Source organism: Hemicordylus capensis, chromosome 3, assembly GCF_027244095.1.
Source record: "Hemicordylus capensis ecotype Gifberg chromosome 3, rHemCap1.1.pri, whole genome shotgun sequence".
Classification (NCBI taxonomy): domain Eukaryota; kingdom Metazoa; phylum Chordata; class Lepidosauria; order Squamata; family Cordylidae; genus Hemicordylus; species Hemicordylus capensis.
The window spans coordinates 218,181,659-218,253,747 of record NC_069659.1 but is presented as its reverse complement, the minus strand read 5'-3'; the positions used below and the strand labels follow the sequence as shown (position 1 = coordinate 218,253,747).

General features: G+C 45.6%; 1 pseudogene; it reads left to right on the top strand.

Annotated features, from left to right (window-relative positions):
• Positions 1–16,543: 16,543 nt before the first annotated feature.
• On the top strand, positions 16,544–30,744 carry LOC128350561 (ubiquitin-conjugating enzyme E2 C-like; annotated as a pseudogene).
• The last annotated feature ends 41,345 nt before the right edge of the window (positions 30,745–72,089 follow it).

The window sequence follows — 72,089 nt, the reverse complement described above, 5'->3', positions numbered from 1 at the left end:
AAAATATGACCTTTGCTAGCTTATGAGGATCTGGTATGACCCATCGTTAATTCCACTGTCACCTCAGGACTAGACCACTGCAATGCACTGTGTATAGGACTGCCCTTGAAACATGTTCAGAGAGATACAGCAGCCTGCCTGCTAAGCTATAAGGCCCTAAATGTCTTAGTCTCAACGTACTGTAAACTGTCTGCTCCTTTGTGTCCCATGATGATCTCTGAGATCAAGCAAAGGTCCCCACTAACTGATACAATATATGCATTAGGTTAGGCTGACACCACAATTTCACCCCAAATGAAGTTCAAAACAAAGGCAAAACATCTGAGAATTTTCAAAGGGAGCCAAATTTATATACGGCAAGCAGAATTTCTCAAGGGGCTTCTGCACATCCATAATGTTACATGGGAGCTAAAGTCCAGAGATGTGAACTCTCACTTTGGGTGCAAGAGGTTCCCTTCCCAGGCATGCCCATGCACCAGGAGAAAGAAAGGCCACACCTTTGGACAGGAGCTGTAGCTCAGTAATAGAACATGTTTGCTTGCAGAAGTTTTTCAGATGTAATCCCTGGCATGTCCAGGTAGGGCTGGGAAAGCTCCCTGTCAGAAAAGCTGGAGAGTCACCACTAGTCTGTGAGGACAATAGTGAGTAAGATGGACACAGGAACCCAAGGAGCTGCCTTATAGCAGGTCAAACCATTGGTCTATCTATTTCAGTATTGTCCTCACTGATCAGTAGTGAACCTGATTGACAGCAGTTTCCCAAGGTATCAGGCAGGAGTATTTCCCAGCCCTATTCAGAGATGCCAGGGATTGAATCTGGAACCTTCTGCATGCAAAGCAGATGCTCTGCCCCGAACTATGGCCTCATCCCCTGTGGTCCGTATAAGCCATTCTTTGATGTTCATCAGGTTCAGAAGCTAAAGCACAACAAGTGTGACATCTCCCAGTTGCAGAGCTCCCTACCACAAGACCAGCTCTCCTCTCTGTTTCTGTTACCTGCTTTCAGGCTATACATACCAATAAACATCTTACCTGTTGAATTATTGAAGCTCTTCTCACGATCACTGGAGACTCACCCAAACCCAAACCTTTATGAAGCACCAGAAGAGTGCTCTATGCGGCTTTTAAGGCTCAAGGTTAGGTTTCCAAACGTGGTGACATTCAATGACATTTTGATTTGACTAAGTTTTATTCTGCTTTGCTGTTTGGGTTTTGGCTTACATACTGTGCAGCACCCTGAAGATCCAAGAGTGGGGAGTGTGCATTGGTTCTGTTCAATTCCAAGCCCTGTCTATGCTGTTAGTGCGTGTGGAGGGGCTCTGTAGCTGCTAACAACTGTATCAGTGCTGCAGTGATGCCCATCATTCCTAATGTTAATGGGTTACACAGAAACATAGGAAGCTGCCATATACTGAGTCAGACCGTTGGTCCATCTAGCTTAGTATTGTATACGCAGACTAACAGCAGCTCCTCCAAGGTTGCAGGCAGGAATCTCTCTCAGCCCTATCTTGGAGCTGCCAGGGAGGGAACTTGGAACCTAGATGCTCTTCCCAGAGCGGTTCCATCCCCTGAGGGGAATATCTTACAGTTCTCACATTTCTTGTCTCCCATTCATATGCAATGAAAGAATGGAGGATACATGGGCCAGAGAACAAAAAACATATACAGGATAGTATATATACCGTGTATAAGAGTCTATTTCACACACACAAATTACATGAAATTACAAGAATGAAACACACAAATGGCTAAGAAATTGTCTGTGTTCTAGACCCCAAAACAGTGTAGCTGAAGGTCAATAATGTCCATGATCCTATTACATATAGACATATAGTCCTTCCAGATCTTTTCTCTTGCTGGTACTCACAATTCTTCCAGATCTTTTATCTTTACAAGTTCTTATTTTAAAGGTAGCTCCATGTACAAATGTTGCTCCTTCTGATAGATGCTCCTTGTTTCATTCTTGTAATTTCATGTAATTTGTGTGTGTGAAATAGACTCTTATACACGGTATATATACTATCCTGTAAATGTTTTTTGTTCCCATTCAGATGCAACCAGGGCAGACCCTGCTTAGCTAAGGGGACAAGTCATGCTTGCTACCCCAAGACCAGCTCTCCTCTCTGTCACCTGCTTTCAGGCTATACATACCAACAAACATTTTACCTGTTGAATTATTGAAGCTCTTCTCACGATCACTGAGAAGAGCTTCTGGTGGATTAGCCTGTTTTCCCCACAGACGATCATGCCTGCAGCCCTGGGTGGCCAGATTGGTTGCATACATGACTATTGGCTCCGTCATGGAGCTGGTGGGAGCCACAGGGAAGTCCCAGGATGCCCCACATGAGCGCGTGGAGCATTCTGGGGGGACCCCCCCCCCAAGAATGGGAGACTGCCTGCGGCCTCCTGGTCAGGAGTCTACTCATGTGTCGCCACCTGCCACGGCAGCACACAAGCAAAAATAAATGAGGTTAACGGAGCGCTTGCTCTGTTAACCTGATTTAAGGGGAGGGGGAATTAGGCAGGCTAGTCACTTTGGAACCACCGGACTTGCCCTTGAGCCCGGTGGTTCTCATGATCAGTAGAAAGCGGGTTAGGCTCCCTTAGCCTGCTTTCTACTGATCAAGGGAATAGCTTCATTGTCTATTATGCAACTACTAAAGATAGGGAAGAACTGATAGGAATAGTAGCTATCTGATTGGCTTGCAGTTTCCTTATTGTTCCCACTCTGACAATGCACTTCTCATCAAATGCACAAAGGGAATTATGGATCATGGAGGGAATCCTTTTCTTACCTGTTATGTGAGATCCTTAGCATTGATTTGCACAATCAGAGGGAATCATGGTTGTTTGAGAAGCTGCCAATTCATGATTGTTTTCCCAGATTGGAAGCTTTTTTTAATGTCCCAAGATGTTTGAAGCACATCCTCTCGCTCATGATCTCTGCTCACTCTGTGCTTGCAGAAGATTTGGAGCACTGCTTTGCATCTACATTTTCCACCACAACTTATCATGTCCAGAAAGAGAGCCTGTGAATCTCCCTGGTAGAGAGAATCAAGATGTGTGGTATCCAGATATGAGGAGAGAGTTCACACTGGCTGGACATGCACATGCACTGGAATAAAGCAGTAGAATGGATGATTCTATTGAAGATGACAGGTGCATGATACAATTTTTAAAATATTTACATAAAAAACTCCCTGCAAGCAGAAAACAAGCACATCGGAGAGAAACATGAGCTGCTGCTGCATGTGTAAATCCAGACTCATATCTTTCTTCAAAACACTGCAAATACATACAATTAAACATGTTTATGTTTAGCTTGTCTTTGCTGCAGACTGATTCTGGCTATGAATCGGAATCCTAAAGACTTTCTTATATTAGTGCTAAGCAGCTATTGCATTCATTGATCAGCCATCCTTGATTCTACTATACATTCTGAGCATTTAGAACAGTTAACACTCCTGTACATGGGGAAGCTGGATTCAGCTAATCATCCATAGTTGAGATTATGGCTATTATCCCTTGCAAACCTGAGACTTGTCATTACTGACATAATTTATGCAAACACCTTTATTTTTCTGGGCTGTGAGCAGACTGGGGTTCTGGTAGATATCGGAGAATGTCGAACAGCTAGAGAAAGAAATGCTCCGCTGTGGCTCTGCTGGGGCTTTGAAGTCAGAGAGATGCATATGGTAAAAAAGATAACTGCCTGCTTTGACAGACTTGTGATTACTCTGGTCTGCAGTGCTCCTGTTTGCAGGTTGTCTCAGCCATTTAAAATCAGATATATATCTGAGTGCCTGCAACTTGAACCCTGCCCTTCGTTTCCTGGGCTTTTGGAGAAAAAGAGCCACTGTGTTCTTGTTAGAAGCAAATCTGTACCACCCTTGAATTACTGCTAGCAGCTGCCATCTGTCCATTGTTTCCCTTCAGGTCCTTCATTATTGAGTGAAAGTTCCTTCTAGTGGACAGTATCCCCAAGATAGAGCAGCAATACCCAAAGGATTGCTCATATCCTGATACTCTCTGATTTTGTAACTGGGTTGAGCTGAAGCTTTTCACCATTTTATAGGAATATATTTCCCAGTGCCTTGAAAAGTCACAGTCCAGAGTAAATAATGCTTGTATTAAAAGCAACCAAAATGCATCAAACAGCTAATTTTTGAATCCTGCAGAATTCTTCATTTGGCTGGATGGTGTAGCATTGCATGGAATGCTCAGAAGAAGGCAGTAGGGGGCAGGGGCAAGTTACCTAGGCAACTAGAGGTGAAGTAGTTAAACTGTTGCTGGAGTAGAGAGTTGGGGAGGGGAGCTGGGGGGGGGGATATGGTGGAAGAGGGACTCAGGAGAAGACAAAACTGAAGAAGGCAGCAGCAGCAAAGGACAAAAAGAAGCAGAGGCTGGAATCCTGAATACCAGAGACCAATACTGGAAGTGTCAGGCCTGACTGAAGCTTTGGGGAAGCTGGTAGGGGCAGTGGGATAGGCACCTCTGGTGGAGGAGGAAACTGATATAGTGTAACTAATTGTTTACTTACCTTGTATTTCTGTGACTCCTTTTTCACTTCCATCTACTTCTTAGTTTTGCCCATACAGTCTGTTAAACTTAACTTGTTGATAAATCTCCTTAATTTCTGAAAACCTAGGGCCCATTATGATGGTTAGCAAAAAGGATGGGATGGGGACGAAGGGGTGTGTTGGAGATGTCCCAAGCCACTTATAAAATCTAAAGATGGTGTTTCAAAGGTAACTATAGACTTGAATCACCCTCTGAAAAGTTTGAGATGGTTTTGGTCTACACACAGGACTGTTGCTCGAACAGCCTGTTTGAGGGCTACAAACAGCACCCTACTATATAAATTGGACAAAACAGGCTAGCAGTCTCCATTTTGGCAATGAGCTCACGGGATTGTGACCTCCACTCATGCCCATATTTGGCAAACTCTCAGATCAGTTGCTTAGCACAAGCAGCATGGGGCAACTTTACCCCAGGTCAATTATGACATGCAACTGTAAGGTATTCCCCATAGCATCGCTTTGTTTAAAATACAGAGAAGAAGGCTGGCTGAGCAGATGCAAGTTAAAAAGAAGGACTATTTCTCAAGAGAATAGTGAATCTCCCTCTTTTGGCATGAAGGATTAGTTTCACTAATTGTCTCACAGGAATTCAGATAAGGCTGAAGCACTCCCACCCGACTATTGCTGCGCAACTGGTCTGGTGCAGACCAGCAGGAACTGTTGTTGGTTTCAAAGGAATCTTTCTGCCCCTCCTGGAAGGTCTTCCTGGTGTGCCAGATAAGTCTTGAACTCACCCATTCATTCCAGCCCATACAGGTTGTCCAGACTATTTCACTTTATTGTTCATTGAGATTACATCCACATCAAATCAAGCAATATGTTTTGTTAATCATGGATGTCAGCCCCAGCAGCAAGGAGGTGTGGCCCACAGAAGGCAAGATTTTGCCTATTTCTAGCCCAAACACCAACAAATGGAGCATGTGTGCCTTAGCTATAGCCATATCATCAGCTACAGCTTTTTCTTCAGCCTTTATTCCAGCTCAGATCCCAGCCTCCAGTTTGGACCTGTCTCCAGAACCAATCCGTGCACCACACTTGGCTGCCTTAGAGAAGTGGACCCTAGAGACCCAGCCACCTCTGGATTTTTATTGGAATCAGACCCTATCCTGGTTTCCTGGCTTGCAAGTGGCACACTTGCCTCTCCTTTTTCCTGCCTTCCTGCCAAATAGGAGTCATCTTATTTGTTTGTTATTTCTCTTTGTAAACCGCCCTGAGCCATTATTGGAAGGGCAGTATAGAAATTGAATTATTATTATTATTATTATTATTATTATTATTATTATTATTATTATTAATTTATTGTCCCTGTGAGGAGACCCACCAATGCACACTACTCTGTAGGCATGTCTGACACACCACCGGATAATGGATTAGGTATTACTAACTGCCTATTTCCTTAATTCCTGAATTTAATTAAAGTAACTTTTAATTTGAAACTTAATACTGATTGTGGTTTTTAACCTGACTTTTAACTTGTTTACTTAATTTGATTAATTTTATTGCTTTTATTGTATATTGTATATATTTTATTGTTGTGAGCCACCCCGAGCAGTAGTATAAAAATATTTTTAAACATCTCATTGCTCTCTTCTCTTTAAGTCTACAGCTGCTTTTCAGACCCTTTCTCTAGCCAGCCCTGAGCTGATTTTGTAATAAGTTGAACTTTAAGCTAAAACGCCTTTTCATGTGATTCCAAATTAACATTATTAGTTAATGTTTTATTGCCTTCTTGCCTGCTTAATCAATTTTTCTATTCCTGTACCCCTAAATCCCTAAATAAACCTGATTGCATCACACTTCCATCTCTTCTTCATTTTCCAGACCAGCACTTTGCACGAATTGTTACTGTAACAGACTGTTCATTATAGTCTCACTAATTCCCCACACCAGCCCAAAAGTAGTCTGGGGGCATCCCACCACCACTCAATAACAGTTATGTTAATAGATCTGCTTGGGGAAAGGAAGCAAAATATAGTTGCACCCACAATGGAACTTTCAGAAAGTACCATGGCTGTACAACTAACTTTTCACAGCACTGTGTTTCTGTGACTTAAATCTTTTTGTTTTCTCCCAGAATACTAAGCTGACTATTTTAATGTCTGGAAAGGTGTGCTAAATCAGTCCATTAAACTGCTCTAGAGTGATAGCAATACAACTTGCATTTAAAGGAAATGTCTAATAAAAAAGGAAATCAAGAAAATAGACCAGAGCAGTTTATAGAGGGGCCCTGCAGCAGCTAAGGAACCTAATTCCCAAGACTGATAGCAATAATGGAAGAGTGGAAAGTAAACAGGGCCATGTTAATTTTCTGTTACAGCCACTAGAAGCCTGTGGCTGAAAAGACACTTGAAAGTTAGCTGTTATATGGTGACTATCTTGTTAATTGTAGCTTCTTATGCTTTCTGCTCATGTGCTGTATGGAGGTGGTACTGTGGTAGAGCTTAGGACTGTTGCCAGGCAGGGTTGCAGACAGAAGGAAAGCTTGATAGTGATATATCTAAGTGGTAACTTTTCGGGAGGGAGGGGAAAGAAGAAAAACACCTTTGATGGAGAATATGTTTTGTGGGGTTGGTTATTAGATTGAGAAGGAGTTCAGTAAAATTAGGGAATAACTCCTTAAATGCTTAAGGGGACCATGTGATATGCATCTTATTGCCAGATGTTCTTTCTTGTAAAGCAGAGGTGCCAAATTCAAAAAGGCTGGAGGGCCAGGGTCCCCACCTCACAGCTGGTCAGGTGCCATGTCTATAGTTTTTCACCAAAATGTTCCAGTTAGTTTCAACAGCTCTTGCCATCCAATTCCTCTTGATTTGTGCCACTCCCTGCTCCCCAAACCCCTTCACTAGCATCACTAATTATCTCCCTTATGCTATCCCACAATCCCCACCCTCAGCTCTAAAAATTTCTTAGGGGGTATATCAGCATATTCCTACTAAAGGTAAAATGTGCCATCAAATTGATTTTGGCTCCGGGCACCCACAGAGCCCTGTGGTTTTCCTTGGTAGAATATAGGAGGACTTTACCATACCCCTAATCTTTGTTACTTCCACAAAGAAGAGTTCATTGTACAACAAACTATTGAAAATATCTATATTATTAATCCCCGTAGATGTGCCTCTGTGGGGATGCGTCCCGGCAACCCAGCGGATTGGCTGGGAAGCCAAGGTGCCGGATTGGCTGGGCGGTGGAGCTCACACGCGGCAGGGTTCATGAGACTGTTGAGCTGCTGCCCAGGGAAATGGCGGACAGGTGGGCAGACGGCGGCGGGACCAGCTGTGGCGGGCACTGCGCGCCGCCAGTGTGAGGAAGCGGCAGCAGGAGCAAACGGGCCAGCAAGCCGGTCAGAAACCACAAACGGGGAGGGGGGGGAGAGAAGCGAGAGGGTGGGCGGTGGTTAGAGACACCTGGGGGAAGAGTTAGGGAGAAGGGGCTGAAGGGGGGGGTAGCCAGGGAGAACTAGGGGCGCAGATGCTATGCGCCCGGTCAACTAGTTTCCTCATATTGCAGATAAATGTTGGGTTCTTTGCCAGGATTAATTTTACAAGCTGCCTAAATTTTGCCAGTTAAAACTTGCTTAGCTTGTGCCATCTGTCAGGATTCTATGCCATAGTCAGGCAAAAGAAGAAGGATCTTCTACCCCATACATCAAACTGAGGATCATCATGTTAAGGATAGCTGCAGCAATAGCAGTAAGATGAGGAGAAGCTTTAACCTCACATCAGCATCTCTTGGGCATCCCAGTACCAAGACATGAGCCACATTCCATGTATTCATCACACCTCTCCACCTGTGTTACCTCTAAGGCATGCGTGTGTGCGTGTGTGCGTGTGCGTGTTTAAAAATGTCATTTCAGTTAATTTGAGATCCCTCTCAGGCCCCAGTCTAAATGTGCGTGTGCACACACTGTCTTGATACTGCCACCCAGAGCAAAACTCATTTTGCACATAGATGAAAAAAATTAGAGGGAAGACTGTTCTCCACCAAGAAGCTCAAAGTGGTACAGTTTCCCCTCACATTTTATTTTCACAACAACCTTGTGAGTTAGGTTAGGCTGAGAGGCAGTGACTAGTTCAAGGCCACCTACTGACTTCATGGCTGAGCAGGACCTTGAACTAGGCTATCCTCACTCTTCGTCTGGTATTCTAAAACAATACAAGAAATGCGACGCCATCTGAGAACCAGTGCCATGTAGTGGTTTATCTATTGCAATAAACCTCTTTGGAGATCATTTGATAATAAAAAGGCAGGATATATACATCTTTAAAACAAACAAAAACGTTTTGAGATAAATTCACACAGATGTTAAGAGCTGCCTTCTGCGTGCCTTCGGATGTAACGTTGAACTACTGCAGTTTGCTTCCTAGGGTTGCCAACTAGGGACTTTTATAGAGGACATAAGACTGTTTTGGGGACCAAACAACCTGTTTTGCATCAGGAGGAATATATACTATTTGGGGGATCAAACAACTATGTTTTGCATTTGTTGTGCAGTCCAAAGTTCTAGGGAGCACCTGAAACATTTTGTTAGCTCAGAACACTTTGTTCTCATGAACAGCTTCTCTTCCTTTGTCTCTTTTCTCTGCCAGTATCCTACTGACCATCCATCCAGTGGGGAAGCCGGAAAGGTGGTTCTGCTTCAGTGGCAGGTTGCACAGCCACGTGATGCAGGAGGAAGGATAGGTAGGCCTGGCAGGTGCAGCTTGCTTCCTTCATGTGGTGGCGGTGGTGGTAGCAGTGAGACATTAGTTAGTTAATTAGTTAGCAAGGGTAGTTAGCTAACTAATTTTACCCTTGCTTAGTAAAAAGGCACCTTTTAAAGTGGTGAATCTCTTCCATTTATCATGGGGAGAGCAAATGGCCCTATCCAACCCCAGCAAAACATCCCTTCAGGCTGTTCATGCAAAATGCAAGGATCAGGCCTGATGCTGGTGGGGCAGCACCACCTAGTCTGGCTTTTTAGCCCAACTTTTAACCTGGGTTAACAGCTCCAGCATGCTGTTAATCCAGGCTCTGGGTGCACTGACCTGCCTTGGCCAACTGCCCAGCAGCTGTGAAAACCCCTCTTTTCAGAGGGGAAGGGAGAGCCGACAGACAGGGATGGAAAGTCAGACATAGCCAGAAGTCAACACAGGAGAATGGATGAGCAGAGAGTCATAAACTTTGCCAGAAGTCTACATGGGAATTCCACAGGATTGGGGTAAACACGATACGAGGTCAGACAATAACAAACAGGTCCAGATTTCTAGATCAAGGTTGCTGACGGTAGGGCTGGTCACCACGGACAGACTTTGTTTCCAGCACAGAACCAGCTTTCAGGCTGCTCTAAACAGGCAGTGTGCCAAGCGCCTCGCCCATCACTGAAGCTGGGTCTTGTCAGGGAGATGCAGCCAGGCCAGAGCTGGGACACCTGTTTCTTCTGGCCAGCCTCTCTGACCTACGGCTTTCCTCCTTCTGAGCCTGTACTCTGGCCAAGCATCACTGTCGGGGATCTGGGACAGGCACCTCGATTCAGTGGCCTCAGAGGCTTCATCATGAGGAGGGAGGGAAGGAGGCAGAGGGGCCTGCAAGCCTGTCAGCTCTGGCTCCGTTGAGTTGACCGGAGTTTCAGCCTGCTCCCCCTGCTCTGAGTTTTCATCTGAGGAATCCTCCTCCACAACCCTCATGGGAGTCATCACACTGGGATCGTGTGTCTCCTCAGGCTGTGTTCAGCACGGTGAGACACAGAGATGGGCACCTAGAGTGCCTGTTTCCTAGGAGAATCCCCCAATGCACCATGCTCAGTGCATGGTTCATTGTGGTATACCTGGAGGCCTCTGGTGCTCTGCGGTGCCTGGCTCAGCAATAGATCATCTAGGAGCATGGCATGCACTCTGAGCAATGTTTAAAGGAACATCCAGAGGGAAAGTAAGATTCACACAGTCATCCCCTTGCCTGACCGCTCCCCCGCCTATCGGTTGTGCGAATGAGCAGACATACTGTTCACCTGATCATTATCTTAACAGTGGTGAACTGTATATTCCCAAATTATCCACTTTTTATCAAAATATACATATATAATACCACTAATACACAAATTTTATACAAAGTGGAGACTTTTTGGATACTTCTTTGGTAAAAAGCATCTTCTGTTTCCACTTTTTTGGTGATGGATATCAACTTTTTTCACCATCTGGACCTGGTAACGCTATTACCTCTAGGCCCCCAATGCACTCCCAGGTGATTGCAGTCTGGGAGAGTGCAAAGGGGGTGGAACTGATTGCGTGGGCTTCCTCTGACACAGGACAGAAAGCCACATTAGCCAATGTCATTGCAGAGACTCTGGTTTGTGCAGTTGCACATTGGACCCTCAATTTGGCAAGTGTACCATACTTCAAACTGAGGGTTCATCCAGAGGTTGGGGGGATGAATTGGAACTGCGGTTGGGTCTGGGAACTGTGGTTCTGATAATTTGGACATCATAGAGGGCCAGCCAGATGTGGGTTTGCCTCAGGTTTCTTGTGATTTCCAAAGGCGGCCTCTCTGACATGATTCATAGTAGTACGGAGCCACTGTGCACCACTCTGGCTTTGCTGCCAACCTAATCTAATTTCAATTTTCAAAAAGGAATCTGGAGGGATCCAGGAAACTACAGGCCACTTACCTTAACTTTTGTGCCAGGTAAATTGATGGAAAACATACTTAAGGACAAAATTGTTAAACACGTAGAAGAACAGGCCTTGCTGAAGAAGAACCAGCATGGCTTCTGCAAGGGAAAGTCTTGCCTCACAAACCTTTTGGAGTTATTTGAGAGTGTCAACAGGCATGTGGATAAAGGTGATCCAGTTCACATAGTATACTTGGACTTCCAAGAAGCTTTGGACAAAGTTCCCCACCAAAGGCTCTTGAGTAAACTTAGCAGTCATGGGACAAGGGGACAGGTTCCTGTGTGGATTGGTAACTGGTTGGGGGACAGGAAACAGAGGGTAAAGTATAAATGGACAGTTTTCACTATGGAGGGAAGTAAGAAGTGGGACCCTCCCAAGGATCTGTACTGGGATTAGTGCCCTTTAACTTGTTCATAAATGATCTAAAAGTTGGGGTAAGCAGCAAAATGGCCAAATTTGCAGATGATACTAAACTATTTAGGGTAATGAAATCCAAAAGATATTGTGAGGAGCTCCAAAAGGATCTCTCCAAATTGTGTGAGTGGGTGACAAAACAGCAAATGTGGTTCAATGTAAGCAAGTGTAAGGTGATGCATATTGAGGCAACCCCCCCCCCCAACTTCACATATACACTGATGGGGTCTGAGATGTCGGTGACTGACTAGGAGAGAGATGTTTTGATCAATGGTGGACAGCTCACTGAAAGTGTCGACTCAGTGCATTGCTGCTGTGAAAAAGGCCAATTCCATGCTAGGGATCATTGGAAAGGGGATTGAAAATTAATATGCCAATATTATCATTCCCTTATACAAATCTATGGTGCGATCACATTTGGAGTACTGTGTACAGTTCTGGTTACTGTATCATAAGAAGGACATTGTAGAACTGGAAAAGGTGCAGAAGAGGGCAATTAATATGATCAGGGTTGTTTGGTCCTGGACCGTAAATAAAACTTGACTTAATATGATCAGGGGACTGGAGCACCTTCCGTATGAGGCAAGGCTACAGCATCTGAAGCTCTTTACCTTGGGAAAGAGGTGACTAAGGGGAGAAATGATCAAAGTGTATAAAATTATGCATGGAGTAGAGAGAGTGAACAAAAAGAAATTTCCCTCCCTCTCTCATAACTCTAGAACCAGGGGTCATCCAATGAAACTGAAGGCAGGGAAATTTAGGACCAACAAAAGGAAGTACTTTTTCACACAGTGCGTAATTTATCTATGAAATTCTCTACCACAGGATGTGATGATGCCACTTGCTTGGGTGGCTATAAAAGGGGTTTAGACAAATTCATGGAGGACAGGTCTATCAATGGCTGGTGACTATAGTCTGGTGGCTGTAGGTCACCTCTAGCCTCAGAGGCAAGATCCATCTAAATACCAGTTATAGGGGAGCAACAACAGGTGAGAGGGCATGCCTTCACCCCTTGCCTGTGGGCTTCTTGGAGGCATCTGGTGGGCCACTGTGTGAAAGAGGATGCTGGACAAGATAAGCCTTGGACCTGTTCCTGCAGGGCTGTTCTTATGTTCTTAATGTGGAACGCAGCCCCGACACTGTAGAGAACGGGTGTTTGCACAAGCAATGATGCCACAATTTCTCCAATCATCATAAACAGGAGAAACTGTGGCAGCACTGCTTGCTCAGCCACCCATTCTCTATGGCATTTGGGCTGCCTTCTGGGTCTGCAGCAGCCCAAACACAGTGGACAGTGGCTCTGTACCACCAGGCATCATGTCAGGCCATTGACTGTCTTATGAGAAGTTTCATCGCCTCAAAGTCGCACCTAAAATTCCGAATTGACATATATTTCAATGATCACCTAAAGAACTTTCCATTTTTAAAGCAATGCCAACCCCACCCCCACCCCCCAAAGATACATGGAACTGCTGCATTTAAACATTTTTATATATTGGCATTGCAGAATGTGTGTCTACACAGGCAGTTCTTTTAGCATGTTGGGATAATTAAAGCGGCAGATGAGTCCATGAAATATTTATTTTGAAAGTCTTTAAAGGATTTCTTCCCAAAGTGAGAAAAAAATGCATTCACTGGTGACTTTCAGTTTTATCCAGTGTAAAGGAAAGGACACAATGCAATGGTCTGGCACAAAATGTGAGCTAGTTACATCTGCTCTTTAGTATCTATCTATCTATATCTATCTATCTATCTATTCCGCTCTTCCTCCAAGGAGCCCAGAGCAGTGTACATAGTTACGTTTTTCCTCGCAACAACCCTGTGAAGTAGGTTTGGCTGTGAGATACATGACTGGCCCAGAGTCACCCAGTGAGCTTCATGGCTGAATGGGGATTTGAACTCGGGTCTCCCCAGTCCTAGTCCAGCACTATAACCACTACAACATGCTGGCTCCATGCCAGCTCCTAGATCTTGTCACTCTCTAGAATGCCAAACAATGGAATCCAGAGTAGGTCTATGAAGAAGAAGAGGTGTCACTAGAACTAGGGGCCAGCTCAGTTCCTTGAGTTATTGGGATCCAGTCACAGGCTATACTCTGGAGTAGGGGTTCCCAGGCCATTTTGGGGAGAATGTTCTGATTGAAAAAATTCTATAACATCGTACCATTTTTTTAAAATGAAAAAAATAATAATCCAGAACTTCTGGGTTCATGGAAGTTGTTGGACTACAGCTCCCACCATCACCTGCCACAGTGACCTCAGTCTCTGCAACACAGATGAGAAAGCCTCAAACCCGAATTTCAGTCCAGACAGTGACCCACATACTGTGCAGTGCCTCACAGGCAGCTTCTATACCTTGCATGCTTTTGTGGGTTTTTAAAACAAAATCAGTGTATTTGTATAAGAATGCCATTGTGCAAATATCATCCTGTCACACAACTGCATTTGTACATCTATTTTTGTCTTACCAACTACACCAATTTTGCTTTAAAGGTCTACAGGATACTGTGCAGTATGTGGATCACTTGGACTATCCAGGTTACAGATAATGAGCAAAGAGGCACCTTTCAAAGTGTTGACTCTCTTATATTTAGCAGGGGGAGAGCAACTGGCCCTATCCATTGCCAGAACAACATCCCGCAGGTGACTGCTGCTGGTTTCTACCTTATGTTTCTTTTTAGACTGTGAGCCCTTTGGGGGCAGGGATCCATCTTATTCATTTATTATTGTTTTCTCTATGTAAACTGCTTTGGGGACTTATGTCAAAAAGTGGTCTATAAATATTCAAACTTTTGTCAAAAAGCTGTATATAAATATAAATCAATATTCATTTGTTTGTTTTCTTGTTATGGACAGGTTTGGCCCCACCCCAATGACATCATCAAGTGCACTCAGGGATGCCAATCCCCCCATTCCATTCCGTTATTGTTCATCTGGTTTGCTTTGTCCTGCATTCCATTCCTTTTGTATACTTGTTTCATGAGGGGAATCTCTAGTTAATTTTGAAACTAAAGTATGAGCTGTTGGCTTCAGATTACTCACCCTTCATTTCTGTCTTTATGCTCCTCTCTGACTGATGAGCATGTGTGCACTGATAGAGTACTTCAAAACGCTATCTAGATGAAATCTTTTGTAAAGAACATTTAGTATTATTTGTTACTGAGATTGACTACCATGCTTTGGTTATATATTGATGGGTTTGTTTGCACACCTTACATTCCTCAGGTTTTTTTAAAAAAAATATTATTATTTGAATATTTATATATTGCTTTTCAACAACAACAAAAACTTCTCAGAGTGGTTTATATTCCAAAATGAATGAAAAGAGGATTCCCTCTGCTTGCAGGGTTCAAAATCCAAAAAGAAACACAAGAGAGACCAAGCAACAGCTATTGGGAGGGACACTACGCTGGGCTGAATTGGGACAGAGGCTGTTCACTTGTGGGGCAGAAACTGGGCTACGGGAACCCAGCCTGGTTTCTGCTGCGTGTGAGAACCGGCAGGAACCGCACAGCTCCTGTCAGCTGTGCGGTGGTGGGCCTTCTTAAGTAGCCCACCACGTAACTGAGATGTTGGATGCGAGCATGCCCCCAAACTGGGCTTCATGATCGTGTGTCTGCTGCAGCTGCTTGCAGCCATGGCCAACACACTTGGGGGGGGGGGCAGGGGGCTCCCAGTAATGTACTCACACAGTGCATTATTGGGGCTCCGGAGGGTGGGTGCTAAGCGGCAGTGCTTCCCTGCAGCTGATCCCCGGAGTGCCCGAGCGAGGCATGGTGAGGCACGGTTGGCCCATGGGAGAGCCACCACTCGTCTGGGCAGCCGATCTGACCACCCAGCGGGTGAGTGCTCATCTGCAGGGAGGATTGGGCAAACCTGCTCTCCCCACAGACTGCCAAGAACCTCTTCTCACTGATTGTGAGAAGAGCTTCACAGTTAGCCTTCCCCTGCTAAATATAAGAGGGTTACCACTTCAGAAGTTGCATCTTTGCCTGTTAGCAAATATGTTACCAGTATACACTGGTATTGTAGAGGGGGGAGAGACTTGAAGGAACTGAAAATGGTGGTCAACTGTGTGTGTGTAGTGCTCTGTTCAGAAACAAAAAATGGAACATGTCCTACAACATCCATTCCATTTTGGAAACAAGGCCAGGAAATTTGCATCTCCAAACTCCAGCAATTGAGAGGCAGATAATTTCAGAGGCATCCCTTTTCCCCATTCACTTATGTTTGCTGTCCTCCATGTGGATGATTCTGGCACATATTTATGTTTGGAAGTATAGCCCTCAGCAACTCCACTTAGGCAGACTAATGGCCCATCAATGACAAAGTGGTGAGTCACATTAAATCCAGGGAGACTTGTTTGTTAGAAGAGCATAATCAGAGCTGTATGTACATTCGTGGTGAATCAAGTTTAAAAAGAAAAACCCAACAACATAGACATATGAACTGCCCTTACAAAATAAAGGGAATACCCCACCTTCCCAAACTCAGCCCAACCACTGAACTGATAAAACTGTTCAGCATGAACACATAACAACATAAATTATTGTTTGTTGAGCTTGCAATTGCGAGCTACAGCAAGAGGAAGGCAGGTTGCCAGGTGGGTAGAAAAGATGTGGGATGTGGAGAAACAAGCTGAGAAAGTTTCCCAAAATGTCTCCTTAAGAGGAGTCCTGAGATTTTCTACTTTGGATGGATTTCTCCACATCTCATGGGCCCATCAATGTGGTAGAAAACTCACATATATTCCTCAACAGCATGGATGTTGAGGAATAGAACTCCATGATGCTTGCAGCAGGGGCCTTAGATGGCTATTTCTTTTTAAAAAAATGAAACATTAATGGAAGTAAAAGCCAAGCACACCACAGGAACAGAAGCAGCAAACCCCACTGGAGCAGCCCATCATGGCCTTGCAGAACACCCACCCCACTGCCTTGGCCACTGCCCCACAGAAGGTGGTTGAGCTTGGCAGCGGTTCCGCTCACTGCTCAGTCCACAGCAGTCTGCAGCAGGAGCTGATGACCCTCATGATGTCTGGAGGGAGAGGAATCTCTGCCTTTTCTGAGTCAGACAATCTGTTTGAATGAATTGGGACTGTTAATGGAGCAGCTGGAATGGTATAAACTGAATTTGGAGTTTCCCAGTGGCTACCTCTTCAACACTCCCACTGTCAAATTCCTCACCCCCCTGCTACCACCTCAATGTGTATCTGTAGGGAAACATCTGTCTAGATATCCCCAAGGACAATGGTTGGTCCTCTATTCCAGACCATCCTGTTTTCCATCCAGAGCCTATTGGGAGAGCCCAACATTGAAAACCCCCTGAACATGGATGCTGCAAAACTCCAGAAGAACCAGCCAAACTACAAGAAATGCCTTCACGAATCATATGCTAAGCATATGAAGAGCCAGGGGACCCAATCCACCCTCCTCCACTGTTCCTGCCTCCTGTGTACACCCTTGGGGTACATGTTCTTTCCTTCCCTCTCCTATTTCCCTCTGTCTTTGTGTGCTCTGAATACAAATGCCACACTTTATTATAGATTACTGTTAAATTTTATATGATATTTTGTCCTGCTGGTTGATGTATACACAAACATGTTTTTGTTGTTCCTTAATATATAAATGATGCAAGATGGATACATCAGTGGCTATTGGTATGGCAGCTAATGGGACTTTCATATATGTATACAGAACTACAACATTAGGGTGGCTTTGTATGATCTACCTACAATTAAGTTGGTGAGAACCTCTGTTTCCCAGGGAGTGTGGACTCCCAGCGGGCATGTTGTCAAACTCTGTTTCCCTCTGCCTGACTTCAAATCTTGGTTACAGAAGTGGGTTGGAAGTTGGGCAGAGGGTTCAGAAAAGGGAAGTAATGGGTTCAGAGGATACATCTTCTGGGAGTGTGCACTCCTTGGGAGCCAGAGAGGTTCCCTCCAACTTACTTGCCAGCAGATCATGTGAAGCCAGCCTTTGAATACTTGATGCCCAGGGCAAACAATACAGGATATCCATTACGTTCATGCTCTGCTTGCAGGCTTCCAAAAAGCATTCATCTGTCCACTGTTGAAAACAGAATATTGGACTGGAAGGACCTTGGTTTGCCACACGGGACAATCCTTAAATTATTTTAGTGTCCTGAAATGGCATCTACACAGAAGCTCTGAATTGGGATTTTTAAAAATGCAAACTCTTCCACTTTTGTTGTTTTGAAAACATGGTACATTTAAATAGGCTTGTTGTACAGCTGGTCCCTCTTTTATTTGTAGGTAGCTGCTTCATTCAGAGCTGTTGTTGGCTTTGTTCTCAGCTGCTGGAAGCTGAGCAGAAGGAGGCAGAACAATTAAGATTGTTAAATGTTTAATTACAATTCTATCCTCCCCCCTTCCCTCAGTTTCACTCCTTCTATTCCCTTTCAGGTGTGTCTTAACAGCAGACTAGTATCATCTACTACTTGTACTTAAATGGATCATTTTTACATTCATTGCGTGAAAGAACTGTCAGTTGCGGGCTTTTTTAGTTCAGGAAACTGTGTTATATGGCATGGAGGTAGTGTTAAGCTGTTTACTGGGTTGGAATCTGAGAAGTGGATTATTTCTTTTAGAAAAGAAATGGAGTGACCAGCGGATGGAGCTTTAGTATATTATCCTAATCTGCTTTAATTTGCATAGATGTACAGGTTCTGCAGATGGGTTATGCTAAATATATTTTGAAAGCGAAAGAAGCAAATTTAATTGAGGCAGGTCTCACGATCCGTGAGACCCGCTTTTGTTAAAACTGCGGGGAGAGCGGGCTAAGCCCGCTCTCCCCACAGACGAGCAGGCAGGGAGCCCTGGGCGACCGGATCGGCCGCCCACACAATGGCCGGCTCCGTGACGGAGCTGGCGGGGGGTGAGGGCAGCAGGGGCTGCATGGCCCCCACAAGCCCCAGTATGCCCTGCACAAGTGCGCAGGGCATACTGGGGAGACCCCCGAGCCGGGAGGCGGCTTTTCGCCTCCCAGCTGGGGGGCTGCTCACGAGCCTAAAAAGCAGGTTTGCTGGAGCGCTCGCTCCGCAAACCTGCTGTTTAGCAGGGGTTCTCAAGCGGGTTACTCACTCAAGAACCACTAGGCTCGGCTGCGAGCCTGGTGGTTCTTACGACCAACAAAAATCGGGCTAGGCTCTCCTAGCCTGATTTTTGTTGGTAGTGAGAATCGCCCCATTGTCTCCCTCACCCCCACCCCAGATTGTTTCAGAATTATTATATACTACCAAAATGCTCATTCTTATGATGGACAGGGAATGCAGGAATAAGGGTCCTACATACTGTAAGGTACTACATGGTGAATTACTGAATCAGCTGCAAGATCCATGAAATGTGGGAGGTTGACCACAGGTATTGGAGATCAATTTTTGTCCCCAAGTAAGGTCATTCACATGACCATTTGGGATGGGCCTAGGGAGGGTGGGGAAAGGAAGGCTCCTACCTACCCTCTCCCCACATGACCAGCACTCCTTCCTCAGTGCCACAGCTTGTGTGCCCATACAACAAGCAGCATGCCAATGCAGAGGCCAGGGGGAAGAGTGCCCCAGCTTCCACGAATATCACAATACACTGTGAGAGCAGCAAGGCATATTGTGGCCATTCTAGAGGCCAAGACACACTTTCCCCTGGTCTCTATGGTATCACAGGCTGCTCGGGCAGGATTAAAAAAAAATGCAGAGTGGAGAATTGTGCTCACAGCAAGGCGTTCCTTAGAGAGCACTGGTGGGGTGTGAGGCCTGGGGCAAATCAGCCAGTGTGGGGCCCCCTTCTAGTTCATTTTAAAGGCAGCAACAAAAGCAGGACCCAGGCAATCATCCTGCTTGCCCTGCCCCAAGGACTGCCCTGCTCACACCCAGGTGTTCTTGAAGTAGCAGTGTTTCTATTGCTGAAGAAATAAAACACTGTTCAGTTTGAGAAGTGGCTTGTTTCTTTGGCACTGGGAACTACTGCATGAGAAACAATGCTCCAGCGGCAAACGTAGTTCTCCCATGCATGTACGTAAAAATTGCATCTTTGAATGCTGACCTGTGCTCTCCTTGTTGCTTATTTATATTTTTAATCCAGCTGTCTACAAGACTGTATCACTGTTGTCACAACCACAGGAGCTGCGCAGGAAGGAAGGAAAAATACAACAACAGGCAATGGGGAGCTGGCTTAGCTCTTTCCTAGTTGAGACATTAAGCTCTCTTGAGTTTAACCTTAATTTATGGAATTAACGGCGACAAGATGCTCCAATGGCCATCGGCTTAGAGATATATCATGGACTTAGATATATCAGTGGCCACTAAACATGGTAACTCAACAAAACCTGGGTAGCACTTGCTGGGGAGTCACATCATAGAATAATTATTGCTTTCATGATTTGCTTGTGGGCTTCTATCTGGTTCTCCACAGTGAGAAACATGATACTGGTCTAGATGGGGTGATCCATCAGAGTTCTCCATAATGGCTAGGCTCAAGGATTACAATTTATAAGCCCAAAGCCAGAAGTCTAGGTCTAGGAGTGTTTTTTCAGGGAGAGCAAGGCCTCACATTGAGGTCTCAGGATGTGTTGGTGGGACCAAGATCAGGTTGCCCAGTCACTGAGGGCTGGTGGGTAACACAATGGGCAGGGGTTTGAAAGCAGGGAAGGCTTGAGAGAGAGCTCCCTCAGGTTCAAGGTTTTGGAGAGCAGAGCACATGCTCTGGAACCAGAGTCAGCAGCTAAAGAGGAGCTACTGTTCCAGCAGGGTGTGATGGTTTGAGGCAGGCTTATAAAGGCTGTTACTCTGGAGCTGTGAGCTTCCTTGTTAGTGGTGGCAGATAGGTTCAGTCTCTCCCTTGATTCTTAAAAGTTCACCTACTTCCAGGTAGGCCTTTTGTGGCAATCCTGGCTGTACTGCCAGGCAAGCACTCTTGCATTGTCCCTGTAGCTCTGTCCAGGCTTTGCAGTGGTGGTAAGCATGTGGACTGGGACCCTCCTCTGGGTCTGAGTCTGGGGTTGGCTCCATGGGAACTGGTTTGAATGTTGCTTTGGGGTCTGCCTCTTCTTTGGTGTCCGTCTCAGGTGGACATGAGTGGATCATGACACCTGATGGAACACTGGAACACACGTTTTATGGGACTGCTCTTGTAGGCTGTCCAGGAATTTCAGCTGGTCCAAAACATGGCAATTAGGCTGTTCACTGGAACTAGCTGTGAGGAGCACATTATGTCAATGTGAATGGTGCTCCATTTCCATATCATCTAATGAAATCTTGCTCATTTTTCCACTTTTCTGTGGTGGTACCTTCCTTGTGGAATTCCCTCTCTAGGGAGGCCTATGGGACCCATTCTAGCAGGATTTTGGAAGAGTTATGAAAGTTTCTATGTCCTTCCAGGCCTCAATGGGGACTGCAGGGCTGACACAAAGAAGATGTCCCACCATTGATTATATGTATATCCTTACACTGTTGTATTTGTGATTTGATTGTTTTATAAGCTACCTTGGGGCCTCTGGTGGGTCAGTCAGAGAGATACACATGTAAAAACATGTCAAAACAAACCAAAACATAATATGTGTTTGGGCTCTAGCCATTCTTTTGGGAAGTATATACTCAAAGATTTTAGGAACAAAACAAAAGGTAAAGTTACAACTGAGTCCAATGCAAAGTGATGGAACTTGGGAAATAGTTTCCATTCAAACACATCACATCTGTCTATACAAAGCAGTTGAACTAATTAGACAAATAAATACACTTTTCTTGTATCTTTAGTTAACATAACTGACAGCCATGTTCCCCTGTGTTTGTAGAAAAACGTTAAGAAGGACTGGGGCTTACATTTAAAAACTTTTCTTCAGAATCCCATGTTGCAAAATGAGCATTTAACTAGGAAAACAAATGTGTGCATTAGTGTAGTCCATGAGGACACAGGCCTGAATACAGGGGCATAGCTATAATTGAGCAGATGGGTACAAAGAACCTGGGCCCCCGAGCTCCTGAGGGCCCCCAGCTCCACCCCTCCCTATTTTCTTCATTATCTCCCTCACTCTGAGGTCCCCCCCCACGGGGAGAGGGGCGAACATGGGCCGCCTCTCCCTTAGTGACACCCACGCCTGAATATCTGCACAAACAGGGACCACTAGCATTGCCAGAGTCTTTAGTCTAAGATTCAAGGTCAGAATCAAAAGTGGCCATCCAAAACTGTCATTCACTGATTAGGGTTGAAGTCAAAGAATCTGTTCAAAGTGAGCAGGATGAATGTACCTGAGGAAGGAACCAGATCTGACATAAATGCATTTATAACTGGGAGAACCAAATGGGTGTCTGCAGGTAAGAACTTGAAGTTGATAGCACTGCCTCTTTCAACTTTTAACCTCTAAGAGACAGCATAGTGTAGTAGTTAGAGTGCTGGACTAGGACCAGGAAGACCCGAGTTCGAATCCCCATTCAATCATGAAATTCACTGTGTGACTCTGGGCCAGTTGTGTATCTCTCAGCCTAAACTACCTCACAGGTTTGTTGTGAGGATAAAAATAATAATGTACACTGCTCTGAGCTGCTTGGAGGATATAAGTGTATAAAATAAAATAAAATAAAATAAAATAAAATAAAATAAAATAACTTCCTCTCAGCAGGAAGTTTAGAGTGTCTCACTACATGGGTGCCAGCATATGACCAGAACAGCACACCTTGCAGACCCAAGACTGCTGTTTACTAGTGGTGTCTGAAAAACAGAATCTACTGGAGGCAGGGGCGTATCTAGGGTGGGGCAGGCAGGGCACGTGCCCCGGGCACCACTTGAAGGGGGGCGCCATTTCTTAAAATTACATTTTTAAAAAAAAATGCCCACCAAAAATAAAATGGCTACCGCACATGCTCAAATGGCCTCTGTGAAGCCCTAGGACATGCCAGGCCTCGCAGATGCCATTTGAGCATGTGCGGTGGCCATTTTGTTTTCAGCGGCAATTTTTTTAAAAAAAATATTTTAAAAAATTGCCACTGCACATGCTCAAATGGTCTCTGCGAGGCCCTAGAGGCCAGCGGGGGAGGGGGAACCTTTGCAGACCCCCCCATGGCCTTTAGTAGGCCCCCCAAAGGGGCTACAGGTAAAAAAAATTGAAAAAATTAATATAAGTCCCTGTACACATATTCAGTTTGGCACTATGTACAGAGAATCAGGGTTTGTGAATACTGAGCTGAAGCTTATGAGCTAGGATTGTATTCATTTGCTCTTACTTTGCTTCTTGTGATAAGTGAGTTAAATGTGATGTCTTAATAATCTGGCTATTAATGGTGCGTTTGTCTTTGAATCAGTGAAAAATCCTTTGTATTAAGGCCCACTGGAAGTTTCTTGCTCTCTTTCTCTCATTTTAACTGTCTTTCTGAAATACTAGAATATATTCCAAGCAGTGACATAGTTTACTCTGCATATCCTTTAATTATTATCAGAGTATCTGGAAAAAGTCAAATTCTCCATTTAATTTTAAAACTTATGTAATAGTGATGCTATAATGCATAGTAGAGAATTAGACAGGCACTTCTGTTTAGTTTTCCAAGAACACCTCCACATAGTATTTGGGTATTTCATGAGCCCCAGCATACTAAAATTTGTAGTTTCCCAGCATTTTTTGGCCTGGCTACGTCCACTGCTAAATAGTTTTTGAAATATTAAAAGATTAACGAGCTTGACTTGTATTTTTGAGCTAATATTATGGTAAACTTATCTGAAAGATGGGTGTCAGATGTTTGGACAGGGGGCACAATTTCAGTGCTTGCCCTAGGCACTATTTTCCCTAGATACACCTCTGACTGGAGGTATGCAGGATGGCTCTGTGCTATGATTCCTCTAGGCCTAGCTGTATATAGCAGCACAATCCTATGCATGTTTAAACTCCACTGCATTTAGTGGAGCTTACTTCGAGATAAATCTTACTTCTAGATCCATCTTATTTATTTATTATTTCTCTGTGTAAACTGCCCTGAGCCATTTTTGGAAGGGCAGTATAGAAATCAATCAATCAATCAATCAATCAATCAAATAAAATAAATAAATAAATAAATAAAGTACATAGGATTGTAGCCTTCGTTCTGTTCCTTATACCTGGTAGATGTCTTTTCCTAGGAAACTGTAGAATGTCCTTAGAAGCATATTGTAAGATATATGTAACAGAAGGCCAGTTCAGCTAATACTTTCAACACATGATTAGATTCCTCTACATGTGTTCAAATGAGATCATCTGAATTGTAAAACATACATTCTCTACCCAGGATTTAAATACTAGATATAATGTAGGATTTAGAATGTAGGGTAGTCACTAGCATGTGATTAGTCCCAAATGGCTTGGGACCAGGTTACCTGAGAGAGCGCCTTGCCCCATATGTCCCGACTTGGACCCTAAGATCTTCTTCTGAGGCCCTGCTCTGAGTGCCCCTGCCAAATAAGGTCAGGTGGGTGTCTACTAGGGAGAGGGACATTTTGGTGGTTGCACCCCGCTTATGGAATAGCCTCCCCAGTGAGGTTCACCTGGCTTCATCGCTTGGTTCTCTTAGACACTAGGTAAAGAAAGACCATTTGTTACCTTTTGATTTTTAAATTTGATTTTAAAAACTGGTTGTTCTTTTTAAAAAAGTTTTAAAATTGCTTTCTATTGTATTTTATATTTATCCTAGGGATGTGCATGAGCTGTTCGTGCAGGTGCGGGCAGGGCACGGAGCAGTTCCCTTAAGGAGCAGGTAAGCAGCTCCTTACCTGCTCCACTGCCACCCTGCCGCTTTCCCGGGTGCAGCGCATGCTCAAGTAACGGCCGTGTGCAGCTGCGGTGCTGTTCCTTGCAGCCTGCACATGCAACATCAGCATGCATGTGGCAGCCCTTTGTGTGCTGATGCTGTGTGCACAGGCTGCAGAGAACAGCGCCGCAGTCATGCACAGACTTTGCTAGAACGAGTGCTGTGCCCCAGGGGCATAGTAAGCCATGAAGGGGCCCATGTTCAAGAATTGAAGATGGCCCTCCTCTTTTTTTTGTGGCGCCGCATTTTTTTGTGACATCTGGTCTTTAGTACATCCCAGCTCTCACCCCCTCCCTTATGCTTGCTCATTCACCAGCCCCAAGTTTGGCCTGAAAAGCCAGCTGATTCCTCCTCTCCAACAAAGTTTATCAGAGTCAGAACAGCTTGCTGAGCTGAAGCCATGAGCTCCCTCACTTGCTTACTCACCAGCCCCTCCAGCTTCGGCTGGAAAAGCTGGACCAGCGCAAGGCTCAGGAAGCTGTGGGGTGGGTCCTAGTGGCCAGACATGCTTCTTCTGGGACTCTCAGTGTGGCGGCAGTCCCTCACCTGGCCCCGAGAGTTTAAGAGGGTGTGTCTGCAGCTGGGGAATCCTTGCTCTGTGGTAGTTGTGGGGGTGGCACCGATGGCTCCTTGGGGTAGTGGCCCCTTGAGGGAGGCAGCCCAGCTTCTTTGAACCTGTTTGTACAATGGTGGCTCTACCCCTGCTGTGCCAGGAAAAGTGGCCGGGCAACAGTGGAGCAAGTAAGGACCTGCTTACCTCCTCCTTAAGGGAACCACTCCCCACCCCACCAAACCAGTTTGGCTGCAGGCACCCAAGGCAGTTCAGCACTTCCCAAAAGCTGTGCTGAACTGGCTTGAGCACATCCCGGCTAGCAACCACTTCTTCTCTCTTTGTACTTCTTGCAAGCTTTGCAATGAAAATGGGGAGAGGAACTCCTTGTAAAGTTTGCAATCGTCAGATTGGCCCCAAAGAACTACTCTGATGGAGACAGCAGGGAACATCTTGGCATTTCAATAATCTGCCGCCTAAAGTGATTGTCTCACCTTGCTTCATCAAAGGGACACTCCTGTAAATATTAGCCTGCTGAGCCATTAGTTGCTATTAAGAAGACATCAACTAGCATACTCATCTGGATCCTTGCAGGCTGGAATCTGGCCCATGCTTTAAAAAAGCAATAGGCATGGCCATGACAATGAGATGTCTTTGCAGGCATCCTCCACCATTTCTTGTTGTGTGCTGCCTTAAGTTTACCCTAATTAATTATTGCCCCCAATCCCCATGTGTCTCCACTTTACAAGAGCTATTTTGTCCCAGTATCCTGTTCACTTGGTCTAAAAAAGAGCCACAATATGAAACACAGCTTTGCATTGCATGACATTGATATGAGTTTCCCCTCATATCTGAGGAAGCAGAGTAATTAATCCCCAACAGAGCACTGCTGTTTTGGAGATGCCATAATCTCTGGTGTAATTCCCTGCAGGGACTTTTACACACAGCAGGCTTTACTTCGAATTTACTGGGAGGCTTTACTGTGAAATCAAAGTTGTCCCCCCAAAACAATGCAAATAGTGGATTTTTTTTAACCCCCTGATATAAATTGGGCTCTAACGTGCAGTGAAAATTGTGAGTGAACTGCTCCCCGATAACTCACAGGGACTTCTCACAGCTGATATGTGAACGCACCCCCTTCATTCCTGAGGAGATGTGAGTTAAAGGGCTTTAAAAGCCCTCTGTGAAAAACTTCCAGGTGTCTTTTCAGTCCATTTATTATCAAAGCACTCACCATCAGCTCCTTTTCCAGAGCTGATGGAACAATAAATACCAAGGAACGGAAATGTATCTTTATTCGAGACATTTTAATAAATAATCTTTATTTTTAAAAAATCAGACATGATGTCAGGTACATTGCTTTACAACAACTATTTTTATTGTAGTTTGTCAAGATTTCATTTCCTTGGTTGAAATGTAATGAAAACCTTGAAAATTACAATGTCAGGGCAGTAATTCTTAGTGCTCTGTTTCTAAAACAGGAATCACCTTTTATGATTTGCAATGAAGGTTTCTGAAAAGAGCAAACGACAAGATGTGGCATGAATGAAATGGAAGGATCCATCGATTGCTCCCTGCTGTCCAGAGCCATAGGCTGAGCATTCCATGCAGTATCCTGTAAACAACAGGCTAGGATAGGAAACTGGGTCTCTGGGCCCTATCCACCCCAGCACAGTACTTCCAGTGACTGTTGCTGGTGTGTGTCTTATGTTTCCTTTTAGAATGTGAGCCCTTTGGGGACAGGGAGCCATTTTATTTGATATTTCTCTTTGTAAACCGCCCTGAGCCATTTTTGGAAGGGCGGTATAGAAATTGAATTATTAATTATTATTATTATTATTATTATTATTATTATTATTATTATTATTATTATCTATCGAGGTCCCTTGCATTTTACAGTGGGCTCTCAATATAGCTCCTTATCTCAAGGGACATGGCCTTATTATGCACCTCAGCTGCTTGCTTCCACAGAAACTTAAAACACAAGCAAAGAATCAGTTCTACCAGTTTAGTGCACTAATGTTTCTTTGAGATTTAAATGAATATTGGTGTCTTCAAGAAAGGAAACACAATTCATTCACTACCAGTATGTGTTCTTAATCTTGTGATTTTGATGCTCATGACTAAATTAGTGGGTGACATGGGGAGAAACTGTTCAAAATCCAGCTGAGCCACTTCATATGGAGTAGCTGCAAAATTCCTTGGAATCAACTGAAGAGATATGAATGTGAATACGATGGTTATTTTTATAGTTCATATGTCACACAGAAACTTGGTTAAAGCTGAGCTCCACATAACATCTGAGATTCAGACATATGTGCTTCCCCCTCCATCCCTACATTGTCCACTTCCTATCTAGATTAAAATAAAACCAAGATTGGTTCGTGATGTTTGAACTCATCAGTCTCTGAACTGACCAGATAAGCCTAAATATTTATAATAAGCCAAGATCTGTAACTTAATTCAAACCTTCAATTCAGAGCTCAGTATATTTGAAGTAGGTAGGCTAGAATAAACCAAGATTGGTTGATTTTAACCTAGATGGAAGTGGATGATAGCATGGGATAGGAGCAGGGAAGACACATGCCACTGAGGCTCAATGTTATTGTCTGGAGCCCAGCTTTAATTGAGGTTCCACATGACAACTGAACTGGTCCAGAGATTGGAATCCAAATTTAAAGCAAATGCGCGTAGAAGTTGCTATGTTTTGGAGATCTTATGTAGGCACATTTCTCCAGTTTTCAGATCTTATGAGTCACAAGCATCCAGAAACACTGATTAATTCCCTGAACCCAACATATTAGCTAGGATAGCTACATTAATTGGATGGATCAAGCCCCCATCTGGATCTAATTGGTATATCCAGCTAATGAGTGATAAATTTGTGTTATGGCATATTTAAAAAGGCTGGTTTATTTTTAGTGTACTGGGACATATGGGATGCTTACAACTCAAATTAAAATGGTGTGCCATATTTTCACATTGATCAGACAGCTGTAGTTAAAGAGATTATTCTTAGACTCCTACCAAGCCAAAAGGGATTCTTTTCCATGCTTTTGTAGGTCTACAAGTGTAGTAGTGATAATTTGGTTATGATGTTACATTGCAAGTTCTTATACTCTAGTGGAATTCTAAATTGAGAACACAACATGTGCTGGAAGTAACCATGTCTTTAAAATGTCTGAATGTTTAGCAGGAGTAAGTGGGTGAAATTATTAGTTGACACTCAGTGGTCAAATTCTGTGCAATGTTTAAGCTTTGGAAGAATTCAGAACAGGTATATACACACATAACTTGTCATTTGCAAGTTTCACATGGATCTGGCACGCCCAAGAGTTCATGGTGTAGTGGTTGGTTGGCTGAAGAGCTATGTGGATAACTGTAGAAGCAATTATCTGAGCAGTCTTGGATGGGGTCACACTCTCCCTGAAAGACAAAGTTCACAGCTTAGGGGTACTTCTGGACCTGACAGTGTCCTTGGAGGCACAAGTGGTGGCAGTGTGCAGGTGTGCCTTTTACCAGCTATGGATGGGATGCCAGCTCTTCCATTGGAAACAATTGAAGTAGTGCCATGTGAGTGTTTGTGTGCTGTTTGTAGTAGCTGCACAACAGTGCTGGAGCCAGCTCACATGCACAGCTGCCCCAGTGGGTCAGCAATGTTGGCATTGACTTGGACAACATGGCCACTGATTTCTGCCAGGCCATCTCATACAGACATGTTTTAGGGCTATCAGGAAGCAGGTTCTCAAAGTTCTGCCCTCAAGTGTTTTTGTTCTGAGAGACAGCTGGCTAGCCTTTCAGGATCTGGAAAGAGATTCAGCCAAGCTTTCTGACAGAAATAACGAGTAGAGTCTCATTTGGCTTGAAAGACAGAGTAGAGGGAAAGCAGCTCCCCTGACAATTTGGACTAGGGGCTCTTCATGGGAAGTGTGAAACTTCATCTCTGGACTTCATAATGCTTCCAGGTAGGAAATGTAAAGCAACATCCCCCATGCTTCCCAACTCTGACCAGCACTGTTGTTTAATTAAATGTTCTGAAAATCTATTTGACATGTAAGGCCTGCAACAAATGGGCCCTTACTTTCCTTTAGACCACAAATGAATAATACAATAATGTTTGGCAGGTGAGAACAACTCAGTGTTGTAAATAATGCTTTTTTGCAAGGATGTGTTTTTAGTCCTATTTTTCTTCTTCTTTAGATACACTTGAGGCCATTTCACACATTGTGCAGCATCAAATCTGAGATTATCTCTGAACATACACTTGACAGAGATCAGGGGAAGTCTTCTCATAAGGAAAATAAAGCAGTCACCTCAAGCAGCAAATTGTTAAAGTGTCAATGGGGAGGCAGAGTGTCCCCCCACCCACTGCATCGCCTGCCTCACTTGCTGCCCACCTCCATCAGAGCAGCTCTTTGCCAAGAGCCCACCTGAGATGGTCCTCTGCTGTTGCCTTTTAGGAACACAGGAAGCTGCTATATAGTGAGTCAAAACTTTGGTCCATCTAGCTCAGTATTGTCTACACAGACTGGCAGTTACTTCTCCAAGGTTGCAGGCAGGAGTCTTTCTCAGTCCTAACTGGAGATGCCAGAGAGGGAACTTGGAACCTTCTGCATGCACACATGCAGATGCTTTTCCCACAGTGGCCACATCCCCTAAGGGGAATATCTTACACTGCTCATACATGTAGGCTGAATTCAGACATATCACGAAACTGGAGTTAAACGGGGCAGAGGTTGGAAGTGGGTTACGTCTGAATATGTGCAACCACAGTTTGCCTCACCAAATTCCAATTTGAACCTTTGGTTTGCAGTAATGTTCACCACTAAGACCTGAGGTTTGGCCACCAAAGTAATACATCCAAATGTGGACGTCATAACTGCAGTTTTGTGCTGTTTCTGGAACCACAATAATAGAAAGGACCAGAGCGGGGAGGAGGGGTTTGTGTGCTGAGTATATTTGGTGCCCTGCACCAAAGCACATTCCTATCTGGGGTGGATGCCACTGGGGGTGGGGGTGGCAAGTACAGCAGCTGGATGGAGAGCAGCGGGAGGCCAGGAACATATGCTGCCAAGCAATACTTGATAAAGGGGGGGTGGCAGAGGCTCCCAACCTTCCCAGCAATACAAGTCTGCCTGCCCAATGGGGTGTGACCCAGAGGTCACACCTCACCAGGCCGTCCCTGGCTGCATTGATGGTACACATGTGGAGATTTTGGTACCCCTTCCTCAATGGCACGAGGAGTACTTTGGGTGGAAGCACTACTACACCATGACACTGCAAGATGTGGTAGACTTGACAGGGTGGTTCATGGATGACTATATTGGGGAGTTGGGCAGAAGCCATGATACAGCCATTTTCTGGATCTCCGAACTCACTTCAAAGCTCTGCACTGGTACCCAGGTGAACAAAGCACCCATGGAGGTTGGTGGGTGACAGGTGAAGCCAGTGATATTTGAGGACCATGGATACAGCCTGAAGGAGTGGATTGTCACCCTTTATCATGCCCTGGAGAGGAACTTCAACCACAGGCGCAGTAGCGTGAGGATCATGGTTGAGCAGGTGTATGGGAGGCTGAATGCCTGGTGGTGCACCCTCTACACCTGGCTAGCTGTTGAGAAGGATCTTGTGCCCAACATGATCATGGCCTGCTGCATCAAGCCCAATATATGCAAGTCCAGTGGAGTCATCATGGTGGAGGAGCCTGTGGACCTGCCCACACACCCTGAGGGTGGTGGTGGTGGGTGCCTGGAGGAGACAGGGGTGCTGTCCCTTTAGGCCCTGTGGCCCTGGTCCTGAGGTTAGTTGGCAACAGCAGGGAGGTGCAGGTGGTGAGAGTTGCCTTCACAAGACTGCCTGGAAGCATCTTCCTATGGCTCACTGACAAAGTGGGCAGATGCGTGGGGTCAGAAGGGTGCACTGCCTTTTAACCCATTGATGCTAGCATAGGGTCTTTGCCTGCATCTGTGGCAGAAGCAGGATCAGAGATGGCAAACACCTGCCCCCACCTTGCTAATGAAAGGGCTGACTGTGTATTACTGTCAAACCAAGTTAATGGGTATTTTATGAAGCTGGTGTGTTTCTTTCCAAATGCAAGTGCAAAGCTCCCCCTACACAGACCTGGCCAGTGCCAGGGAGGGTGATAAGAAGTTTGGGGGGTTGAATGGGGCAGGGGAAAACATGGGACTCCCTGGAGAGTGGCAGGGAGGGTGACGAGCACTTTCAGGGATTGGATGGAGATGGGGAGGACATGAGGTGCCCCACCCAACCCAGCCCCACACTAAAACTTGATGTGTACAGCCCAGGCTGCACTTGGGGTTAATGGTGCGCAGAGGGCTTGCTTTTATTGCAGCTGGAGGCGTGTTGCCCCATGGGACCCCAGGTTCATAGAGCAGAGGGTGCAGAGGGAGGCCACCGGGCTCACCTGCGAGCCCGGTGATTCTCAAAGTCAGGGGAAATCGGGCTAGGCGACCCTAGTCCGATTTTGCCTGATCGTGGGAATAGCCTCTAACAGTCTCTTATGCAGAGAGAGGGAGAACCTCTCAGTTTGAATTCAAAACAGTGAGGCAGGTCTCACGATCTGTGAGACCAGGTTTTTTTAAAACTGCAGGGAGAGCAGGCTAAGCCCGCTCTCACCACAGATGAGCGGACAGGGAGCCCTGGGTGGCCGGATCAGCCACCAACACGGTTACCGGCTCCGAGACGGAGACGGCAGGGGCTGGGGAGCTCAGGGGCCGCACAGCCCCCGCAAACCCCAGTATGCCCTGCGCGAGTGCGCAGGGCATACTCGGGAGACCCCCGAGCCAGGAGGCGGCTTTTTGCCTCCCGACAGGGGGTCTACTCATGAGTAGGTACGGTGCAAAGGCACGCAGTGGCTACTCACGATTGTAAAAAGCAGGTTTGCGGAGCGCTCGCTCTGCAAACCTGCTTTTTACCAGGGGTTCCAGAGCAGGTTAGCCACTCCAGAACCACCAAGCTTGGCTGCGAGCCCGGTGGTTCTTACGGTCATCAAAAATCGGGCTAGCGGAGGCTAGCCCGATTTTTGCTGATCGTCAGAATAGCCCCAGTAAGTAAGGAGGAGACAAACACAGTGAGGCTATTCACACGATGGGGTGAAATCGGGCTAGCAGAGGCTAGCCCAATTTCGCCCCATCGTGTGAACCACCAGGCTCATCTGTGAGCCCGGTGGTTTCTATGTAGGTAACCCGCCTAACTACCCCTGCCCTAAAACCAGGTTTGCGGAGTGAGTGCTCTGCAAACCTGGTTTTAAAGATCGTGAGTAGCCATGGTGCAGCTCTGCACTGCAGTTACTCATGAGTAGACCCCGTGGGGGTCTCCCCAGTATGACATGCGTGCTCATGCAGGGCATATTGGAGCTTCTGGGGGCCACATGGCCCCCGAGCTCCCAAGCTCCTCAGCCCCCGCCGGCTCCGTTATGGAGCCGGCAATTGTGTGGGCGGCCAATCTGGCCACTCAGGGCTCCTGCTCTGATTGTGAGCGGGGAGAGCGGGCTTAGCCCGCTCTCCCTGCTCACGCTTACGAACCTGGTCTCAGACTCTCACTGATCATGAGACCCGGCTCAGTGACTCCTCCCCCAAGCCAGTATATAGACACAGCCAAATAATCACAAGCATGCCCCATGCAAAGAACTGAGACAACATTCATGGCAAAATCCCAACATTCCCCACCCCAGAATTATACACCAGAGCTTTTGTGAAACTTTCAGAGAGATTATACGGTGAAAAACCTTCTATAGCTATCATCAAAAAGTAAAATTCTTGAAGAGTTTAATTATTTCCTATTTATTTAGACTTCTTAAATGCCAGTGTTTGCAGCACTGATTGCAAGGAGATCTCTATTTATTTGGTAGTTCTTCCGAGGTAGTTTTTATCTTCTAAAATTAAATCTGCTATTTTAAAATCTGCAATCGGAGGTTTTGTCTGCAACATTTAATTATGGGTTAATCAAGACATAACACAGTGCCCCCTGCCTACCTAGCTCTCTGATCTCATCTCTTTTTTATCATTATTGCTGGAATGCTTAGTAAGAACCCAGGAGTTCTTTTCCAGTTCAGAAGACACAGCATTTTCAAATTATTATTATTGACTGCGTAAGCAGCCTCTTCCCAGACCTAGTTCTACGTAGGCTTCTGGGAATGAAAAGCAGGCCAGTGCTTTTCAGTGCTGGCATACTGAATGTTCCTCTTTCAGAATGCTCAGTCTCCTACCTCTACAGCTCTTGCCATTCCTCACAGAATGGAATTCTAGGTGAGCTAGGACTAGCCCCTTTGGCCTCACCGGGATGAAAAAGCGTTATTGGGCAGCATGGATACTTCCTAAAGCTACAAAGCTATGAATTGTTTGGATGACATTTAAGGCCCTGTGGAATCAGAATCAGAACCAGCTTTTATTTCGATCAATGACCAGAACAAAAAACAAGCAAAAATGAAAGAAAGAGTAAGACATCATAAAATGGTAATATGCAACTTGCATGCAATGTAACAAAACTTGGCCACAGAGTTAGTACTCATACTATCAAATTTAGACAGTAATAAATCAAGATAAAAGTCATCTGAGTTGCCAGGAAAAGGCTTCAACAAGGGTGAAATAAAATCTAAACGGGCATCCCTGTAGAGGTCACAGTAAAGAATAAAATGTGCAATCGACTCAATAGCACCTGAGCCACAAGGGCAGAGGCGCAAAACATAAGGAATCCCCTTGAACCTTCCCTTAAGCACAGATGTTGGAAGAACGTTAAGACGTGCAAGGGTCAAGGCACGCCTAAATTTAGGAAAAGTTATGTTACTTAGGTAATCAGCAGGCTTAAGATTGTAGAGCTGGTTACCTATATACAAACCTCTAGATATTTTGGAGGCTTCAACCTGTAGGTCAGTATCAATTATTCGCTGTTTAATAACCTTCATAGCTGTAGTAGAGCCCATCCTAACAAGTTCTTCAAGTGGGATCCCATAAAGTTGAGATTTTATTTTAAGCGACCGTTTCCATCTCGAATCAAAGGAGTCGATCATAGTAAGAGGGACTAATCCCGCTTGTGAGAACTTCAGTTTTAACCAGAATAGGAAAATACATTTCCAATAAACCGATTCCAAAGTATAGAGGCCTGCCTCCCGTCTCATAGCGGCATTTGAGACACTATTTGGGACCTGGAAGATGGATCTAAAAAAATTTGTCTGTATGGCCTCCAGAGGTGAAAAATTGCAGAAAGGGCCCAATTGTGCACCATACGTAAGCTGTGGGTGTACTTTAGCTGCAAAGAGTTTAATAGCAGCAGGTATATATGCAGCGCCCTTCGTGAAATGAAAAGATCTAATTGAGTTGGCCGAATGCTGGGCTTTCTGTATGGTATAGTTCAGGTGGGCCTGACGGCCTCCCGAAGCATGGAAGACTATGCCAAGGTATTTAAATATTTTAACTTGTTCAATTAATTGGCCATTTATTTTCCATACATGGGGCTTGGGGCGTCTGGCAAATACCAGTACTTTAGTTTTCTGGTAGTTTACCTCAATGGCCTCCTCTGCGCAAAAAAAGGTAAGTGATGCAAGTGCCCGCCTTAGGCCGACTGGAGTCAGTGACAGGAGAACCATGTCATCGGCATACAGCAGAATTGATATATGTTTATGAGCCAGATTGGGCGGATAGTCTTGTAACAATAGAGACATTTTGAATCAAGTGTTCTTGGACATGTTTGCTATTCAATCAATTATCTTCTGCTCACCTCTACTCAGAAATGGTCAGATATAGTATAAAGCAGCTTTATATGTTCATGAAGTTCTTTACATCTATGAACAATTTTTATTACGTCTCTTCTGAAAGTTCAATAAATATTTAATAACATAAACAGAAAGATTTGATATCAAATTTGTCCAAAGCACATTTTGAAATTTTGTCTCAGGAGAATTAGGCAGATGTTAGAATTATATGGATGTTTAAATATCCCTCGTCTACTGGGGCATGGCAATTGCCACAGCAGAGGCGAGAAATGAGATCTGCCAGGTCCTTCAAATCTATTTGACTACTTGGTCCAAAAGGGAAAACAAGCAGACCACTTTCAGAATGCACATGCGCACAAGGTTTATTTTCTCACCAAAAGATTCCAGTTCAAAGGTCTGCAGAGTAGATGTGTTTGCTTTTTGGGCTAGCTGAAGGTCACCAGATTAGGGATGTACAGAGAACCGTTCAGTGCTCCATTCTAGAAATTCCAAACCAGTTCCAGCAACGAGCACTTAAACCAGTTCAGAGGTGGCAGTGTTTCTTTAAGGGACAGGGAAGGCGCTGCCTACCTGACAGCCACCACTCCACCACTTCCCCCCCCCCCAGCTGGTGCTCTTCCAAAAAGCAGGCGTGTGGGGCGGCAGCATGCCTCCTTGCAGCCGGGATCAGCGTCACGACAAAACTGGCTGACATACGTGCATTCCCTTAAAGCGACACACACACCCCCGCCCTTCTAGGAGTGCATGGAACTGGTTCCATGCACATCCCTACACCAGATCCCAGGAATACATGTATGCCTCCTAAGATGAGTTGGTGATCCACACCTTTGCTGTTCTCCCATTTTTATAGCCCTTTCCCTATTGTGACTCTCTTCCAAAGTTGGTACAGCTTGTTTACATGTTTTGTGACTGGACCTGGTTTCTGGTTCTGGTTTAAATATGACTCATTGAATATCCTCATTGTCCCTTGAGCTTGACCCACATTTGTGTCACTGCCCCCACTGCCCCTGCCCAAATATTAATTATTATTATTTATTTACACAGTCAGACAGGTGTTAATGACTGGTTTGTTTTATCCAGACATCAAGTCCTTCCCATGGACCTGGGATGGCTGAATTTTATTATCAATGTTGTTGCTGTTATTATAGATATCGTCACAGAATATAGGCTGTTCCCAGTAAAGTTGCTTTTTGTAATCGGCTGATGGTGATTTCTGTGGCCCCTACGGTGTTGAGGTGCTCTGCAAGGTCTTTTGGACTTGCACCTAGGGCACCAATTACCACTGGGATTATTTGGGTCTTTTTCTGCCACAGCCTTTCAATTTCAATTTGTAGATCTTTGTATTTTGTGATTTTTTCTATTTATTTTTCTTCTATTCTGCTATCCTCTGGTATTGTTATGTCAATTATTTTGACTTGTTTTTCTTTCTTCTCGACTACAGTTATATCTGGTGTATTGTGTGGCAGATGTTTGTCTGTTTGTAGTGGGAAGTCCCATAATATTTTTGCATCTTCATTTTCTTCAACTTTTTCGATTTTATGGTCCCACCAATTTTTGACTACAGGTAGCTTGTATTTTTTGCAGATGTTCCAGTGTATCATCCCTGCTACCTTGTTATGCCTTTGTTTGTAGTTAGTCTGTGCGATCTTTTTACAACAGCTGATCAGGTGGTCCACTGTTTCATCTGCTTCTTTACAAAGGCGGCACTTGCTGTTTGTTGTTGACTTTTCTACTTTTGCTCTTATTGCATTTGTTCTTAGTGCTTGTTCTTGTGCAGCCAGTATTAAACCCTCTGTTTCTTTCTTCAAGTTGCCATTCTTAAGCCATTGTGAAAACAAGGAGGGTACACGGACCAAGGAACAAAACATATACTAGAAAGTATATATACCGTGTAGAGAGTCTATTCCCACACACACAAAGGATAAATAAACATATGTTATGAAGCACACAATTACAAAGAAATAGCCTATGTTCTAGATCCCAAAAAGTGTAGCTGAAGGTCAATTGTGTCCATAGTCCTTATACATGTGGATATATAGTTCTTCCAGATCTTTACTTTTCTTAGGTTGGTTCTTGTTCCGGTTGTAACTCCACAAGTTACTCAAAAATCTTCCAGAACCATTGCTCCTTCTGATGGATGCTCCTTGTCCAAGTAATACCCAACAGGTATCCTAGGTAATTTTAACCTGTTTCCTCCTGCTTTAGCAGGTCTTTCTCAGGAGAAGTGAGCTGAATACACAATAATATATATATATCATTTTAACAAAAATACCTTCAACCAATAGTATTAAATCAAAGGGTTAGAAATTTTAAGTTATTACTCACATTTATTTCTTCTGAAGTGACACTGCGAGTGCTGCTCATAGACTCTCTACACGGTATATATACTTTCTAGTATATGTTTTATTCTTAAGTCATTGCCAGGTCTTGGTGATGTCTGATTTTCCACTTATATTGTGCAAATATTGACCATGCAGTGGCTTATTTTTCCAATTTTCTGCTAAGTTCTTGACTTGTTCTTTCTTGTAGGCCTGCTTCGTTTCATTGGTGTTGAATAGTTTTTCATTCTTGACCATTTGAAGTGCATCTTCTTCACTGTCCTTGATATATTCTTCAAGGCCTCTTTTCTCCTCCTCTACTGTTTGATGGACTTGCAGCATTCCTCTTCCCACTGAGCTGCAAGGGAGGTATAGCCTATCTACATCACTGCGGGGTTGCAGAGCATGATTGATGGTCATGATTTCCTGGTCTTACGATCTAGCATCTCTAGCTCTGCCTGGGTCCAGTCTATGATTCCTGCAGTGTATCTGATAACAAGTATAGCCCAGGTGTTTATGGCTTGTATAGTGTTCCCGCCATTGAGTTTGGACTTGAGGATTTTTCTAACTCTCCTGATGTACTCATTTCCAATTTTTCTTTTAACTTCAGTGTGTGCAATGTTATCAGCCCGGAGTATGCCCAAGTATTGGTAATGTTCTTTCTCTTCCAGTTTCTTGATGTTGCTTCCATTGTTTTAGATGTTTGGTATCCGAGGCCTGTTTTGTTTAGTATTTGTGAAAGTGGAGTCATGATGATTACAGACAAAAGAGGGGATAGTAAGTCCCCTTGGAAAATACCTCTTCTAATGCAAACCTGTCCAAATGTCTCACCATTGATTGTTAACTGTGTACTCCACATGCTCATTGCTTTTTAAATAAATATCTGAATGTTTTTGCTGACACCAGTTGTTTCTAAACATTTTAATATCCATGTGTGAGGCAATGAGTTGAAGGCTTTCTTGTAGTCAATCCATATAACACTTAGATTTGTTTTTCTTCTCTTGCAATTTTCTAAAATCATTTTGTCGATCAGCAGCTGGTCTTTTGTGCCTTTGGTGTTCGAACAATTTCCTTTCTGTTCAACTGGAAGCTGTTTGTTAGTTAATAATTGTTGCATTACTTCATCTGCTATTATTCCAGTTAATAATCTGAACATGGTTGGCAGGCAGGTTTTCGTTCTATAATGACTTGGAACTGCACCTTTTGCTGGGTCTTTCATTATGAGATGAGTTTTCCCAGTTGTTAGCCATTGCTCAATATCACCTCCTTGCAAAATGTGATTGAACTGTTTTGATAGTTCTTTATGAAGGCTTGTTAGGTGTTTAAGCCAAAAGCCATGCAGTTCATCGTCGCCTGGTGCCATTTTTAATTTTTTTTGCTCTTTCACTTATTAATTCTGGTGTTATTATTAGATCTTGCATTTTTGGTTATATTTTTCGACCTCTTTCATCCAGCCTGCTTTTTAAAATTATAATCTATTGGATTGTCCCATAATTTCCCCCAGAATTGCACTGTTTCTTCTTTATTTGGTGTTTCTAGGTTTCTTGCAGTTTCTCCTTCTAGGCTTTGGTAGAAACATCTCTGATTCGACTGGAATTGGAGATTCTGCCTGTGTTGTGTAATTCTGGCTTCGTATCTGCTAATCTTCTTTGACACTGCTGTTATTTGCTGCTTGATTATTTCCAGGGCTTCTCTAATTTTCCTTGAATCTAGGTGGTATTTTTGGATCAGATACTGTTTGGTGTTTTCATTCTTCAGCTTCTTGTCTTTCATATCTTTCAATTTACTAGCATCTGATCTAAGCCTGGAGATTGTATTTTATAATCTAATCTTCCATTTAGGTGATGGACTACTTTCTTTTTTCACAGATCCACTTATCTTATATCCAAGCTCTTGTGTTGTTATTGTTGCTGCACTGTACATTAGTTGGTTTGTTTCTTGCAAATTATTGGTTGTTATTTCTGCAAGTGCAGCATTGACATCTTTTAATGCCTGAGCAAGTTGTTTTTTGGCAACTGTTTTTAGAGCTGGAAGTCAAACCCTAGTGGTTGTTTGGTTCATGTGATCAACTATTTTTTACTTTAGTTCTTGTTGCTTTTCTGTTAAACAGCATTCGGGTTTTTGAGGTGAAGGCAAAAGGGAAACAGTTCAGCAACAGTGGCATCCTCGATTTCCAACACCTCCTCCACCTGCGCCTGAGCAACTTCTTCAGTTGGTGGTAATTCTTCTTCCATATCTTGAGCCTGTGTTGCTCTTTGCAGTTCTTCCAGCTCAACTCCTTTGAATACTTTATTTCTTATTATGAATCTTCTCTGGTCTGCTAGCCTTTGTTCTGTTATTTCTGTATCTGGATGCTTCTCTTTCCAAATTTGGTACATTCTTTTTAAATAACCTCTTCTAGTTGGACTAGACTTGTAATAGCAGATCATTATTTCCTTGTTGGCATTTTTCGTATATTTTTTCCGGTTAAGTGACATTTCTTCCAGTAACCTTGCAGTCTCCCGCCCTGGTTGCTCAACTGAAGATCCTGAGTCCTGTTGCCCACTTGCCACCGGATGTCCAGGGACTCCAGCACCTGGTGCGGTCCTTGTTGACCCAGGTGACGACCGATCCAGTATAGATTTATTAAAGTTACGTTTCATCACCATATTGTTGATGGGAGAGGCACTTTTCGTCTGGCTCCTCTGGTGAGACCTGTCCAGTATGGTTGGACCTCTAGCATAGCTCTCACCTTCCTCAGAGCATGCAAGCCCCACAACCACGTCAAGGTAGTGCCTCACTGGAGGGCTTATTATTATTATTATTTATTACATTTGTACAGCGCCACAAACTTTGATCTCTGGGCAGTTAACAATAATATAAAACAAGTTAAAATATATACAAAAACTTAAAACAATTTAACAATTTAAAAATCATCCACGAATTAAAAACCTTAAAAAAATTTAAAGAACTGAAAATAAACTTGGGTGAAGAGGTGGGTTTTCAAATACTTTCTAAAATTGCCAGAGATGGGGAGAATCATATCTCAGTAGGGAGCGCATTCCACAGTTTCAGGGCAGCAATCGAGAAAGCCCGTCCCCTTGTGGCCACCAGCCAAGCTGGTGGCAACTGGAGACGGATCTCTCCAGATGACCTCAATGGGCGGTGGGGCTCATAATGAAGAAGACGTTCTCTTAGATACCCAGGGCCTAAGCCATTTGGGGCTTTATAAGTTATGACAAGCACTTTGTATTTTGCCCGGAAACCTATTGGCAAAATATGTCATTTTGTTTAATGTTAACTAGGGATGTGCGGTTCGGTTCAGATCCGAACCGGTTCGGATTCGGAGGTTCGGGTCCGAACCAAAACGGGCCCGATTCGGATCCGAACTGGCTCGGAAAATCCGAACCGGTTCGGATGTGCCAGAGGCTTCAACTGAGTGTCTTGAGTGTCTCTTTTAAGTTAGAAGTGTGTCCTCCATTTTGTGGCTCATTCCTGAAACTTTTGCTCCTGGCATCCATTTTGTGAGGCTATTTTCAGGCATTGCATTGGCTGTGCTATTGATCCTTTGATTGGCCAGAATGAGTCCTTTGCTCTGTTAGGCTGCTTGGCTGTTGTACTGTTGAGAGCTGGCACCCTGTTGGCCGTGGGGGGAGTGCAAAGGTGGGGGCTCTCAAAGGAGGGAATTTCAAACCTGCTATATAAACCCAAGCCTCTTGCCTAGAAACTTCTCTTGGCTGCAGTTGTGGGATCATCTCTGAGACCTTGCTTGCTCCTTGCTGTGCTGGTGTCTGCTGTGTGAGTCCCTGACTGTGTCCTGTCTCCTGTGTCTTTGTGTTGTTGTGTGCTACCTTGATCTTTTGTCCACCTGCCCTCTCTGTGACTCTCTGTGTGTCTCTGTCTTTCTCTTTTTACCTACTTTAATTTTTTCTTAAGTTTCCCCAAATTTCCCTGTTTCTTTGTCTGTCCTGCTTTCCTCCCCCCCTCCCCCTTTCCCTTCTCCCTTGGGCCTACCCTCCCCCCCACTCCCACCCACTGCTTTAAAAGTTCTATTTATTATTATTGCTCTTTGTGTGCCTTGCCTTGTTTTTGTTCAACTTTTTGATTTTTGTTGCATATGATTCCATTGGTTTCATTCATTTATATATTGCTTGCTGCTTGGTTGATTGCATTGCTTTAATTGTTAACTGGTACTTGCATTGCATTTTGTTTGTTGCTGCCCTGTTGGTCCTCCCCCCGCAGAGAGGATTCTGTTGTTATAGCCAATTTTTGTTGTTATCCCATATAATCAATTTTGGTTCTCTTTTGGTGGTTGGTTGTGTCCTCCCCCCGCCCCCCATTGCCCAATTTGCTTTTGCTTGATATTGGTTTTCATTCTGTGTGTTCAACTTGTGCATTTTGTTGATTGTTCAGATTATTGCTCCTTGTTCTGTGTGGCCCCCCTGCTCCTAACTTGCCCTTCCCATCCAGAAACCCAAACCCACACCACCCCATTTTCTCCCCCTTCCCATCCAGCCTTCTCCCCATCGCTGCTGCCCGCCCGAGTTCAGTTTTGTTGGTGCAGAGTGCTGCAGACTTGCTTTTTGCAGTCCATATTATTTATTACAGCAATTGTTTCATTGTCTGTTTGCTTTTAGTGGGCCTTTTTGTTTGGTCCCCCCCTGAGATTCTGCTGCTGGTTTATTATTATTCATTCATTGCTTTAAATTGGGTTTTAAACTTTTTGGCTTGTGATTGATTGATTTGGATTGACTTGCTCCCCCTCCCCTTCTGTGTGTCCCTGCCTGGTTCCCCCACCCTCCCTCCCACCCACAAGACTCCTCTAGTCCCCACCCAGCCCAGTTTCTCCCCCCTCATCCACATCCAGGCTTCTCCCCATTCCTGCTGCCTGCCCGAGTCCAGTTTTCTGCGGGCAGACCTATAGTTTGTTTTTTGTTGCAAATCGGTGGGGTTTTTTTTGGTCTTCTTGCCTCTCCTTGGTCCCTTGGTGGTTGTTTGAGTTGGTTTGTTCCCCCTCTCTCCCCCCCACCCCCGAGATTCTGCTGGTTTTGGTTTATTATCATTCATTGGTTTAAAATTGTGTTTTAAACTTTTTGGCTTGTGTGTGACTGTGATATATATTGATTTGGATTGATTTGCTCCCCCTCCCCTTCTGTGTGTCCCTGCCTGTTCTACTTTTTCATTTGCTGTTTCTTGCCCCCTCTTCCCCCCAACACCCCAGACTTCCTACACACACACTAACCCCCCAGAAACACACACCCTCCGGTCCCTCTCTTCTTGCCCCTGACTCCCTCTACATACCCCAGACTTCCTACACACACATTAACCCCCCAGAAACACACACCCTCCGGTCCCTCTCTTCTTGCCCCTGACTCCCTCTACATACCCCAGACTTCCTACACACACACTAACCCCCCAGAAACACACATCCTCCGGTCCCTCCTCTTGGGACCGCTGCTGCTGCTGTCCTCCCCCCGCAACTGAATCCCCCCTCCCTGCTGCGCTCCTCCTCTATTCCTTCTCTCTCTCTCTCTCTCTCTTCTCTCTCTCTCACCCCCCCTCCTCCCCTTCACTTCTTCCACTTCCTCCCACAGCTGCAGCCACACAGTAGCCTACCTCCGACCCTCACCTGGCTGCCATCGGTTTTTTTTTTCTTTTGAAAGTTTTTCGTTGATTTCATTTGTCTCTGCTTGGGGGTGAGTTGAGCGACACAAATAGTGTTGTCTCCTCACTTCTGCCCCTCCATCGTTGACCTACCCCAGTTGCCTGTGCCTCATGCAGCCGCCCTGCCTGTGTCGCAGCCCGGGGTGGCTGGCTGACGGCGGCGCATCCGTGACCAGCAGTAAGCAGCAGGAGAAGGACTGGAAGAAGAGGGGTTAGTGCGTGCGCAATTGTGCACCTTTTGTTGCCCCTTTCTCTCCCTAGTTGGCGGTTTTAAATAGGGACACCCCTATTTTGAAATGCATTTGGGTGTGGGGAGGAGGGAAGGACCCTTGGAGATGTACTGTTGTAACCTGTGTCTTGCTCAATGAAGAAACAAATTGCTGCTGTGTGTTGCATTGCATTGCATGCGTCTTGCAGTTGGTTTTGTAACAGGTGCCTTCCATAGTGTTTCCTTGCCTCTGGGGCAGAGATGGGTGGGTTCCGATGCTGATCTCATGCTGTGCCAATGCACATATATGATGATGATGTTCCATCCATGATGCTGCCATCAGTGTTTGCTGCTGCTTGCTTGCCATGGCATTGGGCGGGCAGAGTCACAGTGGGTGGGTTCTGTTCTGTGAAAGTGCGACTGGGTTCTGGTTTGGGTTGTGTGAAATTTAAAGTCACACTAAATAGGCTGCATTGAGGTTCATGATGCTCCCCCACCTCCCCCCACCCCCCAGAACCATACCACACTGTTTTTCAATTCACTAAATAAGGGTTTCCTCCTTTGATCTGCAGGTTCCCAAGCTTTGACTGCGTCCCTCCCCCCCCCCCGTAGGTGCTGTGCCCTTCCCCCATCCATTCTCCCCCAAAATAATAAAAAGACCTGCCACCCACACCACAACTATTCTACCCAACTGCCCGTGCCACCCACACCAGGGGTCCACCCTTTAATCCCCAATTTAAAAAAAAAACTCCCAGCCCCATCTCCCCAATTGGCTTGACACCCAAATTCTAAAAGGTCACCCTCCCCCTCACTTCAATTGGCTTCCCCCCCATATCAAAAAGTCTTCCTTTCCCCCCTAATTGGCTTACTTTTTCAAAACAGACTCCCCCCCCCGCCGGCTCCCAATCGATTGGTGGTTTTTTTGCCCCTTCCAACCCCCTCCAAATTATTTTTTTGCCCCTTTCTGGCCTTACTCTTAAAGTCTCCCTCCCTCCTCCTAGATAACAACTAGGATGCCTGGCAAAGGCGATCGCCGTGTTCCGGCCAGGCCTTCCGCCAGCTTGCCAGGCAGAGGACATGGGAGAGGCCAGGTGTGGGGTGCACCTGCGGCACAGAGAGGGAGAAGACGCGGGGAGCCTGAGGACACCCCGCTCGTCCCCATTGGGCAAATCTTTGCCCCGGCTCCGAGTTCTGTCCGCAGGATGAATTTGCTCACGCCGCCTGCTGCCGGCAGAGGCGTTGGGGCTGTGGCGGGTCCCTCCTCAGTGGCGGCACCAGGTGCTGCTGAGGTACCGCCTGTTGTGGTGTAGGAGACTGAGGGTGTGGAAGAGCAGGAAGAGGGCAGTGAGGACCATGCAGCCAGGTTCTCCCTCCCTCTGGGGCCCCTTCCCCCAGCCCTTTTGCTGCTCAGTGGGGCCCCCCCTCGTGAAGCCCGACACTCTGGTGGGGAGCGGTCTGGTGAGCTGGTGGAGGAGAGGCCTGCCTCTCTGATGCCAGTGGAGCCGGGCCCTTCCTCTGGTGTGGAGGGCGGAAGGGGCGGGCTGGGTGGCAGCAGTGGGCAGGCAGCGGCGGCCGCCCCCCCCAGGACTGCAGCCACCCTGTGAGAAACGGCCTAGGACGGCGCCCAGGGCGCAGGAGGCCAAGGGCAGTGGTGTGTGGGCGCATTTTGAGGTCCCTCAAGATGCCCCATTCCACGCCCGCTGTGTCCACTGCAGGATGCTTGTCAGCCGTGGAAGGGACCCTGCGCACCTGGGTACGACGCCTATGTGGAGACACATAGAGCGTCACCACCCAGGTCTCAGGGGACAGGCTGGCAGCGCTAGTGCGCCTTGTGCATCTGCCACTAGGGTGGGCAGCGGCAGTGTGCCAGCCAGAAGGCAGGCTACACTGCCAGTCCAGTGGTGGACGCAGTTGTCGGGCAGCCAGCGTATTGTTCGCGTGGACCATCATCACCTCACCCGCCTCATAGGGGAGATGATTTCCACTGATGACCAGCCGTTTCAGGTGGTCGAGAACAACGGCTTCCGCCGGATTCTCCAATACCTGGTGCCTGAATACGTCATCCCCTCAAGGACCACATTCAGCTGGAACGTGGTCCCCTCCCTGTACCGCCAGTGCAGGGAGCTCGTGTCGGCCGAGCTGCGTGCAGCTCTGGCCGGGACAAGCGTGCATTTCATGACTGACCTCTGGACCAGTGTCAGTGGGATGCATGCTGCTTTCCTGGCCCTCACTGCCCACTGGTGGGGACCGGAGAGTGAGGGGACCTCCTCGGGCGATGCTTCCAGGTCCGGCACGGCTCCCGCTGCACTACGGCACAGGTGGGCCGTACTGCACGTGGAGACGATGGACACGAGGCACACCGGGGAGGAGGTGGCGGCCGTACTCGACCGCCAGATAGAGGAGTGGATTGGCGGGTGTCCACACCTCTCCCGCGGCTTCATTGTCACCGACAATGGAGCCAACGTTACCGCCGCTGTCGAGACAGTCATGGACTGTGTGAACATACAGTGTATGGCACACACGCTCCATCTGACCGTCAGGGACGCCCTTGGCCTTAAGGAGCTGAAGGCGTCCCAGGAGAGGGGGGGCCCGCCCCGTCCCAGTTGCTGTTGCTGCCACAGCCACGCTTGTGGATAAGTCCCGCAAGCTGGCCTCCCACTTCCACCGCAGTGAGAAGTCCAGGAGACTGCTTCGCCACAAGCAGGATGACTTTGGGCTTCCTCGCCATCTCATCCCTTCAGATGTTGAGACGCGGTGGAACTCCACCTTCCTCCTGTTCCAGCGCCTGTTGGAGCAGGAGAGAGCCCTTGTTGCCCTGGCGAGGGACGAGTCCTTGGATGTCTGCGACCTCTCGAACGCAGAGTGGAAGCAGATGTCTGAGGCAGTGTCGGCACTCCAGCCCTTCCAATTTGCCACGAAGGGCTTGTGTACCGACACCACTACCTTGAGCCAGGCACTGCCCACAGCTATGGGTCTGGAGAAGCTGATGGGTGAACTCCAGATTTCTCTGACCTTGCCAGAGGGTTGTGCTCTGGCTGGGAGGCTGAAGTCTGGGGTTGACAGGCAGCTCATTGGGGTGCTGGGAGAGAGGGAGGAGTATGTCCTCGCTTGTCTCTGTCACCCAGCCCTCAAGGGCAATGCTTTGAGTGCTGACGAATTGCCCAGGTGGAGGGGCATCCTGGTAGAGAAGGTTAGGGAGGAGGAGGCCGCTAGGGCCCGCAGAGACCAGGATGTTGGTAGTGGTGCGGGGGCAGCCACCCAACCCGCACCCAGCAGCAGCATGGGCGGCCAGCCGGCATCAGCTTCCCCTTCGTCTTCCTCTTCCCAGTCCAGCAGCGCGGCATCCCAGGCGGCGCCATCGCAGCAGCCAGTTGCTACCGACTCGAGATCCGCCCAGTGGTTTCAGCGGTTCTGCTATGGCGCCATGCCTGGTATGCGGGAGGCTCGACCTGCCAGGCCCCCCTCCAGTGCTGAGCAATGCGTTGCGCAGTACTTGGAGGAGCCTGTGGAGGAAGACGGCGTGGACTGTGCACAGTTCTGGGCAAGCCACCGCCAAGTCTGGCCGGACCTGGCGGTGGTGGCTGTGCGCCTCCTCTCCTGCCCCCCAACCAGTGTCCAGAGCGAGCAGGTGTTTTCACATGCCAGGGACGTGGTGACACCCTCTCGCTCCCGCTTGGACCCTGGTCTGGTGGAGCAGCTGGTCTTCCTTAAGGTGAACCTCCCCCTGCTGGGCTACCCCAAGCTGGAGTTTGAGCCGGGCGAGTGATTACCATGGGTTACCCTATGGTTGGTCACCTGCCTGGCTCGACCTCTGTGCTTATCCCTCCCCTCCCCACATCCACCTCTAGCTGAGCTGACGTGCCAGATGCTGAGCCGTGCCAGCCAGTCGCAGCGTGTAGTGTGCCCACACAGAAATGCATTGGTAGTAGTAGTTGTAGTGCTGCGACTGGCCAGACGTTTACAATGCCCACGCCCACCTAAAAAGAAACCCAATGCTGACCAGCACAGGCCCTTATCTCTCCACCTGTCAGCATTTGGGGACCTGGCGTGGGCACGGCACACACCCCAAAAGTAGCACAGCCCAAATAGTACTAGACTCAGCGGCGGGTATACTTTCTAATGCAGTGTAAATATTGTAAATACTTGTATGTAAATAAACATGTAAATAATTTTTTCTTTAAAACCCCATGTTAAAACCAACCCTCAAAATTATGCAGAAGAAAAAAAAAGAGGTAACAAAGGGAGAACAAAATGATTGATGAATGCTAAATGAATTAATTTTATTGAAAATGTTACCAGAAATCATGTGTGTGTGGGGCTTGGTTTACCTGGAGAAAATAATTTGATGATTTTTTATAATGAAACGAATGAATTATTATCATCTTATGTTCATCTTGATTGTGGTCACTGTTGATGTTGGCTGATGGCAAAAAACCAAAAACCATCAGAATAGCAATGAACTGGCGGCCAACACAACATATTGATTGATAACTATGCAGGGGGGGAATTGTGTGTGTGTGTGTGTGTGTGTGTGTGTGTGGTGCAGGCTCAGTCTGTCTCTTCCTGTTGTGTGTCTGTCTGTCTGTGTGAATGGATGCCTAGCACCGTCTCTGTGTGTGGATGCTTTCTGTGTAGTGTGCTGTCTTCTGTGTCTGTGCTGTGTGTCTGTCTACATTTTTTTTCCTCCCCCCCATGCCTCCCTCCATCCCTCCCCTCATCCTCCCCCCTTCCTCTTCACCACCCTCCATCCTCCCTTCCAGCCCACCACCACCTCACCTGCCCCCAAACCCCGGCCTGGCAGATGATGAGAATCTGGTCTCCCACCAAAGCACACACGTGATCACGTGTGTGCATAATATGTGGCTGACCCAACTCTGAGCTGGACCCTCCTCCCCCTTCAATCCCCTCTGCCACATCCCTCTCCCCCTCCCCTTTCTTCCCCCTTTCCTCCCCCCTCCCCTCCCTCCCTCCCTCCCCCCTCCTAGCTAGCAGCGCACACATACACACACAAAACACCTGTGGTGGCAAACACCACCAGCACACATGCACTCACACTGGTGCCACCACCTGCCTTGGGCCTCTGTGTCCTTGAGCAAATATGTGGTGGTGGACCAGAGAAGCATATCTTTCAAGTAAGGCAAAAGGCATGCACTCACTGCACACACACACATGAAGAAGAGGTGAAAAGATGAGAAGAGGCAACTTCTAGAACCAGCAGCAGCAGGTAAGTGTTGTGTAATTGTGTTGCTTCCCAATGCCACTGCCCATGCTCAATGCTCAGTCTGCTGAAACTAAACTAGCTACTATCATCCTCACATGCAGCTCAGCTGAGCTGCTGCACAGCACTCACTAACTAGACACTACAGCTGGTGGTGGTAGAAAAGAAGAAGATGTCCTGTCCTGGTGGATTTTAAACTTTCAAATCTGTGCTAGGATTGCCTCGCCTCCTCCTCCTCCTGCCTGTAATTGCGTCCTCTCCCCTTGCAGTTGCGTCGTGATGGGTTGGTGTGCGTGCGCCGTCTACTTAGGTCTCCTCCTCATGTTGGCTTGGCTTGCTAGGCACTGGCTGGCAGCAGCTGTTGGCTGTGTGCTAGGCTCAGGCTGTGGCGCACGTGACTGGAATGGGAATGTTAGTGTAGCAGCAACACTGGATGTGGTGGTAGCAGTAGTTGTTGTTGTTGTTGCTGGGCTGGTGGCTGCTGGCCTGTGCTGACTCTGCGCACTTGGTCTGGTTTGGATGCAGATGTAGGGTGTGTGTGCATCATCCATGGGGAGCAGCAGAGCAGAGCAGGTTGGCTGGCTTCTGTCTGTCGGGCCTAGTCAGTGACAGGCAGTGAGTGAGGCGGTGGTTTCTTTGGGCATCACATCACCCATCATGCAGAGCAGCAGGTCTGCTGCTCTGCTGCTCCGCCTCCTGCTTCTTCTCTGTGTGTGTGCTTTTGTGCTTAGTGTGCTGCTCCACTGCTGCTGCTGTGCTGGCAGGCAGCGACAGCAGTGGCCTTTTTGTTAGATCAGAGAGTTGGTGTTGTCTTTCTGAGTGTCCTCAGTTGCTTGGATAGGTGTGGTGGTAGTAGGTAGGCATCAAGGTGGACTGACTGGGTGTTACGTGTTAGGGCGCCCAGAGAGAGGGGCAAAAAAGCTGGGGTGGCAATTGTTGGGTTGCCCCTAGCATTGTTGGTGGATTTCTTGAAAAGAAGAGAAAAAATCCCATTGGCTAGCTAGATTGGGGTTTTTTGGGGGGCAGCCCCGGACCCACCTCTGTGGGGTGGCAGCACCCCCAAATAGGTCCGGGGCCATGGCAAAAATGGCCTCAGTCCCTCCCAGCAATCCCCGGAGAGATAGGAGTGATGGGTTTTTTATTAGGATTTCCTAAGGCATTAAATAAATAACTGTCTCTCTATGTGGCTTTTTATCACCTTTCATCCAGTGACACACATTCTATTCTTTCCAATTAGATACTATTTAATGCCTTAGAAAATCTTAATTAAAAAAAACCATCACTCCTATCTCTCCGGGGATTGCTGGGAAGGACTGAGGCCATTTTTGCCATGGCCCCGGACCCACTTTGGGGGTTCGGCCGCCCCACAGAGGCGGGTCTGGGGCAGCCCAAAACCCCCATTCTAGCCAATGGGAAATTTTTTATTTTCAAAAATTCACCAATAATACTAGGAGCAACCAATTGCCTTGGGATTGTTGGGGTGGAGGACACCCATGGGTGGCTACCACCCACCCCAGCTTTTTGCCCCTGAGTGCTCCACATAGGGAGTTATGGGCAAAAATTGAGAATTTTTTAAAAAATTGTAAAATATCAGAGGAAGGTCCAATCGACTTGAAATTTGGGTGGCAGGTAGAACACAAGGTCCCCTTCAAAACCAGCTACTTTTGGAGATCTGAACTGGTTCAGTTCGGATCCGAACCGGACCGGGGGGTGGTCCGGGCAAAACCAAAACCGAACCACCCCGGTCCGGTTCGGACCTGGTTCAGATCCAAACCGAACCGGGAGAACCGGTTTTATGCACATCCCTAATGTTAACTGACCATTTCTGTGTTGACAGTGGTTCCGCTCCTACCTCTTGGACAGATTCCAGATGGTGTTGATTGGAGATTGTTGCTCTTCAAAATCTGAGCTTAAGTATGGTGTTCCTCAAGGTTCCATACTTTCTCCAATGCTTTTTAACATCTACATGAAACCGCTGGGAGAGATCATCAGGGGATTTGGAGCTGGGTGTTATCAGTATGCTGATGACACCCAGATCTATTTCTCCATGTCAACTTCTTCAGGAGTTGGCATATCCTCCCTAAATGCCTGCCTGGAAGCAGTAATGGGCTGGATGAGGGAGAATAAACTGAAGCTGAATCCAGATAAGACGGAGGTACTTATTGTGCGGGGTCGGAACTCTAGAGATGATTTTGATCTCCCTGTTCTAGACGGGGTCACACTTCCCCAAAAGGAACAGGTTCGCAGTCTGGGAGTACTTCTGGATCAACGTCTCTCCTTGGTTTCTCAGGTTGAGGCGGTGGCCAGGGGTGCTTTCTATCAGCTTTGGCTGATACGCCAGCTGCGCCCGTTTCTTGAGATCAGTGACCTCAAAACAGTGGTACATTTGCTGGTAACCTCCAGACTGGACTTCTGTAATGCGCTCTACGTGGGGCTGCCTTTGTACATAGTCCGGAAACTTCAGTTGGTTCAGAATGCGACAGCCAGGTTGGTCTCTGGGTCATCTCGGAGAGACCACATTACTCCTTTGTTGATGGAGTTACACTGGCTGCCAGTAGGTTTCCGGGCAAAATACAAAGTGCTAGTTATAACTTATAAAGCCCTAAACGGCTTAGGCCCTGGGTATCTAAGAGAGCGTCTTCTTCGCTATGAGCCCCACTGCCCATTAAGGTCACTTGAGGAGGTCCGTCTCCAGCTGCCACCAACTTGTTGGGTGGCTACACAGAGACAGACCTTCTCAGCTGCTGCCCCGAGATTGTGGAATGCGCTCCTTTCTGAAATACGATCCTCCCCATCTCTGGCAATTTTCAGGAAACACCTGAAAACACATCTCTTCAGCCAGGCTTTCTCAGCTTTTTAAAAACTTGTTTTTAAATTGTTCTGATTGTTTAATTGTTGTTTTATGATGTTTTTAATTGTTAATCATTGTTTTATTTTTTATAATTTTTGTTTTAATGATTAATTGATTTTAATGGTGTTTTAATGTAAACCGCCCTGAGCCTTTTGGAAGGGCGGTATAAAAGTTTTAATAATAATAATAATAATAATAATAATAATATGCAGACTACTTATTTTTCTGAGCTGTGACATTGTGAAAATCCCATGAGTATAATAGGTTTGTAGAGTAAGGCCTATATTTTCTGGGGAATGAGTACCTGACTGCAAGTATGGAGACACTTGTGCCTGGGACATCTTGTGACTATCATAGTTACAGAGGCAGACAGCCTGTTTTAAAGGCCATTATTCTAAGCTAAGCCTGTAGCAGTTTTGTTACTTGGTTTTTCTCATATCTCATAGTCCTACACAAGGAATCTCAAGGCATGTAATAAGACCAGCAACATTTCTTAGATTGTGTGGGGGTGGGGTGGGGGGTGGGAAGGGTGCAGTTCCAGACATCCAGAGCCTTACCAGCAGCATTCACAAGAATTGTTCTTCACACTCGGGTGTTCGTGTGTGTCTCGAAATAATGGACACCTAACACAATATTTTGGTAAACTCAGTTTGATATTTACATGCAAACCTATGCGTAATAAAGTCACTAGTTCTCCTCAAATTACACATTACACCAGAGATTTAAAAACAAAACAAAACACATGCATGAGAAGGGAGGGGAGGGCCCGATGATTTCACTTTGAAGAAAGGGATCGTCTGCAAGATTATAAAAAACTCAGGAGGCACTTCACAAACCATCACTTGGAGGAGAATAAAACAAAAAAGATAAATGTGTCAAAAGAAGGTACAAAACTCTTGATTCATAAAAGAATAATCATGGCTTGTAAAGAAAGAAGTGAGACACCGGATTTAAAAAGAGAGAAGTACAGGGAGCAGGCAATATTTAAAAGTGTGTTTGAAATATCTGAAGTTGGTCCTTGGTCCCTGTTCAGGGCTTCTGGCTTTCATGCACATGAAAGTAAATGAGGTTTCTACAAGGTCAGCGCTGCATTTAAACTAGGACAGTTTTGCTCATCCTGATGATACAAAGAAGGAAAGCCAAGTCCTAAAAGGCACGTGGGAATAGTACAGCATTACTGTTAAAAGGCTAGAACACTTTCATCCCCTCCTCCTCTGTATGGGAATATGATTGACAGCACAACTGAATCCAGGTTCTGTTGACCCTTGCAAAGGACATTAATTGGAGATTGGGTGGAGTTCAACCACAAATAGAATGTGGGCTAGATTCCAATCAGGACGGAAGAGTCGCTGTAACGGATATAGGTCACACTCCTTTCTGGCGAATTCAGGGCCCAGTCTCTAGCATGGGAGATGGGCAGAATGCAGCCTGAGTCATATGGTATATCTCAGCTATACAGATGGAGGTAATGATGTCACCCAGAGGCAGAGCCGCCATTCGGCAAATGGGTTCAAAGATCCTAGGCCGCCGCCAATCAGGGGTCATGCCTCGTGACCCCAACACGCCCCCCGCATCTGACGTCAGATGCAGGGGTGTTATTTCACTCCCAAACCGGGCCCCGTTTGGGAATGAAATCAGGCTGAGCTGCATTGGCAGCATGGGTGGGAGCAACTCTCCCTGCCATTAAAGGCAGGGAGAGCCACTCCTGGCCTTGCTGCCAACACAGTGGGGTCTATCTCCCTCCCAAACGGAGCCATGCGGCCCCGTTTGGGAGGGAGATCAGCCTGCACTGTGTTGGCAGCGTGGCCGGAACAGCTCTTCAAAGGCAGGGCAAGTCGCTCTGGCCCACACTGCCCAATGCAGCACAGGCTGATCTGCCTTCCAAACGGGGCCACATGACCCCATTTGGGAGGGAGACCATGCCCCTGCATCTGACGTCAGACGCGGGGCAGGGCCAGGGGCCACGGCGGCGGCTGAACTCGGGTCGCCGCCAGCCTCGCTCTGCGGCTGATGTCACCTAAGATCCCAGCACACGAGAAAAGATCTAGTGCGGCCCAGAGAAGATCTCATACCACTCTAGAGCTCTATCACATGCTTTGAGGCATCAGAGCTTGCTATGGCCCCAGTGAACCCTGCCAAAAGCTCCCCCCAGAGTCAGATGCCAGTCAAGAGGTCAGAAGCATTTTGCCGCTCTTAACTGGCTGGGCCTCACCAGAACTGAAAACACACACCAGAGCTAAAATTGGCAGTGATATCTCTTGCTTGGGTGTTCTTCAGAAATGGTCTCTGAATCTCAGCAAGTACCAGTCTTGATGACTGCTGTGTCTACCATGGACAGAAGTCTAGGCCACTTGACTGCATTTGCTAGGCTATGTACAAACAATGCAGTTTCAGAGACTCCAAGATGCTTTGACAGAGCTTCTACCCATGGGTATGCACACAGGCCAACATCCAGTTGAATGAAGTGCTGATGCAGTGTCGCTGAACAATGGGGATGTGCAGCCCTCCTGGACATATTTTCAGGGGTCACAGTCAGCTTCAGAGGAAAGGGGAGATTAACAAAAATAACTCCTCCCCCAGATTGCATGCTGTGTGTTAGGTGTCGGAGCACTTCCTTAGTCTGGGTGTGCCAGCCACTCTGACCTCCACACATGTGCCCAGGCCATCTGTGTGGCCTGGGTCATGCAGGTGGCTCGTGTGCATGCATAGAGGTCAAAAATATGGCCTCCACACATGTACAGAGGCTTAAAACAGGTGGAAGAAGGCCCACGCTCCCGCTGTCTCCTTACTGGTAAAGGGGAATCCTTGCCAGATTCCCCATTGTTGGTATGGCTCTGAACTGGGCCCAAACTATTTCAGATTTGAACTGAACCAGGGTCCGGTCTGGAGGGGGTAAAAGCAAACTAGCCTGGTTTGAATTCCGTTCAGATTTGAACTGAGCCAGGGAAATTGTTTTTGTGTACATCCCTATGAAAAGTCCATAGTCTCTGTTAAAACAGGGTGGGTTTTAAAAAAAAAAGTTTTAAAATATTAACATAATCATAGTCAATATATTATGTATTAAACAAAATAGAATGAAAGAAAAAATAAAATTATAACACTACATCCGCTAGATAACTTTGGAAACCGTCATTTAGTTCATATGATCTTCTATTACTGCTACAAAAATTAAAAAGGTCATAGAAATACTAACTTAGCAGGAAAGACATATGCACATGCAAATTCACAATGCATCCACTACCTGGGCACTCAGATATTCTTGTGCATGATTAACATCCCAATAATTCATGAATTTATTCCCCCACTAGTAAAATCAATCATTGCATTTAATTTGCCAGATCTAAATCGATTCAACACACTTAATGTACTCATAATCATGATCCACCACACATTTCTACACTGCTTGCTTGCCCTTATCTGAGATGTCCTCAGTTTTTCAATATTTCGCCACCAAAGTTTTTGCAGCTGTGAGTAGATAATTTACTAAACAGCAATTCTCCTTTGTTAATGATCCTCTCAAATCATTCAATAACACAACCTTTGGATTTAAACCAATATTTCCTATAATATCACAAAGTGTATCTCTAGTACCACCGTTTTTCAAGAAGATTACACCACAGTACAGTTCCACAATATATACATAAATCCATAATTTTGTTCTTCACATTTCCAATATATTCCAGAAGTGACCCTTTCCTTGGGGGAAGGGAACATGAATTGTCCTCTTTGCTAAGCAGGGTCTGCTTTGGTATGCATTTAGATAGGTGACTATATGTGAGTGCTATAAGATATTCCCCTTAGGGGATGGGGCCATAACTCAGTGGAAGAGCTTATGCATGCTTGCATGCAGACGGTCTCAGGTTCATTTCTTAACACCTCCAGGTAGGGCTAACAGACGCTCTTGCCTGAAATTTTGGAGAGCCACTGTTGACAATAGTGAGCTAGATGGTCCAATGGTCTGACACAGTATAGGTTGCCCTCATTATTCACAGATGTTCCATTCCCACCAATTATCATGGATAACGAAACCATGAATAAAGAAAGCTTAGCCCTATGGGGATTGGAGGATTAGTCTCCTAAGCATGCTGAAGCGTGCTAAAAATGAGGGATGTGCACATGGTTCGGTCTGAATTTGGTCCAGACCACCACACCACAAACTGATTCGGTCAAACTGACTGATAAGCCAGCTCGAACAGGTTCAAAGCTGTTTGCAATTGAACCACTTGAACCAGCTCAGTTTGCGGTGGACCGATTTGATCATGAACCGGTTCTGCACATCCCTACTGAAAATCACAAGAAAATGCAGGAGGGAGCAGAAATAAGCACAATACCTTGCTCTCCAGCTCCAGCAGTGCCCCACAACCTTCCAAATCTTTATTTTTTTTTGTTCCTTTTTGAGGTCTTTGGGGTGGGGTTTTTGTGGGGGCAAAAAAAAAGAAAAAAGAAAAGAGCAACAAAATGGCTCAGCACTACAAAAAGGTGGCAGGAAATTATGTCAGAAGTCATTTCCAGCCACTCAAGCACCATGGATAGGTGCACATAACCCAATTTTTGCCCCACAAATAAAGAACCTGGGTCCCAATGACAAACCACAGATATGTGAAGCCATGGGTGCCGGGTCCGTAGGTAATGAGGGTCGTCTGTACAAGGCAACTTCCTATGTTTCTATGTCCTTGATTCTTACTGGAGTAAGATACCATTGTAATAATATTTTGTAACAGTTTTCTTTGATCACAACATATGTTGTGATATAATACGGTGGCATATGTATCTCCACCATTCCAGAGAGAGTGTAGTATTAAAATCTTTTCCCCATTGGTAAAAAAGGTATTGCAGTCCTTAAAACCCCCTGTAAAACCTATTTTACCAGAGAGTATTGTGGGCCAATAATAATAATAATTGTGTACCCGTGGGTGAAGATGGCTCTAATATATACTACTTTCCAAAAAATTATTGTCTGCACATATCCTATTGTAGCTCAGATTGTGAGCTGTGGGCCCAGTACTATCCATAATTCAAATTTTGCCTCCACTATGAACTGTTTAAGTGAACTGCTCTCTCTCAGCCTACTTCAGGGGATACCTGTGAAAATGTAAGTTAAGCTTTCCAAACATTCTGAAGCATAACATAAACATGAATTATACAGTAGCGCAAGTATAGTTAAGATGGTGGAGAGTGTTTTCAATGTTTCATCATTATAAGCCCTGAACTTTCTATTGCTTATAAAATCAAAACCATTTGTCCAATCGGCCTGGCCATCAGCACACATTCACCAGGTGACAAGAGACACCGCCCCCTTAAATTTATTATTATTAATTATTAATTATTATTATTATTAATTTGATTTCTATACCGCCCTTCCAAAAATGGCTCCGGGCGGTTTACACAGAGATATAATAAATAAATAAGATGGATCCCTGTACCCAAAGGGCTCACAATCTAAAAAGAAACACAAGATAGACACCAGCAACAGTCACTGGAGGTACTGTGCTGGGGGTGGATAGGGCCAGTTACTCTCCCCCTGCTAAATAAAGAGAATCACCACATTCAAAGGTACCTCTTTGCCAAGTTAACAGGGGCTAACCTGGCAAAGTTAAAATTTGGTGAAGATCTGTTGGGAAATGGCTTAGATTTGAACAGGGGTTTAAAGGGTTGGCAACATTTTTTTTGAATTGAGGAAATTGTATTTAAATGATATCGTCGTCCATTTTTGTAGCTTCAGCCTTTAGACTGCATGCCAGAAAAGTGCCTTTTGTATATCCCTCCGGGACACAATCAATGGTAATTTCACAATTGAACACTGCAGTGTTGCACTTTAAGAGGCAGAAAAATGCATCTTGCCTGCTGAAAGAGTCTGTGCAGTGTGACCCTGGAAGCTGCAGTGCCAATGGCGGAGTGGGACCACCGGTGGCCTGTGTGCGGCCGTGGACACAGCCCCACTAACCCCGCCCCCACGTCTGATGTTGGGCTAGCCACGCCCCTGCGTCTGACATCAGACTCAGGGGCATGGTCTGCCGGAACGGAGCCTTGGGCTCCGTCCGTTTGGCCCAGCCCAGAGAGGGTAGAGTTGCCGTTTAACTGCTGAAGGGGCCACGCGGCCCCTTCGACAGTTAAACGGGTGTGCACTGCTAGAGCAGCTAGAATGCGAATTCCTGGATACACACAGGACTCAGGAGGAAAGGACCATGTCAACTGGAAATGGTGTGTCTTGATCCTAGCTTGCAATTTCACTGAAATCCATGGGATCTTAATTTTTTTTAAAATGTGATATATCAGCACGGACCCCTTGGCCAGAACTAAGAATGTTAAGTCAGACACTGGTCCACATACACAGGGATAAATATTACTTGGACTCCCTCCACTTCCAGGCCCCCCAAACATTGCGTCTCTCTGCTCTCCGAAATGACACGTGTCTTAGGGACTGGCAAAGAGATCTTTATCCAAAATATCCTATAGCGCCAGATCACACCGCACTGGAAAAATGAACGTACAAACATTACAATTAAAATGAATAACATTATACATGTAGATGAACGTACAAACATTACAATTAAAATGAATAACATTATACATGTAGGGCTCATATAGTGTGTGAGAGAGGGGGGCGAGGTGGGAGAGATGGTTTTGTTAACACAGACAGAAGCGCAAACACGCTTGATATTACACGCTCGTGCCTCTGTTAGAAGGAAGCACAACAGCCCTGTTTTCCCTGGAGACTCTTCACTGCAGAAATCTTGGGGAAGAGAAAAACCGGATCCCAGCATGCAGTCAGTTTAGCTGGCCCAGGGACCTTGGGGGTTAGAACACTCCCTTCCGACCCAAACAGGTTCCCTAGAGGAGCGCTGCGCCTGCACCTGACAGTCCTTGTAACTTTCAGCGGCTCTAGCCTGGAGCTTGTGGAAAGACTCGACACATAACTCTGTCTGGACAGAAGGGTGGGGGCATAAAAAGCCAAGTCCAGGCTCCATGGGGGCACTGGGAAGAAACCTCGGGCGCCATGCCATCCACAAGATGTGAAAGCCCACGGGCAGCTCTGCAGCCAAGCCCACAGACACGGCATTTTCAAAGCAGGAGCCCTTTACAAACCCTGCGTCCATGGCGCTGCAGTTTGCAGGGTGCGATGATTATTAGCTACGGCTCTGACTTGCATGTCTCCAGCCTGGAATGGTGGCTGACAGCCAGCTCCATAATGAACAGCTCTCCCTGTGCTTGAACTGCCTGGTTTAACTTTCGCAGCACAGCTCGAGCCCAGGAGCATCTCTTCCCTGCCTTTGCAGGGAAGAGCCACTTCTGGCTGGCGCTGTGAACACAGCGCCACTCCAGCCTTTGTTTGGTTCTCCCGAAGGGGCCATGTGGCCCCCGCTCGGGAGCTCAGCTAAATTAGCCTCACCTCCCTGCATCTGATGTCAGACATTGGGGGGGGGGGTGTTGGGGCTGCTCTCACGGCCCCTAATTGGTCCCCGGCCCGGGTTCTTTGAACCCGTTGGCCCAATGGTGGCTCCGCCCCTGTGCAATGCCCACAGCATTGCCCATAATCAGTATGGTAGTCTTACAGCACACAACATTGTCAAGGATACAGATGGCTTTCCCACTGGCTGCTGCCCACTGCTGCCGCTCCTACCCTGGTCCGGAACGCACTCCTTGCCTGGTTTGGTGCACTCCTCACCCTGGTCCTGGCAAGTCAGTGTTTCCTGCCGGCTGCCCTGCCCCTAGGACTGAGATGGCATCCGCACATGTATGGACAGCAGCCAGCTTTCCCACCGGCCACTGCCCACTGCCATCACTCCTGCCCATGCTGCACAGAGTGCCTCCCTGAGTCCACTGCATGCTCCCCCCCCAATCTGGCACATGCCTTGCCCTGGCCCCATCAAGCTGGTGTTCCCTGCCAGCTGCCAACTGCCCCACCACCCCAGGACTCAGACGGCCTCTGCGCATGTGTGGACTCCACACATGCACAAAGGCCATCTGAGCACTGAGGGCAGGGCAGCTGGCAGGGAACACCGGCTAGGCAGGCACCGAGGTGAGGTGTGTGTGAATGAATGGGGTGTGTGTGTGTGTGTGTGTGCAGTGTATGTGTTTCTACAGTGAGTGTGTGTGTGTGTGTGTGTGCAGTGTGTGTGTTTCTACAGTGAGTGTGTGTGTATGAATGGCTGCAGTGTGTGTGTGTGTGTGCAGTGTGTGTGTTTCTACAGTGAGTGTGTGTGTATGAATGGCTGCATTGTGTGTGTGTGTGTTTGTGTGCGCAGTGTGTGTATGAAGCTATCCCCACGATCAGTAGAAAGCAGGCCAAGGGAGCCTAGCCTGCTTTCTATTGATTGTGTGAACCACCAGGCTTGCGGGAGAGCCCGGTTATTCCAAGGTGGCTAGCCCGCCTAATTCTCCCTCCCATTAAATGCAGATAATGGAGAGAGCACTCCATTAACCTCATTTTTTTGCTCATGTGTCAACGCGGCATACAGTGACAAAAAAGAAAACCTCCAACTGGGAGGCTGCAGCCAGCATCCTGGCCTTGGGGGTCTCTTGAGAATGCCCTGCGTGCTCATGATGGAGCCAGTAGTCGTGTGGGCAGCCAATGCAGATGCCCAGGGCTACATGTTTGATTGTCTGTGGGGAGAGTGGACTAAGCAAGTCCATTTCCCCCAAAAACCACTGCATGGCGCTTCACACTGCTTGTGTGAAGCACCTCTATGATTGCAGTGTGTGTGTGTGTGTGTGTGCAGTGTGTGTGTGTGCAATGTGTGTATCTACTGTGTGTGTATGTGTATGCAGTGAGTGTGTGTGTGCCGTGTGTGTCTGCAGTGTTTATGTCTATAGTGTGTGTGTGTGTGTGCATGCAGTGTATGTGTTTCTGCAGTAGGTGTGTGTCTGCAGTGTGTTTGTGTGCCTGCAGTCTGCCTCTGTGTGTGTGTCTGCAGTGTGTATGTGTGCGTGTGAATGGCTGCAGTGTGTGTGTGTGTGTGTGTGTGTGTGTGCGCGCATGCATGCATGCATGCATGTGTGGCTGCAGTATTCTGTATGTGTGTGTCTGCATGAACAGCTACATCACTTGCACACAACTTACATTATTTTATTGATAACATCATTATGAAGGGAATTAAATCAAGCAGGAGAACTGTGAGGTTTATGAGAAATTTCTGGGAAGATAATCTATAGTGCTTGACACAGTTGTTAAAGCATTTGTTATCTTTATTTATCATTGTTGCATGTGTGTGCGTGCGTGCTTGTGTGTTTACAAAAAAATGAAGTACAATTTTAAAGTAAACACAAATTACCTGCTTCTTATTGTGTCATTCACTGCTGAATAATCATGAGGTGGGATCACACTGTCACTATTACTGAATCCACTAATTTCATTTAATTGTGTTGTTTTTTTCAGATGCAGGATAGTGTGACTTTATCTTAGTTAAAGTTTGTAGTGTTCAACATCAGGAAGTTCTACCTTGTGGTTTGAGTGAGCTCTTCCCCATAGTGTCTAATCAGATTTCCTTTTTTAAAATGCCTGGAAATTCATTAATCCAAAAACCTTCAGTGTAGGTTGAGAGATAAGATGCTTTGCATTTTCACTTGTGCGCTGAAAAGAATGCAAATTGCAAGCTAAGTTGCCCATCTTAAATTCTGTGCCATATGAGCTGTAAAGACTTTGTACAGTCTGGCATATGATGATGGTTTTAGAAATGAGGCTCCATGCACCCACACTTTGCCTTCATCAGAGATGCATTAGGCAGAAATTCATCAGGGACATCTCTAGGAAGCAGTTAGGGAAATTGCACTTGTTAAATGTCTGCTTGGATGCATCCCTCCCCAGCCAATGTCCAACTGAAAGACCAAGGCAAAATGTGGGTGGATTGGAGCCTCATTTCTAAAGCAATCGTCATATACCAGACTGTACACAGTTTTTACAGCTTATATGGCACAGAAGTTAAGATGGGCACCTCAACTTGCAATTTCCATTCTTTTCAGCATGTGAGTGAAAATGTAAAACACCTTAACTCTTATCTTAAACCGAAGGTTTTTGGATTACTAAATGATTATTATACATGTGTCAGATCTCATTTGACGTCATGCTGGATGGCTATTCACAAGTACCTGATCTATTGCGGTCAAAGGTGATTGGGTGAAGATTAACCTCAGTACTCTTTCATGTTCCAAAGGCTACAGTATAGAAACTGGTGTGACTTTACTACACCAGCAGGAATAGACCACATGAGTAGGAACAATCTTGGGGCATAAAGAAAAGATAAAGTTGTCCCATCGAGTCGGTGTTGACTCCTGGCAACCACAGAGTCCTATGGTTGTCTTTGATAGAATACAGGAGGTGTTTACCATTGCCTCTTCCTGTGCAGTATGAGATGATGCCTTTCAGCATCTTCCCATATTGCTGCTGTGTGATATAGGTGTTTCCCATAGTCTTGGAAACATACCAGCAGGGATTTGAACTGGCAACCTCTTGCTCTGTAGGCAAATTACTTCCCCGCTGTGCCATTAGGTGGCTGATCATGGGGCATATATACATATTTTATTTTATTTATTTATTTATCAAATTTGTACACCGCTCCAAACTTTTGTCTCTGGGTGGTTTACAATAGCATAAAACCAGTTAAAAATATATACAAAAAACTTAAAACAATTTAACTATTTAAAAATAAACCAGAGATTAAAACCCCAAAATATTAGGAAGCTGAGAAAGCTTGGGTGAAAAGATGAGTTTTCAGGTGTTTTTTGAAAATTGCCAGAGATGGGGAGGATCGTATCGCAGCAGGGAGCACATTCCACAATCTCGAGGCAGCGACCAAGAAAGCCCGTCTATGTGTAGCCACCAAACGAGTTGGCGGTAACTGGAGATGGACCTCCTCAGATGACCTCAATGGGCGGTGGGGCTTGTAGTGAAGAAGACACTATCTTAGCTACCCAGGGCCTAAGCCATTTAGGGCTTTATAAATTATAACTAGCACTTTGTATTTTGTTCGGAAGCCTATTGGCAGCCAGTGTAGCTCCATCAGTAAAGGAGTAACATGGTCTCTCCGAGATGACCCAGAGACCAACCTGGCTGCAGCATTCTGAATCAACTGAAGTTTCTGGACTACGTACAAAGGCAGCCCCACGTAAATCGCATTACAGAAGTCAAGGCTGGAGGTTACCAACAGATGTACCACTGTTTTGAGGTCGTTGATCTTGAGAAACGGGCACAGCTGGCGTATCAGCCGGAGCTGATAAAAAGTACCCCTGGCCACTGCCTCAACCTGAGAAACCAGGGAGAGGTGTGAACCCAGAAATACTCCCAGACTGCAAACCTGTTCCTTTTGGGGGATGTGTGACCCCATCTAGAACAGGTAGATTAAAATCGTCTCTGGAGTTCTGACTCCGCACAATAAGGACCTCCGTCTTATCTGGATTCAGCTTCAGTTTATTCTCCCTCATCCAGCCCATTCCTGCTTCCAGGCAAGCATTTAGAGAGGATATGCCTGCTCCTGAAGAAGCTGACATGGGGAAGTAGATCTGGGTGTCATCAGTGTACTGGTAACACCCAGCTCCAAATCCCCTGATGATCTCTCCCAGCGGTTTCATGTAGACGTTAAAAAGCATTGGAGAAATTACAGAGCCTTGAGGGACACCATACTTAATCTCAGATTTTGAATAGCAACAGTCTCCAATCAACACCATCTGGAATCTATCCGAGAGGTAGGAGCGAAACCACTGTAAAACAGTGCCTCCCACCCCCAACACCCTCAGACGTTCCAGAAGGATACTATGGTCAATAGTATTGAAAGCTGCTGAGAGATCCAAAAGGACCAACAAAGTCACACTTCCTCTGTCAATTCCCAATTGGAGATCATCCATCAGGCTGACCAAGGCAGTCTCATATGCACCGGGAGGCTATCAGAATGTCATGAAAGACATCACAATGGGTATGCACATGGTACATCCCTCTTTTAATCAAAAGGGCTATGGAAGTATCATACCAACTGGCCTATAGGAGGGAGCCTTGCAGGCCATTTTGTCTGACTTCCTGATTGATACAGGAAATTCAGAGCTAGAGCATCCCCATTAAGGATGTGCATGGAACTGTTTGGCTGGTTCGGTTCAAATCCAAACTAGATTCGAACGGATCTGGCCCGGTCCAGTTCCATGTCCAGCTGAACTGGGTCTGGTCTGATTTGACCATCAAATCGGACTGAACCAGTTTTGGGGATCTGCTTGTAAAGGGGAATCAAGCAAAAGTTGCCTTTTAGAAGTAAAGGGCCATTCCCAAAGCAGGGCAGGGGGCGGAGAAGCAATGGCAACACGGGGAAAAGCTGCTTACTTACCCCGGCCACTTGCCGTCGCTCTTCCTCCTGGTGCAGCAAGCACATACCCCTCCTTTACTGAGCCACTGGCTCAGCGGTGGCTGGATTCTGGTCTCTGTGCATGTGTGGAGGCCAGAACCCAGCTGCCACTAAGCCGGTGACTCAGTAAAGGAGGGGGGAGCACGCTTGCCATGCCAGGAGGGTTAGTGGCACCAAGTGGCTGCGGTTCAGTCCACAATCAGAACTGGCCCCAGTCTGAGGCAAACCAGTTCAAGACAAACTGTCTGTGCCCAGCCCTAATCCCCAACATAGGGCTGTCTAATCTGTTGGAACTCCCCCGTGAAGTGAGAGCCCATCACTTGCCTAGTTAATTGGTGCCATTTTCTTGTTGAATACAGAGATTCATGCTTGTAGAAAAGGCTTATAAAATGTAATGTGTGAATGATTAAAATTCATTTCAAACATTAAATTTTTAAATGCTTAAGCTGGCACATCCCTCCCAGCCTGACTGGTGTTTCAACCCAACAGCCAGCCAGGGTTGGAACTCCTCCTTGGCCCAAGCCAGTTTTCACATCACTTATCCAGCCCAATCCCCTGTCCACATCCACAGGATGCTTATACAGATGAGTGAATGGACTGTGTGAAGCTCCTGGTGGCCAGCTAATGATTTCACTTTTTGAACAATGGGATAGAGGCAGCTGTGTAATAACAGTGGACTTGACTGATCTCTTTGAAAGCAAATAACTTTTCAATGTGCAAATCATTGTTCATCCAGCTGAGAAAAAGAGAGAGATCAAAGTCTGTATAGCATACACAAAGAAGAAATTCCAAACTGAGTGTCTTCTACATCTCTGGGGAATTTAGTTTAGCTCCTAAGCAAACACATTTGGTCTCAAACATTCTCTTTGTGTTAATCCTTGAAGCTTTGTAATGCATTCCCCTCCCCCCGCCCACAAGCAACTCATACTACCTTTCATTTCAAGTGAACAGGAGCAAAGATGTCAAGGTCACACTTTCCCCAGCCAGTTTGCTGAGGCAATCAAATGCTGTGATTCCATAAGCCAACTGCCTTCTGAACTGGACTTTAAATGTCTTCTAAGAGTATTGCCACATATGTGGTTTAATCCTGCCCTGCAATTTAAAAGTTTAATCCAGGTGGCTCCCATGAAAGGATTCCTAATTCAATTAGCCTGATTGGATTCTATGACAGAGGCACTTTGTGCTGCTTGAGAGAGAGGTGTGTGAAATAAGGCTAGCAAAAAAAGGGACCTATCACTTTTACTACAGTATGAAAAGAACAGTAATGGAACATGACTGGTGGATAGGGAGATAATGTAGAGCTGAAATAACAAACTAGGCAGAAAGAAGAAGTTACCTCCACTGAAGGAGCCTCCCTATTTGAAAAATTAAGTACTGTCAGGGCCAGGGTCTTCTCTGAGGGGGCCCTGGGCAAGGTGCTTTCTGATGGGCCAACTAAGTTTGTGGGAGGGCTTATTTGGGCAGCAGCAGTGGGTCTCTTTTGCCCCTCTTGGAAGTTGCTGGCTGGTACTTCTATTCCCCCCAACCCAAATTTCCAGAGTATTGTGGAGGAAAATAACAGCTCCCATTTGTTCTCCTCACAATATCCCAGAATAATACTATCGGGCGGATTGTGGGGGCAAAATGGTGGCCACCAGCAAAATAATAGGCTCCTTTAGATTAACATTTGAAGGTTCACTATACAGGTGAGTGGCAGGGCGAAGGGGGAGGAAGTCCCACCCCCACCATGTCACCAATTCCCAATGCCACCCATTCCCATTTTAATAACTACTCATCTACCTTTGGGATTATTTGTTGTCTCCATTTAACAGCATATAAGATCTTGGCTGCAGTAATCATATACAAAGACAGCTCCAAATATTTAGTAGGATGATAGGATTTAGTCATTTTTAACAAACAAAAAACCTCTGGAGAATAAAGAAAATTTATGTTTCAAATTTCTTGCATCTTATGGTGAATTTTTTTCTCTAGAATTTCCAAAAAAATTCCAAAAAAAAATCCCTTTCATGTTTAGGTGTGGGGAGGTATATTTTCTGTGTTGTTTTTCTTTATAGGTTGTTTCTTGTTTTCACAGGTTCCCCCATAGTTGCTCCCTCCCCCATTATGTACTTTATTGCGTTTTTTAAATTGTATTGTATTGTTGTGGGTGGAGTGGGTGAATAGGCTTGTTTTAAAAAGGATTTTCTTTACATAGGGGTTGGTGTGTGTTTTTGGTTTTTTAAAGTCCCCTCATAGGATTTTTTTTAATGTCCCCTCACTTAAAAAAAATGGGTTAAAAAAAAAATCCCAATTTTTTTTTAAGCTGTTGAGGACGGTCTACCTCAACATATCAGAACCAGAGGTACCAACTCAGAAGTATGTGGAATATAGGCCTGAGTCTGATTTCATTTTATATTAAGAGTTCAATTAAATGCCTGAACTTGAGGTGAACTGACAGCCCAGATCTCACTGCTCTGTGAAGGAGGAGGCAATCCAGCATTGTATTGTGAAATGGCTACTCAAGAGAGTACAAAAGCCAGGTCTGAATGCTATATCCAAATGCTAAAATGTAACTCACTACCAGATAATGTCTGTGGAAAAGGCCAGGGCTGATCTCCCCTCTCCTGTTGCAAGAAGCCAGCGTTAATCCTTGTCGACGATTAACTCAATTGCTCTCTATAGAGATTCAACATAGGTAAATGCATATAAAGCAAACACCTGTAGACTTTACAGGATGCTTCTGCCTTAGTCAAATGTATTGATTAACTCGTCTCACACATGTACCCCTTTTTATGTTACTTTACATATGTTATAACTACACACTAGATAGAGGTACACAAGAAATAATGTAATTGCTGTCTCACACAAATAGAACTAATTCTCTCACTAACTCCTGACTTTTAACACCTTTTGGGAAGATGCCATTTGTAGCTCAAAGATGCAGAGTTACTTTGGGCAATGCCCCCCCCTTTCTAAGCACACAGTTTACAGATGATTAGATTCAGATCTCTCTGGACTGGCCAATATCCTGAATAATTAAAAGACATTATCCAAAAGGTATCAGCAAGTTGTCACCTTTTGAGGACCCAGGAAAAGATGAGATTTGAATAGACTCTATGAGAGATCAAAGGAAAAATACACTATAAAGAATGAGGCTACTGGACAGAGAGTCAGCAGTCTTGTGCCTATGGGCAATCTTTTGCCTACAGTAAGAGCTGCTCACAAAGATCCCAGAGTTTGCTGCTAAGCCGCGGGGCAACAGCAGGAACTCTGTCCATGGACAGGAGCTGTCTGTGACTTCTACTGCGCAGTGAGAAGTCAAGACTTCCCCAGCCATGGTGCTCTGGCTCTCAGCCATGATCTGAGCAACTGCAAATGCTCCTGTCTCCAGCCAAGCACCTCGCTCCTTCAGCTGAAGAAATCCACCGCTCTCAAGTCTCTGGTCCTGGGTAATATGCTGCCTTCACAAGCCTTGGATCCCTACTTTCCTCCTCCCTACTAATCACTGCTACCCCTTCCTAAGCCCCCCCTCCTCCTTCTTCTTTCTCTGCTTCTCTCGAAATGTTTTATTTAGGATTTGTTAGATAGCTGTAATTACTGATTGCACACACATATGTTAGTTAGGCACATTACACTACACCTTGAATTGGAAACATTTTTTTTTATTTTATCCTGATGAGCAACTTTTTATAATAAAGCCCACTGAACTTTCTGAGTGTGTCTCTCTCTGTCTCTGTTTGCGCGTCCAGATCCTACATGGTCACCATCTCCAAGAACCAATCCAGTTTGTGTATGATGTGACTTTGCCTCTTTCCCTCTGAGCATGTACAGAGTGCGAAACCAGGTATAGTTCATAACAAAGCCCCCAGGGTCTTTGGGACTGTCTGAGCACCATGTAGTGAGCAGATCTCCCAATAGGGTGGCAGGCAGAGGTGGAAAGGGTCCCCAAGCTGGTGCAGGAGGCCAGGGTGGGAGGCAGAGAAGATGCCATCCTGGGGTCTCACAGGTCCCCATCAGCAAATTATTTGTTCCAAGTAAGGTGGCCTTGTGTGCCTGTGTCTAGTGCTGATAAGGTCAGTGCACCAGCATCCATGAAGCAGGGCACACTGCCAGTCAAGCGGTGGATGCAGTCATCAGGCAAGAGGTGCCCTGGTCATGTGGACCCACGTCTCCTCACCCACCTCATAGGGGAGATGATGATGGCCACTGACAACCAGGCTTTTCAGCCGTTGAGAACTATCAGAGTAGCTTCTCTGGTCTGTGTATATATATGGGTATGGAGAGAACTTCATAGGTTCATTGAGAGAACTCATACATAGCAAGTCCAAACACAAATTGGATTCTTGGGGGCTATATGAGTTATCTCAGTGAATCCCTATGAAGATCTCTCAACACACACACATATACAGATCAGAGAAGCTACTCTGATAGAGATAGACCTGTTAAAAGGACAGTAACTGAAAAAATTCCTGGAAAAAAACCATGAACCCCACCAGCTTGGAGCTGCTTGTGGGGAGTTGTGGCAAAACTCAATGTGCCCACGGACACTGGCACCACACAAAGGGGAAATGGGGCTGCCTAAAATCCCCATTATTCCCCATGGGAGAAGTGCAAAAAATTGAAAAAATCTTCAAAAATTCATTAAGAATTGTAGGAGAGTCCGATTGCTTTGGGGTTCAGTGGTTGGTTGGCACCCCAGGGTGCCAACCACCCACCCCAGTTTTGTGCTCCTGTGTGCTCTACATAGGGAGTAATTGGCCAGTTTGTGTCTCCATTATAACCTATGTATAATGTTTTAGAACCGGTTTGAATTTGAACCAAACCCAGGGGGGGGGGTGAGTATTGTTTCGAGCAAAACCAAAACTGAACCTAGCCACCCTGGTTTGAAACTGGTTCGAATTCGAACCAAACAGGCTAAGCTGGTTTTGTGCACATCCCTACCACATTGCCACATTAAGATGCCACAGGAACTTTTTCTTTTCCAAGTTGATTTTTTATTATTGTTAACAAGAGTAATATTGTCATTCATTACAAATACACACATAAAAGATGGACTTCCCGCTCACATTTCTTCATGAATCATCAACTATAAAATTTACCCTTGCTATAATAATAATTCAAAACATAAGGTCAAGCCCTTACAAACATAATTAAACTAACCAACCTGCGATTTATACTAAATTTCAAACCCTGCTGTCAAGTCCATAGTAGGGAAGTAATTTTTTTAATACAACAAAAATGGTTTCCAATCTTCTTTAAAACATTCCAATTTTTGATCTCTTAATAGTGCTGTAAGTTTTGCCATCTCCGCATATTCCAAAATTTTTATCAGCCAGTCTTCTTTTGAAGGCAGTTCTCTATACTTCCATTTCTGTGCATATATAATTCTAGCTGCCGTAGAGGCATACATAAAAAATGTTAAATTGGTTGTAGAGATAGCTCCTTGTGTTATTCCCAGCAGGAAGGATTCTGGCTTCTTAGGAAATGTCATTTTAAGTATTTTCTTTAGTTCATTATATATCATATCCCAATAGGCTTTAGCCTTCCCACAGGTCCACCACATGTGAAAAAATGTGCCTTCAGAATGTCCACACTTCCAACATTTGTTTGAAACATTTTTATACATTAAAGCCAGTTTTTTTGGTGTCAGATACCATCTATACATCATTTTATAATAGTTTTCTTTGATAGCATAACATGCAGTAAATTTTAAATCCTTTTTCCATAACTTTTCCCAGGCTGCCATTTCTATATTACGCCCCGCATCTTGAGCCCATTTTATCATAGTCGTTTTAACCACTTCTTCTCTTGTCTCCTCCAAAAGCAACAGTTTATACATTTTAGAAACTAATTTTTCATCATTTTGACATAATTCCTTCTCAAAATTTGAAGTCTGGTCCTCAAATCCGACTTTAATGTCCTTCTTATACATCTCATTTAACTGATGATACTGAAACCAATCTCTAACTATATCTTGTATTTCAATTACACTTTTTAACTTACAATCCTTTTCGTGAAAATGTACCAAATCCCTATAGGTACCCCAACCCGTTTGCATATTTACTTCTTTACGTGATAAAGCTTCAATCGGAGATACCCATAACGGAGTTTTACGTTCAAACCAATTTTTATATTTTAACCACACCCTCATTAAACTCCTTCTCACATAATGGTTCAAAAAATCTTTATGTATTTTACTTTTTTCATACCATAAATACACATGCCAACCAAACCTTCTGTCAAATCCTTCTAAATCAAGAATTCTAGGGTTTCTTGGCGTTATCAAGATGCCACAGGAACTTAACATTCTTCCATAATTTCTCCAGCTTTTTTGCAACATTGAGAGCTAAGGCCTCAGTCTCATTGAGAGCTAAGGCCACATTGCATCCCAATGACCATCTTTGCATTGATGGTCATTGGGATGCATCTGATGAAGTTGGCTTTGGTTCATGAAAGTTTATATATTTGTTAGTCTTTAAGATGCCACAAGAACTTAACATGCTTCTAGAATTTCTCCAGCTTTTTGGGGGGAGGGGGGAACAGTATGTACTGATTTGTCAACCAGGTAAATGCAAGAGGCCATGTCCTTGGTATTTAAATCAGGCCTGACCAATCCAGAGGCCTAACACTGCTGGGCAACTGCAGGGGTGTTGTTGCATATCCCTGTTCCATTTTGTGCCTGAAGAGGGTTCCGAAGAACAATCAAAGTCCTAGAAAACTCACTAGGCCAAGTCACAGCCTCAGCTCATGAAGTTCCACCTCTCTGCTGTGAGTCCCTGACAGGCACAAGCTAATTTTAAAAAGGCACTTACTTTAGAGGGGCTGCTAAGAAAGATGTGGGGAATCTTGGATATTTAGCAGAGAACATAAACCAAACCAATTGAGCCATTAATTTGCTTTAAACAATGCTAGCAATTGGCACACATCTGGCAATGAAGTTGTCTTGACATACCTGCTGAATTGCCTGGGTAACTTCAGTTTGATGGAAAAGCTTTTCAAAGCACAATTTGAAATAAAGAGACAGAAAACAAGACTGCCCTGGTATATGCCATTATCACTTTCTTTCAGCTTGATTGCTCTAACATCTTCTATTAATCATGTTGCCCACAGTGATGGTGAAATGCACAATTAGGTTATGAAAATCAACAGTAAAATGATGGCTGGTTTAATTAGTCATTTGTTTCCCCAGACACACAAACATTGACCCTAGAGTTCTAAGGACTCTCAGGGTTATTAAGGGAGTGGATCTGTATAGTGGCAAGAGTTCCCATCATCCTATATTTGTGCATATTATCTTAAAACAATGAAGAATAAATTCATAATTGTATTGGACCAAGTCCCAGAATGCAACATCCACATCACTGTGGAAACCTTGTTAAGATCTTATTGTAGGGATCAGCAACTGAAGCTTCCTGGTGCAACTCTGATTCTCTAAGGGGTAATTGTCTGGTGCTAACCAGTGCCGGTTGAGGTGTATGAAGGGACTGAAATCCAGCCGATGGGATATTGGGCTTGAACCTGGGTTCAAATCTCCAGTAAGATGTGGGATTATGTATTTAATTTATTTAGAATCCTCACTTGGAATGAACATTCTGAGGTGGATGGCTGGTTCTGCAGTAACGAGCACGAATGGTCCCTTTGCTAAGCCTTGGTTTGCATTTGGACAGATGACTAGATGTGAGCACAGTCTGCTGTAAGATGTTCCTCTTAGGGGATGGACATGTAGCTCAGTGGTAGAGCACCTGCATGCATGCAGAAGGCCCCAGGTTCAATCCCTGGCATCTTGCCTGGCTGGAAAAAGATGCTGGGGCTAGGAAAGACTCCTGCCTGAAATCTTGGAGAGGAAACCTTAGGAGAGCTGCTGCCAGTCAATGTAGACAACAGTGAGCTAGAAGGATAATGGTTAGACAGCTTCCTATGTCCCTATATTAAATTTCTATATATCAAGCAAAACAATTACTAATCCATGCAGCCCACAATTGTTTGTGCTGACAGGCAGTGGCTTTCTGAGGCCTCATACAGAGGCCTTTTCTAGTACTGCTACCACAGATAACTTTAAATAGGTATGCCAGGGATTTGCATCATTATAAGGAAAAAATGTAATTGCTGTACTTAAACTGTCTGAAATCTTCTGATACTTAACATAACTTCTTCACATGGTTCTCCTTACAATGGTTCTATTAATTGCTTCATTTGCTGCTGACTCAGTGTTCTAATAGGTCTAATAGACAGCTACCCTCCAGCCCCTGGCAGTTAAGATGGAAACTCTTTGGACCAGAAAGGGAGAGGTGAAATACCTGGCAGGTGAACAGAGGCAGGCTGAATCACCTCCCTTTCTTTAGCCACTGACCCTGAGACTTAAGATGCCAATTTTTTGGGGGGGGGGGGGCTGGTTGGGATGGAGATCACAATTGCTACTGCAGTAGATCAGCTATTGCCCCAACAGGTGGGCAGAGACAGACTGATCTTCTCTTGTCCTCCAGCTCAGACAGAATGCACACCAGGGGCATTGCTGTGCCCCCAAAGGATCCAGGGCCTGGGCCTAGATAGTGGTGCCGCAAATTGGTTTACCTTATTTTTCGAGTAACTGCCGCTGCTGCTTGCTGCCAGTTGCCACCACCAGCTCAATGGTAGCAGCAGAACTAAACAGCATGCCACTGTCCAGCATGCAAAAAGCTTGCCGGGAAGTGGCCCTTGTGCACTCGCTGCCACTTCCCTGCTTGCTTTTCACATGTTTGGTGGCACACTGTTTAGTTTCATTGCTACCATTGAGGCAGTGGCAGAAAGGAGCAGTGGGGAGAGTGCCGGGATAGGTGGAGATCCAGGGTGCCCCCCAAAACACTGGGGCTGCAT